Here is a 53,779-nt window from a genome sequence, read left to right as displayed (position 1 = left end):
ACGCTCTCGCCTATCAAAATTTTCCCACTGGGTCTAACCTTCCCAGCTATAAATTCCTTGATGAACTTGCTAAACACCGGCAATTTCAAAGCCTGTAAGAATGGTAGATTAATCTCCAATTTCCCAAAAATATCCATGAAATCCACCGGCTCTTCCTTCTTCTTCTTGGCTTCCCCCGGCTTGGGAAAGGCTTCAGTCGCTTCCCTGCTCCGATAGAGCTTTCAACTGAGAATTCTCCGATTTCTTCCCCTACTGCCTTACTTCTCAATGCTGGCTCTGGATCGAGGAAGAATGGTTCAGTTGACCTAGGCAGAGGTTTCTCCAAATCTCCTGTCTTAAGGTCATCCTTGACCAAGGAATTTTCTCCCTCCAAGTTCCTAGACCTAGGAATTGTATCCTCTTCCTTTTTCCCTTCCTTGGGGTCTGTCGCTTCCTTCATTCTTACCAATGGCCCATCATATCCCCTCCCGGATCTCAAAGTAATCTGACTTATATTCGCTCTATCCGGTGGCCTTACCGAGGTGGGAATCTTTCCTTCTTTCCCCCTCATATCACTCAAAGAAGTGGCTATCTGGGATAATTGCTTGGCCAGCATATCCATTGCTGCCTTCTGCTCCTGTTGAGCGTCTCGAAGCTTGTGCATGACGTCATTGTTCGATTGCAGGTTGTTTTGCATATGTTGTTGAGAACTGACGAGATCGTGCACCATATCATCGATACTCTTTGGTGGCTTTGGTGGCTGGCTGGGCCCTGGCCCTATACTCAGAGTCGGTCCACTCATTTGACCCTGACGAGCGTTTCCTTGACCTCCTGAAGAGTTGTTGTATTGATTTCCTTGACCCTGGTAATTGTTTTGAAAATTCCTTTGGTGCGGTGGTACATAAGAGTTCCCTTGATTGTTCTGATTTATGTTTCCCCAGTTCGAGTGGTCTCCTTGGTTCCGATTGATCCAGCTGCCCTGCCCCTCGTGATTCCTTCCTGACCAGTTACCTTGTCTCTCGGGCTGAGGTGCAAACTGCTGACTTTGTTGTGGTGCTGGCTGATTCTGCTCATTGTCAGTCCATCTGAAATTTGGATGGTTTCTCCAGGGCGCATCTGTCTGTCTCCCTGGATTCCAGCTCCCATCGGGATTCCAAAAGAGCCTGATAATCTCCTTCTTGAGTCCTGATAATCTCCTTCCTGAGTCCCGTAATATTGATGAATTTGATTATCTCCTTGACCAGGAGATTTATCCTTCCCTTGTGAAGCTTGTGGAATTGTCTTTTCAATCGCGTTCAAAAGAGCCTTCTCGAGCCTGTCAATCCTCGCTTCTACTTTATCATCTTCTTGTTCTCTTATGGCATGCACCGATCCTCTTCTCACTGCATTCCTAGGGTTATCGTGCGCCTTCTTAGCGTCGATCAACTTCCCTAGGATTTCTCTTGCTTCACTTCCTCTTTTTTCTTGTGAAATTCCCCCCACTCGAGGAATTCATTAAGTCCTTTGACTCGGGAGTTGCCCCTTCGTAAAACAGAGAGTAGGTTTCTGCCTCTATCATTCGGTGGTTCGGGCACGCATCCAACAACCCCTTGAATCTCGACCAATACCGACTCAGAGATTCATCGTAATCCTGCTTACACTCTAGTATTTCTTTTTTCAGTGCATTCGTCTTGTTAGATGGGAAGAAATAATCTAAGAATTCCAACTTGAAGTCCCTCCATGTGCGGATAGAATCCGGGGGCAACCTCAATAACCACGTATTAGCTTCCCCTTTCAAGGTAAACGGAATTACCCGTAGGCGATAATCCTCCTCTGTTGTTTCATTTGGCCTCTTCTGAATTCCACACAACTTGCTGAATTCATTTAAGAACTCATACAGACACTCATTTCTGCGCCCAGAGAACGTTGGCAAGATGCCGAGTACGTTTGTCTTGATCTCAATAGTCCTTTGGCGCTAGTTCATTACTATGGCTTGGGCTGCTTCTCCATCTAAATGGGCAGTGAGCGAGCCGATCTCTGGATCTAGATCAACTACGTGCACCATGACTACTTCCTCTGCTTCCCCTGTTTCTGACTCTGTTTCTGATTCGGGTGGTGACTCTGGATCTTCGCGTCCTGACGATGTCCAAGATTCGTCGCTAGTAAATTCACTCGGAAACGGATCTCCCGTGGTAAACCCTGATCTGGTGGTCACAGTAGAGACTGTATCCTTAACCCTCCAATTTAACTGGCCGTGCTTCCACCCCGATGAGTTGCTCCAGTAGGTAGATCTTGAGCCTCTGCTCATAAACTACAAATAAAAGAGAGAGAAAATAAATCAAAACTATTAACACCACAGACTCTGAACACTTAACACAAAGCACGCCATCCATCCCCGGCAACGGCGCCATTTGAAGGTAAACACGTTGTGTGTTTGTATATTACGGAGTAAGCAAGTGTGCATAGAGAAACAAAATGCAAGTGCTTGGTCAAGACACCACGCTCCTTAAATCCACTGGATCACCAGGTCCAGGAACTCAAGAGAACACTGAGTATTTTTGTCGTTGGACACACTCGACTCCCCTTCAAAAAAATATTAAATCCCTCAACCCGAATACTATAAATTAGTATAGGGAAGCGGGGTCGATCCCACGAATATGGATTCGTGAAGTAGCGCTTAGAGACTCTGGAAACAAGCGGCTGCTGGCACGCAAAAAGGGTTGAGAATTTTAACTACTTCTAGACCTAGACACGAAATGTAAATACTAGACCTAGGACACAGAACATGTAATAGAATCAGACTTCAATATTGAGAGACACATTTTGCTTCCTGGATGGAGTAGACGACTAACTAATTAAGCCTAGACAGGGAGAATAAAACAGCGGGGACCATGACTCCAATTATAGCAAGTACGGCTAAAGCAGCAAATAACAAACTCATGCTCCAACTAACAACGACATGCAATTTCCTTACCGATTCAAGCACGCAAATGGAGAAAACAGAGCATATATCTAGATTCGAACAGAATATAAAGATTTGGATGCCGGAAACTTGCTATGAACCGGAAATACATCAGATCTACGTAAACTAGGCGAAATGAAATGAAAACACGTAAACTAGGCATGAAATTAAATCAATCTTGCTCAGATTCACGTCGGATGCTTAATACACTCCGGATCTAAGCGATCCGAACCCAACAACAGACACAACCGACTCCATAACTCCGGTTTTCACAGATCTGCTCCGATCAACTCCGAATTCAAACAACCACAAACAACTCCACAACTCCAGCTACCTCAACCCTCCGATTTATCCACAACAGACTCCGATCACCCAGATCCAACTGCAAACCTGCATAAATTCAAACAACAACTGCGAAACGCATCCAACTCGAACAATCCAACTCCAAAATTCCGAAAATCAACGTAATAGAAAATCAAACTTGCATTAAAATTAGAGAATATTCGGCAAAACAAACAAATAGAGCTCCGAGCTTCGAATAGCGAAGCTCGGCGAAATCAGGAAAGTATGAAAGCAGAAATTAAATTGTTTCTTCGCCCCACAGAAGGACGGTGTTACAACCCCCAATAGCTTCAAAGAAAACTAAACATTGAACCCCGGTGCGAACCCTGAATCTCCCCACGAAAAGAACCCAAGTGTGTGAAAAGTGAACTAAGCTACATGTTGTTAGCGAGGCCTCCAACCCAGAAGTTTTCTCCAACGTGCATGCTTCTCTCTTTTATAGATGCGGACATAGCCTTCTAGAGTCTTCGTAGAAATCTCTATTCTACCCTTCAACTCCGAGGTTTCCTCCGTCAAGCAATTTTCCGCATAATGTCCACTCATGCGCCTATTTCCTAGGTCCACGCAACTGTCCTCCTCCTTTCCTGGACCTGGCGAAAAATCTTCACACACCTGGCTTAAAACGTACGTTAGACCCAGAAATTTCACGAATTAAAGCCCTAGACCTATGCATGAAATTAGCCTTATCAATCTTCCTCGGTCAGTGAGTTTGGATCCTTCCCGAATCTGTAGTCCATGATTCTGAACCATTGTGGTGTCTGCTGGCTTGCAATCAATTATCCCTGTTTCTGCTAGAATATCGAGTATATACTTCCTTTGATTGATAAAGATCCCATGTTTTGACCTAAGCACTTCTATTCCTAAGAAGTACTTTAATAGACCAAGATCCTTCATCTCAAATTCTTTGGACAGATTCTTCCTCAACTGATCTATTTCTTCTTCATCATCACCAGTGATAATCATATCATCAACATAAATAATAAGACAGGTGATCTTACCATTTCTTCTCTTGAGAAACAAAGTGTGATCTGAGTTGCTTTGATGGTAATCATACTTCTTCATTACTTCAGTAAATCTCCCGAACCATGCTCTAGGAGACTGATTGAGGCCATAAAGTGTCTTCTTGAGCTTGCAGACGTCTCCATTCTGAAAATCTCCCGTGAACCCAGGTGGGGGAACCATATAAACAGGTTTGGTCAGTTTTCCATGTAGAAGAGCATTGGTCACGTCAAACTGATGTAGAGGCCAGTCACGGTTAGCCGCTACTGAAAATAACACTCTTACTGTATTAATCTTGGCAACCGGAGAAAGTCGACGCCATAAGTTTGGGTATATCCCTTTGCCACCAGTCTCGCCTTATATCGGTCAATGGATCCATCGGGCCTTCTTTTGATTGTGAATACCCATCTACACCCTACTGTAGTTACTCCTTCGGGTAGCTTACTAACTTCCCAAGTCTTGTTTTTCAACAAAGCGTCCATCTCTACAAGCATAACGTCTCTCCAATGTTTAACTTTCCACGCCTCTTCTGCTGTATATGGGATTTCCTCTTCTTCGTATAGGGCAGCTTCAAATGCCCTAGCCATTTTGGCTAAGTTTCCTTTAACAAAGTTTGCCACCGCATACTAACTCTTTCTGCCTATTTTCTCTGGGGAGAACCTCTTCGGAGGGATTCCATGAGTACTTCGTGGTGGGAGTATATAGCGACCTGTATTCTCATCTAGAGTCGTGCTCTCATCTATAAGTTCTGTATCAGCAGAGTCAGTAGCAGTAGTATTCTCTTAAGGTAGATCGAGAATTACCTCAGTTGCCTGGGATACCGGTTGAGGAGAGATACTTGAGCGCGGTTGAGAGTACTCTGGAGTGTTTGGGACATGCTCGGCGGCAGTGCTAACCTTTTCTGTTGAGTCCTCGTTGGAGGGATTTAGCCCAGACACAAACCAACTCAGGTAGTCTAATGTGTTGTATGACTCACTCTCCCCCTGACTACTAAGGTTGGTTTGGTAATAGAACTCAGTTTCCAAAAAATTGCAATTCATCGTGGTTACTACCCTTTTTGTTGTCGGGTCATAACATCTATACCGTTTTTGGTTAATCTCGTACCCCACAAACACACATTTGGTAGCACAAGGTGACAGTTTGGTTCTTTCATGCTTTGGGATATGGACGTAAACGGTACATCCAAAAACTTTGGGTTGAAGGTTAAGATGTTCGGGTATTTTGGTAAGTTTAGAGAGGGTATCAAGAGGTGTTTTTTTTATTTAGGATTTTAGTAGGGAGTCGGTTTATGAGGTAAATTGAGGTAGCAACAGCTTCGGGCCAGAAGTGGGTAGGTACTTTCGATTCTAACATCAAGGCTCGGGTAACTTCGAGAATGGTTCTGTTTTTTCTTTCTGCCACCCCATTTTGTTCTGGTGTGTAAGGGCAGGAGGTTTGATGGATCAGGCCTTTTTCGCTAAAGAAGTCTGTCATTTTTTGGTACACAAATTCCCTTCCATTGTCGGATCGAAGGGTCTTTATCGTGGTCTGAAATTGGGTTTGGATAAGATTAAAGAAAAGGATAAATTTGTCAATCACATCAGACTTGTGTTTCAAAAAATATATCCACGTCATCCTAGTGCAATCATCTACAAAAATCACAAAATATCTCAACCCATTTCCCCCAACAGTAGGTGCAGGACCCCACACATCAGCATGAACAAGGGAAAAAACAGAATTCATACGAGTATTTGTAGATTTAAATGATTGTCTTTGGCTCTTGGCCAAAACACAAGTCTCACAAGAAAAGTCTTTTGGAATAGAGAGTTTAGGAAAAAGTAAACTAAAATAATCAGGGGAAGGGTGTCCCAGTCGTTGGTGCCAAAGCCAAATCTCCTGTTTCGTGGACCCGTGAGCCAGCATCACACTGCCTTGTTGAGCTATCTCATCCATGTAGTAGAGTCCTTGGCTCTCAGTGCCACGCCCAAGTATCTTCCTCGTCCGAATATCCTGCAAAAATACAGAAGTCGGGATGCATCAGTAAGGTACAGTTTAATTCTTTCATTACATGGCTAATAGACATCAATCTCTGGGACAGAGTCGGAACATAAAGACAGTTTGACAGTCTCAAGGTTGGAGATATTTCAATAGTGTCTGCCCCGGCCACAGTAATCAATTCACCACTAGCAATCTTTATATAAGTTTTAGTAATATTACTAAAACTAACAAAATCATTTTTTATTAGTGGTCATGGTGTCGGTAGCTCCACAATCAAATATACATCCCTGTTTATCACCCTCATTATCCCTTTTTACGGTAAATGCAGCGGAAATATTGTCCAATGACTCAAATCGATTTTTCAGTTAAATTGGACTAAATTGCACATTTGTCAAATAATCGGGGGGGGGGGGGGGGGGTTCACAATAGTTTATAAGTCGGGGCTCATGGTGTAATTTATCAATAAATGGGGGACTTTCATGCAATGGGTGAGGTTTGTGGCGTAATTTTAGGAAATTCGGGGGTGGGTTTTGCGAATAAAGAAAACTTGAGGGGGTATAAAGAAAAATAGGGTTAGGGTTAATCCCCCCTAACCCTTTACCTCCGTCATTTTGATATGCGCCGCCTCCCCCATTTCGGCTTCCAGTTTTGCAGGCGAAATTGCCAGCGCCGATCACCCACCGCCGTTCCCACCTCCGCCGGAAGCCTCCGATTCCTCCTTCTGTTTTCCCCGTCCGGTTACCATGTTCCATTTGTTACCCAACACGGTTTTTGATGCCTCATTTTCGGCGGAAACTCCTATCGCCATTTTGGCCTTTGTCGTCTGCCTTTCTTCCCACCATTCGGGATACCTGTGCAACTGGAAGCAAGTTTCTCGGGTGTGCTTTTGCATTCCGCAGTGAGCGGTGGTGGTTTGACGCCAGGTTCCATTTCGGCTACCTTGTCGTTGTCCCTGAGCCGCAAGTCCATGGCCGATTCCTTGAAATTCCCCGCCGTGACTGTGGATGATGAGATTTGAGGATTCTGGTGGCCACAATCGCCGTCGGGCCGCCTCCTTTTTAACCCACCCATAGGCGGTCTCCAGCGGGGGCGGCGTTATTTCTTTGAGGATATCTCGTCGGACACCTTCGTGTTCTTCGTTCAACCCCGCCAGAAATCGAAGCAATCTTTTGGTGTTTGTGCATACTCGGAATTGATTCACTCCTTTTTCGTAACAATCAACAGGTTGTTTCTGACACCGGTCGATATTGATCCACATTTCGTGGATTTTGTAGTAGTACGTCTCCAGATCCATATTCCCCTATTTGATTGTGTTTGCTTTGTCCTCCAGGTCATATACGAGATAGAGATCGGCCTCACTCTCGTATGTGGTGGCTAGGCTATCCCATATTGCCTTGGTCGATTGGTGATGAGCGAAATCTGATATGATGTCGTTCTCGATGTTGTCCACGATCCATGAGAAGACGATTAGATCCGTCTCCTCCTAGTCATCATATTCCTTGCTTCCCGGCAACGGTGGGGCCGGTTTTCCGGTTATGTGAGAGTAGCCTCCCCTACTCCCTATCGCGACTTTCATCAGTCGCGACCACAATGGGTAATTTCCTCCATTAAGTTTGAATGCAACAGTCACATTCTTTTTTTTTGTATTAAGGAGGATCAACGATGGTTCCCCATCTATCCTCCGAAGTGACTCGAACCCCCGGCCTAACGGTCGGAGGTGAAGCGTCTTACCACCGAGCTGCGCTTCGTTGTCCCCTTGGGAACAAACGAGTCAACTTGCCTACCCCAGAACTGGTACACGGCTAGTCAACTGTCACCCCCAAGGTTGGGTACAGACGAGTCAACTTGCCAACCCCAGAACTGGTACATGGCTAGTCAACTGTCACCCCAAGGGAAATTAATCCCAAGTTGCGCCTCCCAGGGGTCGAACTCGTGACCTCCAGGATGGACGCGGTATCCAGCGGCCTTTACCGCTAGGCAAAGGGGCTTGGATTGCAACAGTCACATTCTTGCTTGCTCGTATCTTGCTGCTTGATGATTCTGTCGTCGGTTTTTCATTGTCTGACATTTTGGGTATTGATTTGAATTTGTTTGCTCATTTGGTTTTTGGTTGATTTGGCCGAGATTGGGGTGGGCAATGATGAAAATAATTATGACCCCTAGTTTAAAGCATGCTCTGATGCCATGTCATAAAAGGTTTTTTTGGGGAATTCTTTTCTCTCGTTCTTATTGATAATCACAAGATTTACATGCCTCTTTATAGGCCTCCATACAATTAAGGTAAGTCTAATTCCCTAACCCTAATCTCCTATACAAGGTAAATATCAATCACTAATCTTTTCATATCAATCGTGATCACAGGAAATCAGCTACGGGATCTTTCCTTCCATTGCGGGGATCTTTCCTTCCAACAAATACGTTTAGGTGGTGATCGGTTTGATGGATTTGATAGAAATGAATCTTATAAATGTTGTTCTGTTGGGTTTGGATTTAATCTCGGGACAACTTAATCTTGAGCAATCGAACATTATATTTTAGGCACTATTGAGTACATTCATGTTAGTTGATCATAAACAACAAAGTGGTAGGAAGAAAATGAATTGTTAATACAGTTTTCTTGAACATTACTTTAAAATTTATGCAGTTGGAGTGGCCCAGTGAGGGCCATATTGACATCCTCTTTGCTGAAGAAGCTTCCTATTAGATTTTTGCACTGAATGAGATTGAAATATAATGAATCTGTCTTGCTGGATGTCTTAACATTATCCGCAAGGTTCGGTTTTTTTGACACACATCCACTAAATATATCTATTTTTATTTTATGTTTTTTAAAAAAATGCTTGTTGGTTTGTGAATACGTAGCACGTAGGTGAGTCTGGTTAGCTCAAAGAGAACCTCAAGCTAGAAACTTAGCCAACTAGTAACCCCAAATTCGTCAATGATTTTGTTGTGAATAGTTCTAACTGTTCTTCCCCTTCCCCCCTCTTGTAGATGTTTCCTGTTTTCCATTTCTTGCTATAACACCTGAACATTTGAATTCTGTCATTATATTTGTTGGGATTTACGCACACAAGGCTTTCACACACTCAATAAGATCACACACACACTCACTGTTGTATGAGATCACACAATGCAGAAAACACACACACTCACACTTTGAGTATTGAAGATGATAATCTTGGAGAGAAAACTGGAAAACTCTTTATTGATTAAACTCTATCTCTAAACTACATACACGGTGAGCTATTTAAAGCTCTATAATCAAGTAGCAACTGCTACTAACTAACTACAAGAAGAATCAAGAAAGCAAGAAGAATAACCGCTTCATCTCAGCTAACTAACTGCTGCTCCAACGGCTAGTTCGGCTAGGTTGCTTCTACCTTCTCGGTTCAAGACCGAACTCCTTTTTCGGCTCAAGACCGAACTCCTTCTTCGGCTCAATACCGAACTCCTTCTTCGGCTCAATACCGAACTCCTTCTCGGCTTACAACCGAACTCTTCCTTCTCGGCTCATTCCAGCTCAACGCCGAGCTTCCTTACCGAGCTTCCATACCGAGCTTCTTTACCGCTGAGCTTACCGACTTCTGCCTTCTTCTTCTTCTCGGCTAGTTCCAGGCTAGTTCCAGCTCGGTAAGCCGAGCTTACCGAACTCCTTTCTAACCGAGCTTCTTCCAACTGAAATGAGCACTCCATTATTACAATTCTCCACCTGAGGGCTCATCTCAGTTCTTGCACAAACATTGATCAATTTCTTGCAATGATCAAACTTGTCTCTACCTAGAGACTTTGTTAGCATGTCAGCCGGATTGTGCAAGGTGTTAATCTTAACCACCTTCACTCTCCCCTTTTCAATCTCATCTCTAATGAAATGCAACTTTATGTCTATGTGCTTGCTCCTTTCATGAAAACCCGGATGTTTAGCCAAGCACATAGCTGAGCTGCTGTCACAATGAATCACCATTGTCTTTTGGTCAAAACCAAAGTCAGAAATCACTCCCTGAATCCAAAAACTCTCCTGTACAGCTGCAGTGAGAGCTATATACTCTGATTCTGTTGTTGAGAGAGCAACAACACTTTGCAACCCTGACTTCCAGCTGATTACAGTTCCAAACATGGTGAAAAGATAACCTGTTTGGGACTTTCTGTTGTCCAGGTTTGCAGCATAGTCTGCATCACAATAGCCCTGCACAACCTCCTCAGATTCACCTTCCCAGCCATTGAACACAATCCCCCAGTCCTTAGTTGACTTCATGTACCTCAATATCCACTTAAGAGCATTCCAATGCTCCTTCCCCGGGTCTGCCATGTATCTGCTAGTCACTGAGATAGCATGAGCCAAATCTGGTCTTGTACAAATCATAGTGTACATAACACTTCCAACCACACTAGCATAAGGGATAGCCTCCATCTCACCAGCCTCTTGCTTAGTTTTAGGGGCTTGTTCCTTTGATAGCTTAAAACTCTGGGACAGAGGAGTTGATGCAGCTTTTGCATTTTCCATTTTGAATCTCTGCAAAACTTTCTCAATATAGTCAGTTTGCAGCATCCACAGCTTCTTGCAGCCTCTATCTCTCTGAATATGTATGCCTAGGATCTTCCTTGACTCTCCTAGATCCTTCATTTCAAAGCTTGACTTCAGATCTTGTTTAACTTTCTGAATTTCTGTCATAGAAGGCCCTGCAAGTAGCATATCATCCACATAGAGTAATAGGTAGGCAATGGGAGTCTTGCCTGCCTTCTTGATGTAGATGCAATCATCATATTCTGACTTGGAGAAGCCAATCTTCTTCATCTGTGCATCAAACTTCTTATTCCACTGTCTAGGACTTTGCTTAAGTCCATAAAGACTTTTCTGTAACAGGCACACCTTGCCTTGAACCTGATTCTGTCTTTATCAGTGGTTTCTACCTTCTTTTTAAACAACCACTTGCAACTGATCAGCTTCCTCTCCTTTCCATCTGTATTCAGCTTGGATTTGTCCACCAAAATCCATGTTTTGTTCTTGAGTAAAGACTCTATTTCCTCATTCATGGCTTCAATCCATCTTTCTCTATCTTTACTCTGCATAGCTTCTTTATATGTGAGTGGATCTGCACCATCAATACCTTCAGCTGCACACAGAGCATAATACACAACATCAGAGAACTTTGTTGGTGGCCTTGTTTCTCTTCTAACTCTGTCCCTTGCAAGCTGATAGTCCCTGATAGAGTCTGATATAGACTCACCAGCCTGGTTGCCCTGAGTTGGAGCCTTTTCTTTATCTGAATCAGACTCACTCCCCGAGTCAATGACTCCACCTGCTCCTAGGCCAACCCCCACAGGCTCCACCTTGAAGAAATCACCCTCATCTTCATTGGAGTCCGGCTTATCTTTCAGGAATGGCATCTGATCCTCCAAGAACACCACATCCCTACTCACCAAGACCTTCTGCTTACCGGGCTCAATACACCAGAGCCTATACCCCTTAACACCTCTCTGATACCCCAGCAAGATACATTTCAGAGCCCTAGCTTCAAGCTTACTTTGCCTAGCATGAGCATAGGCTGCACACCCAAACACCTTGTATTTTGAGTAGTCACTGTGAGCTCCATACCACATGTAATCAGGAGTTTCAGATTTCAGGGCAGTAGATGGGCATTTATTGATGAGATAGGCTGCTGTATACACAGCCTCACCCCAGAATCTGCTGCTCAAACCGGACCCAAGAAGTAGGCACCTCACCCTCTCTAGGATTGTCCTATTCATCCTCTCCACAACACCATTTTGCTGAGGATTACCAGGAACAGTCCGGTGCCTCTTCATACCCTTCTCTTTACAAAACAGATCAAACTCAGCAGACAAGAACTCTAGGCCATTGTCTGTCCTTAAGCATTTAACACTTCTACCCTTCTCTAGCTCAACCTCCTTACACCATATCTTGAACTTTGTGAGTGTTTCAGATTTTTCTTTAAGAATATATACCCACAACTTTCTTGTATAGTCATCAATGATAGCTAGATAATACTTTCCTCCACCAATTGAACACACCGGTGAAGGCCCCCAAAGATCACTATGTATGTAGTCTAAAGGGGCTGTAGAAGAGTGAATACCTGTAGGATAGGGTGCCTTCTTAGCCTTTCCAAGTATACATTGCTCACAGGGGTCCATCTTGTTGAAATCTCCAGAGATCAGACCCTTCTTGATGAGTTCTTTCAAGCTTCCTTCGGCTGGGTGGCCCAATCTCTTGTGCCATAGCATTATGGAATCATCTGACACTGCATTGCTTTCTCCATCAACAGCCTTAGCCTTCAGATAATAGAGAATATGCTCTCTGTCAGCCTCCATCATCACTGCATCTCCAGATTTCACAAACAATTTTCCTTGACTCATCAATATGGTGAACCCTTTCTGTTCCAGCATTCCCAATGAGATGAGGTTCCTCTTTACTTCTGGAATATACCTCACCCCAGTTAGGATCTTTATAGAGCCATCTTGTAGGCTTAGCTTTACCTTCCCTATTCCTTTGATCTGACAAATGTGGTTATTACCAAGAACAACCGTACCCGATGCTTCTTGAAGATCATGAAACCAGCTTCTATTGGGGCACATATGGAAGCTGCACCCCGAGTCCATAATCCACCTATGACTGACCCCACTATCACTGATATTCATGAGTTGAGCCGGGGGATCAGCACTCTCCACACAATCAGATTGATTGTGTCCCTCTGAGGCCATCTTTCTCTTCCATGCATGACAATCTTTCTTCAAATGTCCAGGTTTCTTGCACCAATAGCAAGCTCTGGTTTCCTTCTGAGCATCTGAACTTGAGGGTTTAGGGCCCTCAAACTTCTTCTTGAAGTTCTGCTTCTTGAACTTCTTCACATTCAAGGCCTCTGCAGCTTGAACATTGGAGCTTGCAGAGCCTCTGTTGGCTGTCTTCTGGAGTTCTTTGGCCATCAAGGCTGAATAGACTTCTGCATAGGTGATAGGTTTATCTCTTCCATAGATGATTGCATCACTTAGCTGGTCATACGAGCTAGGTAAGGCATTCAATGTGAGAATGGCCTTATCCTCATCTGAGATCTTGACATCAACAGATCCCAGGTCATCAATGATCTTGTTGAACTCCTCTAGCTGCTCAATGATGGACCTATCTCCAGAAAAACTATAGGCATACAGCCTCTTCTTGAGATACAGCCGGTTAGCCAAGGATTTGGCCAAGTAAACTTCATCTAACTTGTCCAAGATCTCCACCGCAGTCTTGGCTTCTTGAACTTCCCTCAAGACCTTATCTCCAAGGCACAGGATCACTGCAGAATGTGCCTTGAGCTGCATCTCCTCCATCTTTGCCTGAGCTTTTTCATCAAGCACTGGAGCCTTCCCTTTCTCATCTGGTTTTGCAAGAACTGCCGCCAAGCCTTGTTGAATTAAGATCGCCTTCATCTTCATCTTCCACAGGCCATAATCATTCTTGCCTGTGAACTTCTCTGCATCAAGCCTTGCTGCCATCTCTGAAACCGTTTGATCCTCTACAAAACAGCTTCAATATCCCTTTCCCACAGACGGCGCCACTTGTTGGGATTTACGCACACAAGGCTTTCACACACTCAATAAGATCACACACACACTCACTGTTGTATGAGATCACACAATGCAGAAAACACACACACTCACACTTTGAGTATTGAAGATGATAATCTTGGAGAGAAAACTGGAAAACTCTTTATTGATTAAACTCTATCTCTAAACTACATACACGGTGAGCTATTTAAAGCTCTATAATCAAGTAGCAACTGCTACTAACTAACTACAAGAAGAATCAAGAAAGCAAGAAGAATAACCGCTTCATCTCAGCTAACTAACTGCTGCTCCAACGGCTAGTTCGGCTAGGTTGCTTCTACCTTCTCGGTTCAAGACCGAACTCCTTCTTCGGCTCAAGACCGAACTCCTTCTTCGGCTCAATACCGAACTCCTTCTTCGGCTCAATACCGAACTCCTTCTCGGCTTACAACCGAACTCTTCCTTCTCGGCTCATTCCAGCTCAACGCCGAGCTTCCTTACCGAGCTTCCATACCGAGCTTCTTTACCGCTGAGCTTACCGACTTCTGCCTTCTTCTTCTTCTCGGCTAGTTCCAGGCTAGTTCCAGCTCGGTAAGCCGAGCTTACCGAACTCCTTTCTAACCGAGCTTCTTCCAACTGAAATGAGCACTCCATTATTACAATTCTCCACCTGAGGGCTCATCTCAGTTCTTGCACAAACATTGATCAATTTCTTGCAATGATCAAACTTGTCTCTACCTAGAGACTTTGTTAGCATGTCAGCCGGATTGTGCAAGGTGTTAATCTTAACCACCTTCACTCTCCCCTTTTCAATCTCATCTCTAATGAAATGCAACTTTATGTCTATGTGCTTGCTCCTTTCATGAAAACCCGGATGTTTAGCCAAGCACATAGCTGAGCTGCTGTCACAATGAATCACCATTGTCTTTTGGTCAAAACCAAAGTCAGAAATCACTCCCTGAATCCAAAAACTCTCCTGTACAGCTGCAGTGAGAGCTATATACTCTGATTCTGTTGTTGAGAGAGCAACAACACTTTGCAACCCTGACTTCCAGCTGATTACAGTTCCAAACATGGTGAAAAGATAACCTGTTTGGGACTTTCTGTTGTCCAGGTTTGCAGCATAGTCTGCATCACAATAGCCCTGCACAACCTCCTCAGATTCACCTTCCCAGCCATTGAACACAATCCCCCAGTCCTTAGTTGACTTCATGTACCTCAATATCCACTTAAGAGCATTCCAATGCTCCTTCCCCGGGTCTGCCATGTATCTGCTAGTCACTGAGATAGCATGAGCCAAATCTGGTCTTGTACAAATCATAGTGTACATAACACTTCCAACCACACTAGCATAAGGGATAGCCTCCATCTCACCAGCCTCTTGCTTAGTTTTAGGGGCTTGTTCCTTTGATAGCTTAAAACTCTGGGACAGAGGAGTTGATGCAGCTTTTGCATTTTCCATTTTGAATCTCTGCAAAACTTTCTCAATATAGTCAGTTTGCAGCATCCACAGCTTCTTGCAGCCTCTATCTCTCTGAATATGTATGCCTAGGATCTTCCTTGACTCTCCTAGATCCTTCATTTCAAAGCTTGACTTCAGATCTTGTTTAACTTTCTGAATTTCTGTCATAGAAGGCCCTGCAAGTAGCATATCATCCACATAGAGTAATAGGTAGGCAATGGGAGTCTTGCCTGCCTTCTTGATGTAGATGCAATCATCATATTCTGACTTGGAGAAGCCAATCTTCTTCATCTGTGCATCAAACTTCTTATTCCACTGTCTAGGACTTTGCTTAAGTCCATAAAGACTTTTCTGTAACAGGCACACCTTGCCTTGAACCTGATTCTGTCTTTATCAGTGGTTTCTACCTTCTTTTTAAACAACCACTTGCAACTGATCAGCTTCCTCTCCTTTCCATCTGTATTCAGCTTGGATTTGTCCACCAAAATCCATGTTTTGTTCTTGAGTAAAGACTCTATTTCCTCATTCATGGCTTCAATCCATCTTTCTCTATCTTTACTCTGCATAGCTTCTTTATATGTGAGTGGATCTGCACCATCAATACCTTCAGCTGCACACAGAGCATAATACACAACATCAGAGAACTTTGTTGGTGGCCTTGTTTCTCTTCTAACTCTGTCCCTTGCAAGCTGATAGTCCCTGATAGAGTCTGATATAGACTCACCAGCCTGGTTGCCCTGAGTTGGAGCCTTTTCTTTATCTGAATCAGACTCACTCCCCGAGTCAATGACTCCACCTGCTCCTAGGCCAACCCCCACAGGCTCCACCTTGAAGAAATCACCCTCATCTTCATTGGAGTCCGGCTTATCTTTCAGGAATGGCATCTGATCCTCCAAGAACACCACATCCCTACTCACCAAGACCTTCTGCTTACCGGGCTCAATACACCAGAGCCTATACCCCTTAACACCTCTCTGATACCCCCAGCAAGATACATTTCAGAGCCCTAGCTTCAAGCTTACTTTGCCTAGCATGAGCATAGGCTGCACACCCAAACACCTTGTATTTTGAGTAGTCACTGTGAGCTCCATACCACATGTAATCAGGAGTTTCAGATTTCAGGGCAGTAGATGGGCATTTATTGATGAGATAGGCTGCTGTATACACAGCCTCACCCCAGAATCTGCTGCTCAAACCGGACCCAAGAAGTAGGCACCTCACCCTCTCTAGGATTGTCCTATTCATCCTCTCCACAACACCATTTTGCTGAGGATTACCAGGAACAGTCCGGTGCCTCTTCATACCCTTCTCTTTACAAAACAGATCAAACTCAGCAGACAAGAACTCTAGGCCATTGTCTGTCCTTAAGCATTTAACACTTCTACCCTTCTCTAGCTCAACCTCCTTACACCATATCTTGAACTTTGTGAGTGTTTCAGATTTTTCTTTAAGAATATATACCCACAACTTTCTTGTATAGTCATCAATGATAGCTAGATAATACTTTCCTCCACCAATTGAACACACCGGTGAAGGCCCCCAAAGATCACTATGTATGTAGTCTAAAGGGGCTGTAGAAGAGTGAATACCTGTAGGATAGGGTGCCTTCTTAGCCTTTCCAAGTATACATTGCTCACAGGGGTCCATCTTGTTGAAATCTCCAGAGATCAGACCCTTCTTGATGAGTTCTTTCAAGCTTCCTTCGGCTGGGTGGCCCAATCTCTTGTGCCATAGCATTATGGAATCATCTGACACTGCATTGCTTTCTCCATCAACAGCCTTAGCCTTCAGATAATAGAGAATATGCTCTCTGTCAGCCTCCATCATCACTGCATCTCCAGATTTCACAAACAATTTTCCTTGACTCATCAATATGGTGAACCCTTTCTGTTCCAGCATTCCCAATGAGATGAGGTTCCTCTTTACTTCTGGAATATACCTCACCCCAGTTAGGATCTTTATAGAGCCATCTTGTAGGCTTAGCTTTACCTTCCCTATTCCTTTGATCTGACAAATGTGGTTATTACCAAGAACAACCGTACCCGATGCTTCTTGAAGATCATGAAACCAGCTTCTATTGGGGCACATATGGAAGCTGCACCCCGAGTCCATAATCCACCTATGACTGACCCCACTATCACTGATATTCATGAGTTGAGCCGGGGGATCAGCACTCTCCACACAATCAGATTGATTGTGTCCCTCTGAGGCCATCTTTCTCTTCCATGCATGACAATCTTTCTTCAAATGTCCAGGTTTCTTGCACCAATAGCAAGCTCTGGTTTCCTTCTGAGCATCTGAACTTGAGGGTTTAGGGCCCTCAAACTTCTTCTTGAAGTTCTGCTTCTTGAAACTTCCCTGGTCTGTAATGGAAGCTTCTAGTTCTGATGGAAGAACAGATATCTATGAGGTGAATTATTGATTTATCTAATCCAAATTTGGATCTTAACATCTCACATCTCATACCGTGTCATATAATGTTCTGATCCATTCTTTTCGTTGATTCATTTTTCCTTTTCAGACGTATTAGTGAATGGTTGAATTCATTTTTTCTGAATGTCAATGACACATGTTAACTTGCAGACTGAAGTGTTGGCTAAAGGAGAAGCGTATGAGAATGCAAGCTCGTATCAATATAATGGTGTGTCGGCAGGTGAACTAGATCAGAAACTGTGTCATTTGCTTGTCGAACAGGTGGAAAGCCAAATAATGGAGCTAGAGGCTGAGTTGAATGAGGCGCATTCCAAACTCCACCAGAAAGAAACTGAGCTCCAAAAACTCAGAGAGACTGTGTGAAACGACTGACGGAGTTTTCGCTAGCCAATGCTTCAGGCACCTTAACTCTCCTATCTGTTCTTTATTATGAGTCAATTCTAGCTTATTCTAGAATGTAAATGGATCTCGGACTTTGAGTTTTGATTTTGTTTTCCAGATGAAGAAGGTGAGAATGAAGAGGTGGATGTGCAGGCAATATGTAACGCCCCACTTTTCGAACCCTAATTTTGGAACCCTAAGACGTTGTATTTATTGCTTTGATTGTCGCAATTAAATGTCGAATCGTTATGTGATTTATTCGATGACCTAATTTTATTTTGACCTAGTCAATTTCGTTGATTTTATGACGTGGCTTAAATTAATTGATGTGGAATGAAATATATTGCGGTAACTTATATTTTAAGGGGAGTGAGATTTAATTAGGATCATAAATAATTACCTTGCCCTTTTGTGGAGAAAATTTCGACCATTATTATTATTTGGAGAGGAATTATTTTTCTTGGATTTAATTATTTATTTTGGGATAGTTATCCAAATTAAATCCTAAAGCCTAATTAACTTATTTCTTCATGATAAAAATCGGCCCTATTATTTTTCCCTAAGGGAGATTTCGAAATCTCCTAGTTTGTGGGAGAAGGAAATTATTCATTATTTATTTTGATCCCTTAATTATTTCTTTCCATGTTTTAATTGGAATATCCTAGCAAATCTTGCCTTATCTATTTTATTAAAGATTTGGAAATTATTCCTTGTGGAAGAAATAATTTCACACGCCTATTCCTAGTTCATGGGAGGATTTTTATTTATTTTTCTGCTCCGTATTATATTTTATTCTGCTCCGTGAAAATACCAAATTAAATCATGGCTAATTAAATAACCATGATTTTCGAATATCCTCCTTATTCTCCCTCAATTTACACGCCAATCATCCCTCCCCAAATCACTCAAATCTTTTTTTGATTTATTCTCCGTATCTTCATGCAATTAATTGGAGATTTCATCTTAACTCTATAAATAAAACAAAACCTAACCCTAGCCCCCACCAAAAAAATCGCCCCCTCCCTTGAAGTACACGCTCATTCCCTCTTCTCCACTCTCCCACACTTGTTCATCCATTCTACTCAAGATCCCCTCAATTTCCCAAGAGATTATTGAAGAACCAAGGTTTTATTCACTTTTTACCGATTGTTTCGTCCAAGAAAGGTAAATTCAAACCTATATTCTTCACTCCTCTCCACCTAAACCTTCTTTGACTCCGTCATGCATGTAGAGAGTGTAGGGAATGCGGATCTAAGGGTTTAATCGGTGAGAATGTGTAATCGTATGTGTGAATGCATTTTGATTTCAATTGGTTGATGATTTAATGAATCCTCGGTGAATGATATGTGATTTCATGAAAATCTGTGTCTAAGGACCCTTTTGAGCATGCTTGTATGTTAAAACCATGAAAAGGTTTAAACCCTAATTCGGATTTCCTAAAAGCATGAGAAACTGTGATTCCGAACAGTAAGTTCCGACTCGTTTTTGACCGACCAAATGAACTCCGATTTGACTGATTCTTTTTCCTAAGTAAACTTCATGATGTCTTCTATGTTTTGTGTAAATTTCAACCCATTTAGATAAAATATGGATTTTTGGTGAATTTTTAAAGTTGACTGCGCATTTCTGGCAGAAACTGTTTTCTCGACCAGTAGGTTACGTTTTCTATTTGACCGACCTAAAAAGGTTATTTTGACATGAAATTTAAACTGGAAGTTATTTGATGAGTCTACTGCTTTTTCGTAAAGTTTTAGCCCCAACGGAACTCGGATGAAGTTTCTAGGGTATAATAAATGCGGGCGATCGTGACTTAAACAGACTTAAATATAACAAGGAAAATAGGCTAGGGATTCATCAATAAGGCTTGACCAACATATTAAACGAGCAATTAAGTATAAAACAAGATGAGGGCTCAGGTTTAAATAATGAGTTGGGCCAGACATTAATATTTATGGAAAAGATTAAGAGTTTGACATTATCCAACAAGACTTTAAAATATCCAATAACGGAACAAATTCAAGTTCAAGCCCAATTGCTAATAAGTAAAAGAAATATCGCAGCGGAAAACGACCAAGAAAAAGAGTGAAGTCATGTGTGAAGACACGATGACACTCGGAGTTTCAAGACAATATTATCATTTCGTTTAATTTGCTCAACACCGCCAACCGCTCGTCGCCGCTCAACCTGCACATAAGGAAAACATATGCAAGGCTGAGTACTTATAAAATACTCAGTGGACTTATGCCGAAAACATTTTTAATAAAGATATAGTTTATCATGCCATACGTAAGTAACCATCGGGGTTTAGCTTTAGAAAGGCCCGAGGCACTCAAATCATTTCCCATTGTAAAATTCGACTGATCAGTCATTTTCCCATAGACAATAGCCATATCTGCCAATACATGACAAGGAATGCGGCCGCAAACCAGGTCACTAGACCGGCCAGCCCGTACGCTAGCACACGATCTACCATAGGTGTATACTAATCCAAGTAGGGTTTGCGGCCCTACGAGGACCCGAATTCGATTTATATAATAGTGGCAACAACCACATCAGATAGGCACGTTAAAACAAATCACGGCATGATAAATACTTTAAACCACCCTTATAGCTCCACAATCATACGTAAAAGAGTTTAGTAAAAGAAAGCCCACACATAGTGTAGGGTAGAAAAGAAGCCCACCTCGATCCTTTAGATTTCAAGTTTCGCTTTTCCTTTGATATCACGCTTTACGCACGAATTTTTACCTTTGGATAAGGTATTCCCAATTAGTCACTAACATGGACTTAGTATTATGCATGTCCTTAATTTTTTCCTTTTCCCAACAACAAATGGAAATCACATCATAGCATAACATCTTTGCATATCACATCATCTTGTCACACATACAATTCATGTATGCCATTCAAAACATAAAAATATAGTTATTTTGCAAAGGTAGAAATCTGGCAGCACTGCGCAACTATTTTATAAAAATTATTAAAAATTCACCCGACTTCCGTTGGGGCTAAAATTTTACCAAAACGCAGTAGACTCATCAAATAACTTCCAGTTTAAAAATCATGTTAAAATAACGTTTTTAGGTCAGTCAAATAGAAAACGTAACTCACTGGTCGAGAAAACACTTTCTGCCAGAAATGCGCAGTCAACTTTAAAAATTCACCATAAATTCATCTTTCGTCCAAATGAGTTGAAATTCGCACAAAATACAGAAGAAATCATGACGTTTACTCAGGAAAAAGAATCGATCAAATCGGAGTTCATTTGGTTGGTCAAAAACGAGTCGGAACTTACTATTCGGAATCACAGTTCCTCATGCTTTTAGAAATTCGAATTAGGGTTTACCCCCACTTATTCAAAATCAACCTTTTTCATGGTTTTAACACACAAACATGCTCGAGAGAGTCCTTATACTCATGTTTTGGTAACATCATATATCATTCACCATAGATTCATTAAATCATCAAACAATTCATTCAAAACGCAAATCACACATCCAAACACAAATTCCCACCGATTAAATCCCTTAGATTTGAGATCCCTCCACTCACTAGATGCATGAGGGAACAAAAGAAGAGTTGAGATGGAGAGGAATGAAGAATAGGGTCCGATTTTTTACCTCTCTTGGACGAAATAAACGGTAGGAACGAATAAAAGTCTTGATTCTTCAATAATCTCTTGGATATTCGAAAGGATCTTGAGTAGAGTGGAAGAACAAGTGTGGGAGATTGAAGAAGAGGGAGGGGGCGTGTGATTTGAGGGAGAATAAGGGAGAATATTTCGAAAATCATGGCTATATAATTAGCCATTGATTTAATTTAGTATTTTCACGGAGCAGAATAAAATAATACGGAGCAAGAAAATCAATAAAAATCCTCCCACAATAAATGGAAACAGGCGTGTGAAATATTCCTTCCACAAGGAATAATTTCCAAAACTTGAATAAAATAAGATAAGGCAAGATTTGCTAGGATATTCCAATTAAAACATGGAAAGAAATAATTAAGGGATCAAAATAAATAATGAATAATTTCTTCTCCCACAAGCTAGGAGATTTCGAAATCTCCCTTAGGAATAATAGGGGCCGATTCTTTCATCAAGAAATAGGATAATTAGGCTTTGGATTTAATTGGGTAATTATCCCAAGCAAATAATTAAATCCAAGAAAATAATTCCTCTCCATAATTTCATAGTGGTCGAAAATTCCAATAAAATGGGTAAGGCAATTATTTATGATCCTATTAAAAATTTCACTCCCCAAAATAAAAATATAATTTGCTGCTATATTTCATTCCGAATCGATTAATTAAGGCCACGTCATCAATTCGACAAGATTGACTATTCCACCTCTCAACTCCAAAACAAAATTAGGTCGCATAGAAATCAAGCAATTAAATTCACTCGTCAATTAATCCACATACTTCACGGCATTAAAACATTTAATGCAAAATTTTAGGGTTCGAAAATTAGGGTTCGAAAAGAGGGGCGTTACATCCTACCACTCTTAAAAGAAATTTCGTCCCGAAATTTGGTACTCTCAAGGGAAGAGTTCTGGGTACAGTTCCATCACCTTGTCCTCAAGCTCCCACGTGGCTTCCTCGTGTCCGTGGTTTCTCCCAAGTACTTTCACGTAAGCAACCGGTTTATTTTGTCACGTTCTGGACCTTTCGGTCTAAAGTCATTTGGGGTCTCTCCTCGTAGCTCAAGTCCGGGTTCAACGCGACTTCTTCGTAGTGAATCACATGCTTTAGGCCAAATACGTGTTTTCGCAATTGTGATACGTGAAAGACGTTGTGCACGTTTCCAAGGCTTGGGGGTAGCGCCAAACGGTACACAACGGGTCCTACTCCTTCTAGAATTTCATAAGACCCGATAAATCGTGGCTTCAACTTTCCCTTGACACCAAAACGCGTTATCCCTCTTGACGAGGATACTTTGAGGAAAGCTTTGTTGCCGGCTTGAAATTGTAAGTCGGTTCGTCGTACATCCGCGTATGACTTTTGTCTGTCTTGAGCTTCTTTTATCCTCGCACGAATTTTTCGAACGATTCTAACCATTTCTTCGACTGCGTCGGGCCCGAGTACCCTTCTCTCACCAACTTCGTCCCAGTAGAGCGGGGATCTACACTTTCTCCCGTACAAGGCTTCGTACGGAGCCATGTTTATCGTTGCCTGGAAACTGTTGTTGTAGGCGAATTCAATCAATGGGAGTGCGGACTCCCAACTCCCTCCTCGGTCCAACACCACGACTTTTAACATATCCTCGAGGGTTTGGATCGTTCTTTCGGATTGCCCGTCCGTCTGCGGGTGAAAAGCGGTGCTGAAGTTCAGTCGAGTGCCTAGCTCACGTTGTAGGCTGATCCAGAATCTTGATGTGAACTTCGGGTCACGGTCGGACGTGATCGTCACGGGGACTCCATGCAGTCGCACTATTTCTTTTATATACACTTGAGCTAGCTTGTTTGATCCATAGGTTATGGGTATCGGTATGAAGTGTGCACTCTTGGTGAGTCGGTCTATAACTACCCATATGGCAGTATTCCCTCTTTGCGTTTTTGGCAGTGCTGTCACAAAGTCCATGGCAATGTGCTCCCATTTCCACTCGGGGATTTCTAGTGGTTGCAACTTTCCGTAAGGTCGTTGATGTAGAGCCTTCACTTGCTGGCAGGCTAAGCAGCGCTCCATAAATGCCGCGATGTCACTCTCCATACCATTCCACCAAAAGGACTTTTTCAAGTCTTGATACATCTTCGTGCTTCCCAGGTGAGCGGTGTATGGAGTCTCATGAGCTTCATTCATGATCTCGTTCTTGAGTTCCACGTTGTTTGGTACGCACAGTCTCTCTTCAAAAGTGAGGGCGTTGTCAGATTCCTCACTAAAACTTCCAGATTTTCCTGTTCTCACTTTAGTTTGAAATTTTCCAACTTTCGTATCTATTCGTTGTGCTGCAACGATTCTTGTTCTTAGATTAGGTTCAACCATTAAAGTGGCGATTCGCGCTTCCACTGTTTCTGGTGCTCTCACCACTTCCAAGCGCATCTTACTAAACTCGCGAACCAGGATTTCTTCTATGGTGAGAAAGGTGGCTAGTTGGGAATGACCCTTCCGGCTCAAGGCATCTGCCACTACATTTGCCTTGCCAGGGTGGTAGTTGATGCCATAATCGTAGTCCTTCACCAATTCGAGCCATCTTCATTGTCGCATGTTTAAATCTCTTTTGCTCGAAGAAATATTTCAGGCTATTGTGGTCCGTAAAGATTTCACATCGAATTCCGTAGAGATGATGCCTCCAAATCTTTAGGGCATGTACTACTGCACCTAGACCCAAGTCTTGGGTTGGGTAGCTCAACTTATGCGGTCTCAATTGTCATGGCGCGTATGTGATAACTTTGTTGTTCTACATCAACACGCATCCTAGTCCCACCTTCGAAGATTCGGTGTAGACTACGTAGTTAACTCCAGGCTCCGGCACATCTAACACTGGCGCGGTGGTCAATTTCTCCTTCAAGGGTTGAAAGCTCGCTTCAAACTCCGGGGTCCAATTGACTTTGACTCCTTTCTTGAGTTGTTGGGTCATTGGTCTCGCTATCTTGGTGAATCCTTCTATGAACCTTCGGTAGTATCCTGCCAAACCTAGGAAACTCCGAATCTCGTTCGGTGACGATCGTGACTTCCATTGTTGTACAGCCTCAACTTTGGCAGGATTCACTCGGATTCCTTCTGCCGACACGATGTAACCAAGAAAGTTGACTTCTTCCAGCCAAAACTCACAGTTGCTGAATTTAGCGTATAGCTTCTCGGTCCTCAACGTCTCCAAGGTGATTCGTAGATGTCCCTCGTGCTCTCTCTCATTCTTCGAGTAGACAAGCACGTCATCGATGAACACCAAAACGAACTTATCCAAGTACGGATGAAACACTCGATTCATCAAGTCCATGAATATCGCAGGTGCATTCGTCAATCCACACGGCATTACGACAAACTCATAGTGACCATATCTCGTATGAAAAGCCGTCTTTGGTATATCCTCTCTTCGGACTCTCAACTGATGGTACCCGGACCTCAAGTCCATCTTAGAGAATACACCGGCTCCTCGAAGTTGATCGAATAGGTCATCTATCCTCGATAGTGGATATTTGTTCTTGAGGGTCATCTTGTTCCCTATAATCGATACACATTCTCATCGATCCATCCTTCTTTTTTACAAAAAGCACCGGTGCGCCCCACGATGAAACACTGGGTCTAATAAGACCCAGGTCCATAAGCTCTTGGAGCTGTATCTTGAGTTCCTCTAACTCCTTAGGCGCCATTCTGTATGGTGCCTTGGACACAGGTGCCGACCCTGGCTCTAGGTCGATTGTGAACTCCAGTTGTAGGTCTGGCGGTGGTCCAGGTAAAGTTTTGGGGAAAACGTCGGGAAATTCTTGTACAACGGCAACATTTCCCACTTTACTTTCTCCTACCTCTTCTCCTTGTAGTTAGGCAAGATAGGCAGGACGCCCCTTTCTTACCATCGTACTAGCTTGGAGCGCGGAGATGATAGATGCTCGCCGGTTCATCAAGATTCCATTGCATAAGGTGGGTTCCTTGCCCTGGGCTTGTAGAGATATCTGTCTCTCCTTACAACGAACCATCGCAAAAATTTGTGGTTAATCAAACCATTCCTAGAATTACGTCGATATCCCTCATCGCCATAACTTGCAAATCGTGAGCGACTAACTTAAGTTCTCCCATGAAAATTTCTATTAACTCTTCTCGTTTTGTCTTCTAACTTCCATACGATTTTTTTCTAATATTCATGGTATTATCACACATTTCTTTTCTCGATCGTATCGTCGTCCCGTGGCTCTTTCTCGTCACCTTTCATAGGTTCTTTCTTGCCGACGATATTTATTTTGTGCAAAAAACTCTATGAAGGGGCTTGTACTTCCTCTATAATTTCCTCGCACGATGGTAAGCGTAAATACATCTTCTCATATTTATTCGCTTATCGTTCGATCGATCGTTCACGCATATATGTATCTCGTCTGTTATGTCGACGCTTCTGGTTGGTGTGTCATTTTAGAGCATGTCTGACTATAGAAACTTATTCCTTGTGTATATCCAAGTCGACTACTGCAGTTCTCTACCGTCTAGTAACAAGGATTCGAAAATTTACCCAACAGTCTTACTTGGATATGAACAGAATTCCAATTGTTGCAACATTGCCAAGGATGTCTTTAGTCGGGAAGGCTCCAAAATTAATCAAGGAAACAAGAACAACAATGCAATGATTGAGTTTCATTGGACTCAACCCATCCATTCTAAGAATTAAATGGTTTAGAGGTATCAAATAAAACCCATAGGGCTTTGAGAATTTACTTCTGATGAGAGCTCGGAAGAACATGAGATAGGTCATGGAAACAGGATGAAACTGCAAAAATTCTCAAATTTCATAGCCGACTGCTAGATCACAATTTGCAAAATTTCGGATAGCAATGAATGATATCGTTCAAACGGGTCAAGGCCTAAAATAATCAGTCGCGGCAGGATTTAGAAACATAGACAAATGTCATGAAGTAGTACAAATAATGGTTCAACAACATCATGGTATTGGAAAAAGATGAACTCACATCAATGGGTTCGCGGGTTTGTTAAAGACAACTCAAAGTGAATGGAATTTTTCAGAAGTTAACAAGATCAACCATTAAGGAAGAAGAGAACAAGATAGTCTTAACTTGGTGTTGCAGAAAAAAAATTCATTGAGTATGAAGCAATATATGTAGTGAAACCGAGTTAAAAAGAATTTCACTTCTGCAAGAAAGAACTTGCCACATACATGGTTACCGAATAAAGAGGTGAGCTAGTAGTTCCAAGAAGAATATTCCATCCTTTAAAGAAAACAGGTCTGTAGGTGTGATCATACTGAAGGTCATAACTGCAAACGACCTTAGGAATAAAGTTCAATGACGGAAGTTCACAAGGTCAAAATATTGTCCTTACGAAAGATGAATCAAAGAAGACGACTAATCAAGATGTCCAAGGTACGAAGGCAAGTACAAATTTTCAAGAACTGAAAGCGAGTCATGACTCGATATGGGAAAAATATAGTGGGCATTACTTGCAAATTGGGAGTCAACCAAGGTGTTTAAATAGACAAGGGCTCACGTTTATTCAAAACGTCCCGAAAGAACTTAGAATCCGAGTAAGTACTGTTGATTTAAAAAAAATCGTTCATTCTAGCTACGAGGGTCGTACTCGCACATTTTCACGAGCCTGAACATGGTAACATCGTTCTATGGAATCATGGATTCCAAGTTGAGATTCATCGTATTGTCGAAATTAATAACATTTTTTTTAATGTCGCATCTTCAAAGTCTTCTTGCCATGCCACGTAGTTTTCAAAAGCATTGCCATTTTACACATGGTCTTAAGGTGTCGTAAACGTCGTCGTATTTGTGTCGCATCGCCACTCTGGCATGGTATGCAAGACTGCATGGTTTTATTAGATCTTAGGTATGATCTCGCCATTGTGAGGATACACCAAAGTTCGAAATATATATATTCGTTGGTTTTATCACTCAGGAAAGTGATATTGCAGTTGTCAACTTACAACTAAGTTCTAGCACGTTCAGTCTGGCCTACCTCTTAGGCACTCTATAATTTCAAGCATAGCTTGAAGCCTTGTACTTCAACGTCTATCTGATCATTACCTAACTTAAGCTTCATCTGGCTCCTACGTTTGCAGCTAAGTTCAAAAGTTCCACATTCCACTTTAATAGTGGTTCTATACGATACCTCGTACATCACCGGTCATGAATTTTCACCACATAAACGTCATGCATATATTGCACAATCAACACATTTATTCGTATAAATCGTTTGGTGTTCCATAGCATAACAAACATCGTACATTAATATATGTGGATAGCAACACTCAGTCAATCAATCATCCATGGAATCGCATTTCATAAATCATGCAGTTCATGCTCATCTGTATCACAATCACAACTCGCAACTACACGCGTATCATGTTTTGCATTTCACAGTTTCATAGTCATGAAATTTTAACCGCCTAGGCATAAAAGTTTTGTCGTTCATGGAAGCAGCATATATTTTCTTCAAGTAAAAATTTGCAGTTTCGTGGACGTAATAGCAAACCTCAACATCAATGAATACAAGTTCACAATCATACTTCAATATCCAGCATATTCAAAGTCATCATGCCTCACTGTTAAACAAAAGCAATTGTATAATCTCATAGTGTCTCACGGTTCATATCTTCACAACATTTTCCAAAAGCCATAGTATTTACTTATTTTTCATAGGTGTTGTTTCATAGTATAATCGAGTAATCACACGCATACTTTACGTTTCACAATTCATGTGATTTCAATCATTTAGAATTTCATCTATCCAAACTCATACAAGTCCAATCACATATTCGCCGATTTCCTCATCAAGGTGTGCACAACAATATTCATCATTTTTTTTGGCATAGTAGTATTAAACAATTTCATATACATGTATTTTCATCATCCCACACTTCAAACAACATTTTCGAAGACGTCATATTATCTTCGATTTCCATCGAAATAATTTCATTCTCACAAGAGTAATATTCCCATCGAAATTTCCAACATTTCACAGGTTCGGATCAATATAAATTGAGATACTTGTTACCTCATTCTTCGTGGTTGGGCGGAGACGAATCGTGGTGTTGAGCCTTCGACGATTATCATTTAGTCAAATTACACATGAATAGACTTTGACTCAACAAGACTCTTAGGTCCAGAGCGGAAAGAACTGAGGCTCTGATACCAAACTGTCACGTCCGCCCTTCTAGGGTATAATAAATGCGGGCGATCGTGACTTAAACAGACTTAAATATAACAAGGAAAATAGGCTAGGGTTTCATCAATAAGGCTTGACCAACATATTAAACGAGCAATTAAGTATAAAACAAGATGAGGGCTCGGGTTTAAATAATGAGTTGGGCCAGACATTAATATTTATGGAAAAGATTAAGAGTTTGACATTATCCAACAAGACTTTAAAATATCCAATAACGGAACAAATTCAAGTTCAAGCTCAATTGCTAATAAGTAAAAGAAATATCGCAGCGGAAAACGACCAAGAAAAAGAGTGAAGTCATGTGTGAAGACACGATGACACTCGGAGTTTCAAGACAATATTATCATTTCGTTTAATTTGCTCAACACCGCCAACCGCTCGTCGCCGCTCAACCTGCACATAAGGAAAACATATGCACGGCTGAGTACTTATAAAATACTCAGTGGACTTATGCCGAAAACATTTTTAATAAAGATATAGTTTATCATGCCATACGTAAGTAACCATCGGGGTTTAGCTTTAGAAAGGCCCGAGGCACTCAAATCATTTCCCATTGTAAAATTCGACTGATCAGTCATTTTCCCATAGACAATAGCCATATCTGCCAATACATGACAAGGAATGCGGCCGCAAACCAGGTCACTAGACCGGCCAGCCCGTACGCTAGCACACGATCTACCATAGGTGTACACTAATCCAAGTAGGGTTTGCGGCCCTACGAGGACCCGAATTCGATTTATATAATAGTGGCAACAGCCACATCAGATAGGCACGTTAAAACAAATCACGGCATGATAAATACTTTAAACCACCCTTATAGCTCCACAATCATACGTAAAAGAGTTTAGTAAAAGAAAGCCCACACATAGTGTAGGGTAGAAAAGAAGCCCACCTCGATCCTTTAGATTTCAAGTTTCGCTTTTCCTTTGATATCACGCTTTACGCACGAATTTTTACCTTTGGATAAGGTATTCCCAATTAGTCACTAACATGGACTTAGTATTATGCATGTCCTTAATTTTTTCCTTTTCCCAACAACAAATGGAAATCACATCATAGCATAACATCTTTGCATATCACATCATCTTGTCACACATATAATTCATGTATGCCATTCAAAACATAAAAATATAGTTATTTTGCAAAGGTAGAAATCTGGCAGCACTGCACAACTATTTTATAAAAATTATTAAAAATTCACCCGACTTCCGTTGGGGCTAAAATTTTACCAAAACGCAGTAGACTCATCAAATAACTTCCAGTTTAAAAATCATGTTAAAATAACGTTTTTAGGTCAGTCAAATAGAAAACGTAACTCACTGGTCGAGAAAACACTTTCTGCCAGAAATGCGCAGTCAACTTTAAAAATTCACCATAAATTCATCTTTCGTCCAAATGAGTTGAAATTCGCACAAAATACAGAAGAAATCATGACGTTTACTCAGGAAAAAGAATCGATCAAATCGGAGTTCATTTGGTTGGTCAAAAACGAGTCGGAACTTACTATTCGGAATCACAGTTCCTCATGCTTTTAGAAATTCGAATTAGGGTTTACCCCCACTTATTCAAAATCAACCTTTTTCATGGTTTTAACACACAAACATGCTCGAGAGAGTCCTTATACTCATGTTTTGGTAACATCATATATCATTCACCATAGATTCATTAAATCATCAAACAATTCATTCAAAACGCAAATCACACATCCAAACACAAATTCCCACCGATTAAATCCCTTAGATTTGAGATCCCTCCACTCACTAGATGCATGAGGGAACAAAAGAAGAGTTGAGATGGAGAGGAATGAAGAATAGGGTCCGATTTTTTACCTCTCTTGGACGAAATAAACGGTAGGAACGAATAAAAGTCTTGATTCTTCAATAATCTCTTGGATATTCGAAAGGATCTTGAGTAGAGTGGAAGAACAAGTGTGGGAGATTGAAGAAGAGGGAGGGGGCGTGTGATTTGAGGGAGAATAAGGGAGAATATTTCGAAAATCATGGCTATATAATTAGCCATTGATTTAATTTAGTATTTTCACGGAGCAGAATAAAATAATACGGAGCAAGAAAATCAATAAAAATCCTCCCACAATAAATGGAAACAGGCGTGTGAAATATTCCTTCCACAAGGAATAATTTCCAAAACTTGAATAAAATAAGATAAGGCAAGATTTGCTAGGATATTCCAATTAAAACATGGAAAGAAATAATTAAGGGATCAAAATAAATAATGAATAATTTCTTCTCCCACAAGCTAGGAGATTTCGAAATCTCCCTTAGGAATAATAGGGGCCGATTCTTTCATCAAGAAATAGGATAATTAGGCTTTGGATTTAATTGGGTAATTATCCCAAGTAAATAATTAAATCCAAGAAAATAATTCCTCTCCATAATTTCATAGTGGTCGAAAATTCTAATAAAATGGGTAAGGCAATTATTGATGATCCTATTAAAAATCTCACTCCCCAAAATAAAAATATAATTTGCTGCTATATTTCATTCCGCATCGATTAATTAAGGCCACGTCATCAATTCGACAAGATTGACTATTCCACCTCTCAACTCCAAAACAAAATTAGGTCGCATAGAAATCAAGCAATTAAATTCACTCGTCAATTAACCCACATACTTCACGGCATTAAAACATTTATTAAACGTAATTACTCTTGGTCGTTTTATTTATTAAACCTAAATTTTGGTCACACTTTTATTGAAAACCCTAGCCTTCTTTGAATGTCCTTTAAAACCCCTTTTAAGTCGCGATCGCCCGCTTTTATTAACCCTAGGGGGCGGTCGTGACACAATAACAGATGGAATTGAAGAGAAGAAGGTTGGATCGGAATCAATGGTTGGGATGAAACGAAGCATTGGCTGTACATCATACATTTGCTCTGGTAAATAACAGTTAGATCCCATGGGCAACACCACACCACAATCATCTGATGCCTGAATGCTGCAAAGACATCTGCCATCATTTATGGCTCTCGACACCCTTTGTTCTTCTCCATGCAACGGTCCCCCCAAAGAAAAATGTACAACAACAAAAAAAACTTAATTTTTTTATATTTGGTAGTAATACTATAATTAATCGCTTTTAGTTAAGGGAGCATTTCTTGAGAGAGAGATGACTATTGTAGGTGAAGGTGGGGCGAGGGCGAGGGCGAGGAAGATGTTATTTGGGCACAAAATACTATGGGGAAAGGTTAAGTTGTTTGCATGTCTAATCTTGCTTGTAAAGCTTTTGCCTTTTTGTAGGAAAGCCTTTCTTCTTTTGCAATCAAATAATTTCCTTCCAATTTATGCCCCTTAAAATTTAGACACGACCCAATGTAGAAATTGAAGAATTTTATACACACACACCAACGTATGTAAGCACTGAATTATAATAGCAAATTGCAATTATAAAATTTGTTTGCTTGATTTGTACCTCTAAAGCTAGAATATTATGTTCACGACTGCTTTTGACTGTTGAAATATCATGACTTGAATATCGGGTACATCTATTTCTATTTTACTACTCTATTCGCGGTTTAAAAACCTCATTTTAATTTTACACAAATTTTAAGAAATTATATGATTTTATAAAGAAAAATAAGTGAATAAAATTAATAAAATATTAGTCATACTTTTATATTGGTTCTATTATGAAATTTGTGTGTAATAATTTAGTGGATAGTAAGATCCATTTAATCAAAAATAAAAAGAAGTAAACGAGTCTTTAAATTGCGTCCAAAATAGGTCATTATTTCGAAAAGTATTCTTTTCAGTCCCGTTAGTATTTATTTAGGGTGTACTCCGGAGATATTCAATCGACAATTCTTGTGTAATTATCCGTCTAGCAGTATCAAATCATACTACATTTTTCATAATCAGTATGCATAAAACTAACTTAAAGCCGACATTTTGTAGCCAAAAATGACATAAAAGAGTAAATATGATGAAAGAATAAAAAGGCGGTTTCAAATATCCCACTTTAAGAAGAAAATAGATAGGTACTCTAATCCAATAATAAAGGTTAATTGCGTAACTACTACAAACCCTCACTTATAAAGCCTACTCCTTTTTGAATAAATGATGCATATAATTTATACTACATCATAGTAGTATATTAAAGACATTATTATGGTGACCTAAAAAATTAGGATTGAATCTTGAGATAAGAAATGCCTTTATTTTGTTTGTTTGCCATATTGATAATGTGGTATTGACACATCACATGTAGACGAGTAACATGTTATTTAAAAATAAAAATGGAATCCTAATCTACAACCATAAATCATTCTAATTCCGGCAGAAGTTCGTTAGGTAAAATTGGATGGACAATGGCACCCCTCCCTCCAAACTCAACGTGTTATGTTTGTTAGTAAGATTATAAGAGTATCCGCAATAGGGGAAGTCTCGGCGGACGTCGGACCGGCATGCCGGTCGTCCGTGCGGAACGTCCGCTATTGACTGCTGTGCGCGGACGTCCGTCGTGACGTCCGCTATTGCGGTGACACCACAGACGTCCCGATTTTTGATTTTTTTAAAAAACTCTGTATATACGGCTCGTTGAACTTCATTTCATTCGCACCAACAAGAAACCCATATTCGACTCCATAACGATATAATTGAAGAGCTATGGACGCGGAGGGGTGCACGTTGATATTTATTGATATTTATAATGTAATTTGTTTAAATTAATAAAAAATGGAATCCTAATCTACAACCATAAATCATTCTAATTCCGGCAGAAATTCGGTAGGTAAAATTGGATGGACAATGGCACCCCTCCCTCCAAACTCAACGTGTTATGTTTGTTAGTAAGATTATAAGTGTATCCGCAATAGCGGAAGTCCCGGCGAACGTCGGACCGGCATGCCGGTCGTCCGTGCGGAACGTCCGCTATTGACTGTTGTGCGCGGACGTCCGTCGTCCGCTATTGCGGTGACACGACAGACGTCCTGATTTTTGAATTTTTTTAAAAAACTCTGTATATACGGCTCGTTGAACTTCATTTCATTCGCACCAATAAGAAACCCATATTCGACTCCATAACGATATAATTGAAGAGCTATGGACGCGGAGGGGTGCACGTTGATATTTACTGATATTTATAATGTAATTTGTTTAAATTAATAAAAAATGGAATCCTAATCTACAACCATAAATCATTCTAATTCCGGCAGAAATTCGGTAGGTAAAATTGGATGGACAATGGCACCCCTCCCTCCAAACTCAACGTGTTATGTTTGTTAGTAAGATTATAAGAGTATCCGCAATAGCGGAAGTCCCGGCGGACGTCGGACCGGCATGCCGGTCGTCCGTGCGGAACGTCCGCTATTGACTGTTGTGCGCGGACGTCCGTCGTGACGTCCGCTATTGCGGTGACACGACAGACGTCCCGATTTTTAAATTTTTTTAAAAAACTCTGTATATACGGCTCGTTGAACTTCATTTCATTCGCACCAACAAGAAACCCATATTCGACTCCATAACGATATAATTGAAGAGCTATGGATGCGGAGGGGTGCACGTTGATATTTATAATGTAATTTGTTTAAATTATTGTCTTTTTTTAGTTGTACTATTTTTATTTTTTTCATTTAATGAAACTATTATTGCACTTTCTCCGTCTGTATTCATGTCGAAATTTTAATTCCGTAAATTGTTTAATTTGGTGAATTTGTGAATTTTTATAATTGTTCTTATCCGCCGAGATGTCCTTGGGATGTCCGCTATTGTGCAGTGTGATGTCCTTATCACGTGGCAGGAGGTGTTTTTGGGGTGTTCGCCGGGACATCCGTCCCTATTGTGGATGCTCTTACAGGCTAATTTTGTAACACACAAACACTACTAGTTCTTAGTACCTTCTAAGGAAGTACTCCCTCCGTTTTTTAAAAATAGGGAGGTTTGAAATGACACGGGTTTTAATGCATAATTTTGTAAAGTAAGAGAGAGAGGAGAAAAATTGGTAAAGTAAGAGAGGGGGAGAGAAAAAAGTAATGAAATTAATGTTAGTGGATCATGGGGTCCACTTTAAGTTATTAATTGTAGTGGTATAAGTGGTAAATAAATTGATGTATAGGGGTGTAAGGCCATCCGTAACGCTGTCTCTTATCCGTCTCATCTCTTAACTATTCATGGGCCCCACCGTACTTTTCACTCCATCTCTTAACTAAGAGATATCGCCTGCAACCCTCCATCTCTTATTCGTCTCTTAACCATCTCATCTCTTAACTATTCATTCAATTTCATTTTTTGTTTTTATTTCCAACAAATTCAATTAATAAAAACACACTTCATTATATAAAATAAAATTACAACTTAAAATCATTAAAAAATACATAATTAAATTCATGGAAAAATAATTAAAAAAAGACATAATTTAAAATACAAATTTATAGAAATTATAAAAACTACTCTGCCGGCGAATCATCCCCCGAAGGCGGTGACGGTGCACTGAATGGAGGCGGAATACCAAGTTGTCCCGCCAGATACACAATGCCGGCATGATGGGCTTGATATTGGGCGGGCGTCATCCGGGAAGTGTCCGCCATCGTGGCAGTGAAGTACATGGACATTAGGGAGGAGGGCTGCCCTTGGGAACCCGCCTGGCTTGATTCGTCTCGGCCCCTCCTCCCTCTAGCCACCTTCGCCGCCTTGGTCCTTTGCGGCCAACGGCGCACACGGGAGGAGCCCCCTGCAACCTCCTGCGAGGCAACCTCTTGTGCGGCGCTGCCTGAACCGCCCCCACTAGACGAGTATTGGCCACCTGTCATGTGCTTCGTGCATTTCGAGGTCGAGCCGTGCTGGACTGGACACCGCCTCGTCCTCCTTCCGGATTGGGTTCATCCGGATAATCCTCCCTAATTTGTGATAATCCCTGCGAATACCTCGGGGCGGAGGGTCGAGCGTATGTATCCACATCAAAATGGGGTAGTTGATACCCCGTCGGCGTCGACGAGCCTTGGGTGCCCCGCGTCGACGAACCGGAGCCACCCAAGACATTGTACATGCCCCCAGTCGCCAAACGCGTTAATGTCAAACCCGCCGGAGCCCCCAGAGTTTCCGTCGTCGGACATTTTGTGATAAAAATTGGAGAGATTAGATGAAAATTGGAGAGGAAATGGAGATGATTTGGGAAGAATAGATGTGTGTTTGTGTGTATAATGAGGATGAAATAGGAGTATTTATAGAGTAAAAAAAGAAAGAAAGAAAAAAAAATGGTCGAAAACGGTAACATTACCGTTTGAATTTTTAAATTTTTTTATTACATTCGATTTTTTTTAAAAAATGATTTAATGCGTCAGCGTGACGAAGCCCACTCGCGGGCCGGCGAGTGGGCGTCACGCCTTGCTCCAGCGCGCGCCACGTCGCGCGGGCGCGTGGCGAGCTAGCGCGCCAGCCGTCTCGGTGGGACGGGCGTCTCGGCGAGACCGGGACGAGACGGGACGCTGTAACGCGTCTCGCTGCCGTCTCGTCTGAGATATGAGACACCCGCGCGACACGTTGCGGGTGCTCTAAAGATTTCCTAAAACAGAAAGTTTGAAGGTTGCTATTTTTAAAGAACGGACTAAAATGGAAAGAGTAGTTATTTTAAAAAACCGGAGGGAGTAGTATATAATTGAAAATTTCTATTGTTTTGAAAAACAAAAAGGTCTTATTAAAATAATTGATCACAAGTCGAAACTTGCTACATACAGTTTTTTATGAAAACAACTGATACTATTAAAATTTTAAAACATGAAATGAACTTGGATAATTAAATAAAACAAAATAAAAATATACTAGTACATCATATAGACTGGGCAATATGAATATGGCATAGCCACATTATTTTACAGAGTAAGCTTAGCCACAAAAGTCGTTTTTTAAAATAATGGAAAGCAACGTGTTGGGCCACCTACATTACAACCCTTCATATTCAACAATAATAAAAAACATATATCCTCTTCCTGTCCCAACATAATTTAGTCTTTCCTTTTGAATCACAAAAAACAATCATATTAATATTTTGTTTTATGTATCTACTTTATTCATTTATATTTAAGTCGCTAAAATTAATTTATAGATTCCTAGTAGGATTCTCACTGTGAAAGAATAAAATAAAATCAAACAGGGCATATAAAGAGAGAAGGCTGGTGCAAAGTGGAATTGCATAATTTAGCAACTGAATTTTGTAGGCAGCAAAAATGAGAGGTATAGCGAAGCCATTATCGAGCCCTAGCCGGGCGGAGAAATTTCCGCCGCCGTTGATGTGGTTGATGCGCAGCAACGTGGGCAGCCGGAGCCGCAGCCGGGCGCGGTCGAGCCCCATGTTTTACCTCCGCGGCAGGAGAAGCGCCGTCGAAACTAGCCAGGAGCCCTCCTCGCCCAAAGTGACCTGCATCGGCCAAGTCCACGCCCGCCGCTCCTCCAAGGCCGCGAAGAAACGCCGCCGCTGGTGGCTCTGCTTCCGGAAGAATCCGCTGGATGGCATGCTCTGCAAGTGCGGGTCGATATTCGGGTGGAATTACAACAAGAAGGCCGATTCATTTAGGGCTTTTCCCGATTGCAAAACTGAAAACCTAGGCGATCGACGCGAGCGAGATTATACAGTGGAAAAGGAAAGGAAACAGCCGCCTAAAAATGCGTTAATGTTGACGAGGTGCAGATCCGCTCCCTACAGATCGTCGTCGCTGGGAGCTCAATTTCTGAAAGACGCCGCCGATGAAGTAGCGGCAAGCAGCATCACGGGAGAAGAAATGGAGAGTTCAATTGAAGAAATGAAGAAAAGTGTGGTGCACCCGCTGCTGCTAACGAGATGTAAATCGGAGCCGGCGAGTTTAGGGGATAGACTTGTAGCTGTTGCCCAACATACTCCTCAACAAAATTCCTAGCTTTTTCCTTTCTTTTTTAGGCTGATTAACGCATTCATAGCTACCAAATTCAATATTTACAGCTATTTTCCTTCATTTCTCATTCTTTGATTACTTAATGGGGTGAAATATTGTTATTTACAACGTTTCTATTTTCTCCTTTCCATGTATTTGATTTATGTTTTATGAGGGGTTTGCGAGAGAAATTTACATCATTTATTCTTAAAAAAATGGGTTGCAAATAATGTGAACATTTCAACTCGAAGTTTTCAAAAATATGTACTCCATGTGTTGATAAATACTCCCTATATAAATGGTACGGTATTTTTATATCGAGTAAATATTAAAATTGGTCCTAAATATATAGTTAGAATACAAATTTAGTCTAAAATATTCACTTTTTGAAAATCGGGTCCAGAACATTTGAAATCGTTATCGAAGTGATCCTAAAATTAATATACTAATGCATAACTTAATTAATATACTAATGCATAACTAATTAAACAAAATTAAATATAAAATTAATAAAATGCTAAGAAATTCCAAAATCGACTATTTCTCCCTCTTCTTCCTTCTCTTCCATCTCTCATTCGTTCTTCCTAAATCGGAATCTCTCTCTTCTTCTCTCCGGCGCTCAACGTCATCGCGTCTTTCTCTCTCTGCTCGCTCCTCCACAAATCATCGTCATCGTGTGTTTCTCCGCATTGCTGCTGTCTGAGATCAAAACCGTCGCCGACCACCATTGTTGTCGCCATCAACCCCCATTCCTTTCGGTCCTCCTCATCTCTCTCTCAATTTTCTTTGTCGGCGGTCTGGCATTGTTATCTCCACCGACGCGGTCGCTGTTGCCGGAAGATGGTTTCGCTTTCGTCGCCTCTGCCTGCTCGTTGTCAGTCTAGCAGTATTGCTGCTCCATGACCTCATCGCCGCTGCTCTTGCCTCGGTCCAACCCATTGTCATCCTCTCTCCGTCTCCCAGCTCAACCATCAATGCCCTCTCTTCTCTCCCTCCTTCTTATCAATCTTACTAAAATTCATATCTTTCTCTAATCAATTTTTGGAACCTTAACTGTCCGCCGCTGCTCAACAATTCAATCTCTCTTCCCTTTAATTTTCCGCCGCGGTGTTGCCTTACGTATAGAGATGTTTGTGGTCGATTTTGGAATTTCTTAGCATTTTATTAAATTTATATTTAATTTTATTTAATTAATTATGCATTAGTATATTAATTAAGTTTAAAAAATCATTAATTAGGCGTTGATCGTTAGTTTTTGACGGAAAATGACCACTTCGATAACGATTTCAAATGTTTAGGACTACTTCGATAACGATTTCAAATGTTCTGAACCCGATTTTTAAAAAGTGAATATTTTGAATCAAATTCTTATTCTGACTATATGTTTAGGACCAATTTTGACCTTTACTCTTTTATATTTTGGAGATTAGGACCACTTCGATAACGATTTCAAATGTTATGGACCCGATTTTTAAAAAGTGAATATTTTGGACCAAATTCGTATTCTGGCTATATGTTTAGGACTAATTTTGACATTTACTCTTTTATATTTTGGAGATTAGCAGTTAGATGAATGAGTATAATAGTAACAAAAATGGTGTGGTGTGGTGTAGTGATATTGAATTTGGTGGTGACACTTAGACATTTTATCCACATATCTTGGATTTCTTTCTTGTTTCTTTGTTAGGGCGGACACGACTTTATTTGGATTTTATTGGAAATTGCACTTTCAACATAATATTTCAAAGTTTGTGATAATAACGATGCATTTTTATAAGGAATAAGGATGGTCAATCCCATTCCATACATATGAAATCAAACTTTGGGTGTAATTCAAATGCTTGAAATTCGGAAAAAATGTTGTGATTTCCAAAAAATGTGTAACTTGTATGGATGGATGGATGGATGGATGAGAATCAGCCATTGGGAAATTTTGAGAATGAAAGTAAATCGGTTGATATATCACAAATTTTAGATTGAAAATAATTACTACAGCTCCTATTACAGTGTAACCGCTAATTTTAGTAAGTACTATTAATATGTACTAAATTACCCTCGTAGCTGCCAAATCAATTTATTACTAAAATACTATTGCCTAAAATAAATTACCAAAAATAATCAGGGCATCTCCAGTGGCTTTCGCCCAACAATAGTCCAGCCACAAACTCCTCTTGCCACATCATCAGCACTAAAAATCCTCTTGCCACATCATCAGGACAAGCAAATAGCTCAGCAATAGCCCAACAATAGTCTAGCCACATCACTCCTAATTATATAAAACAAATAATTGACAATCACACAAAATACGGAATTAAATGTACGACACAGATACGGGAAAATTCAATAATATTATTTAAATTTAAAAAAAGTACAATAAAAAAATACATTAATTTAAAAATAAATTACAATAAAAAAATACATTAATTTAAAAAAAATTACATTATTTAAAAAAAACACGACCTCCGCCTCACTCCTCGTCTCCGTCGCCCCCCTCGCCACCGTCACCGTCGCCGCCGCCTTCGTATCCGCCGGAACCCCCGGTGCCCCCCGGTCTTCAAATCGTCACGCATGCTCATGAGCATTGCGTGAAGGAAACTCTTCTCCTCGGGGTCCGTCGCCGTCCGCCATTCGGCTAACGTCTTGGCCATCTGAGAGCGCGTTTGTTGACGCAAGAAGAATTTGAGATCCTCTTTCGACTGGCCAAGGGGGGATGCCGACTGTACCTCCTGGGACCCCCCCGGCGCCCCCCCCCCCCCCCCCCCCCCCCCCCGCCTCCCGTTGCGCCCGCCTTTGACCAACCGGGCGAGTTCGGCGAGCGAACGATGGCGGGGACGGGAGTTCCTTCACATCCTCGGGGAGGTCGTGGGAACTAGGGCTGATAATTTTTGACACGACACGATAATCCGACACGAATCCGCACGAAATTATTGGGTTGGGGTCAAGTCTTATTGGGTCAGTGTCCTTATCGGGTTGACCCATTAAGAACCCGATAATTTCGGGTTGGGTGCAGGTTGGATGCGGGTCGGATATAGATAACCCATTAAGAAATAATAATATTATTTTAAAAATATGTATATTAATTTAATTTTTAATTTCTTGTAAATTAGGTTTAAATAGTGTAAAATGAATTTTAATCGTGTAAATTAGGTTAAAAAATAAGGTTTAATCATGTAATATCATGTTTTAATCGTTTAATATCGGGTTCGGGTCGTTATCGTGTCGTGTCAACCCATATTATATCGTGTCGATAACGGGTTCGTGTCGGGTGTGGGTCGTGTTCGGATTTGAAGGTAGCAGGTCGGGTTCGTGTTCGGATTTACAGTTTCTTTAACAGGTCGAGTTCGGGTTAGGCCTTATTGGGTTGGGTCGTTATCAGATTGACCCGATAACGACCCAATCCGCACGATTTGCCAACCCTAGCGGGAACCGCCGCTGCTGGCCGACCCTCTTGTCCTTCCCCTTGCCCTTCTTCTTTGCGGGGCCCCGACCCCGCCCTACTCCCCCCGTTTGAACGGGAGTTTCCGGAACAGCGAGAAGATCAAACCCCAACTCCTCTAAGGAGAAAGTCTCATATTGCGTGAACTGCGCCTCCGTTGGGGTCGATGTGTGTGAAGAATTAGTCAAAAAATCAAAACTGGGAGGATAGACGTTTCCCCCCCGGGCGTCCCCTGAGTCGCCGGTACCCCCCGCGGCGTCCCCTGCATCGCCGGTACCCCTCACGACATCATCTGCATCCCGGGTGTCTACCCCGGCATAGCCGGTAAACCCCCCGGCATACTCCCCCGGGTGCCATCCCGGGCATCGGACCCCATCCACCTCCCACGGGTACCGGGGGAGTTTGAGACCCGCTCGTCACTGGAGTACCTTCGTTGTTGTTCTCCATTTTGCGTTATTGATCTTGTACAGAAATTAAGATAGAGAGAGTACTCGTTAAAACAAGTGGTGTGAATGAAAATGACGTGCAAATCGCGTATATATAGTGTTTCAAAAATAAAAAAAAAAATTAAATTTGCTCGCCGAACGCTCGCCGGTCCTGAGCCTGCAATGGCGGCGAGCGGACCGGCGAGCGCTCGCGAATCAGCCAGCGCTAGCCAATTTTTCGCCGAAATGGCGCTCGCCGGTTCCAATGGTTCGGCGAGCGGACCGGCGAGCGCCGGAAATCGGCTAGCCGGCCCGCTCGCCGCAATTGGAGATGCTCTTAGCATAAACTAATAAGCACACACTTTCATGTTACGGCTCCTTCATTAGTACATCTTTTTCAAAATGATAATTTGATTTGAGTGAAAATATGGCTTGAAAATATGTCGATCACGAATGCCAAATTCTAAACCACCATAGTTTATCTTGCGTAAACTTTTAAAAAATCACAATTAATTATAGATGACCACACAAACAGTATAAATTATAAAATGTTCTTTGGAAAATAATTTGCAGAAATTGTCTCAAGCGAAAAAACAAACTTGTGTTTCTATAAATATTTATTTTTCTTTCTAAATAAAGAATTATAATGAGCAAAATGAGCTGAATATAGTAGGATTAATATGTTGAAATCGGAGTTTTTTTGGGTGATGGAAAGTTGGAAGAAAATTATATAGAAGGAAAAAATAGATCTGACAAAAGGAGTATTTTCTGAGGCCCATATGGAATTGCATAAGGAAAATACAATGCATAATTATGCTAGTAGTAGTATTATGTATTGCTTTTGTATTTTTCTAAAACAATTATTGTTTTAATTTACATGCAAAATACATTTGTTAACTACAATCGGAACCGCACTTTTTTTAAACCACGTTTATCGGCTTCTTAAGGCTGACCGCCATATCATTTATCGATTAAAAAAAAAAATAGCATGATCTCGGTCGTGTGGAAGCCAACCTCCATCCATTTGACCGTTCAACAAGTTCAACTCATTTAATAAGTCACCTAATGAGATTGTGGCAAATTAATCTCATTATCTTATAAGTTGACATTTGTTAAAAAAAATTATATATCTTTATATTAAAAATTTATATATTATATTAAAAATGAGTAGTGATTTAGAGACATAATGTCTCTATGCCATAATACCCCTATGACTTATTGACATAATTTTATTTTATATTGTGACTAATATATCCTTAATAATGTTATTATGGATAGTCTAATTTAAAGGGTTAATTCAATTAAGTATGGTTAATTGTTATACATCCAAGTACTTAATGATATGTAGCGCATACTTTTAAAAAATTTTCTTTATATTTATTTTTCTTTATACTTTTCTTATAGGTATATATTCTAGTACAATTTTTGACAAGCTTTCTCCTTACTTAAAATTTTAAGAATTTAAAGAATTAAAATTTTAAAAAGTAAAATAAAAATAAAAATTATGAAACTCTTATAATTAAAATTATGAACCCAATTATTATTAATATATCTTATTGCATGATGAATTAGGCTAAACTCTAATAGTACTATATTTCGTAAAAAAAAATATTGACTACGTAGCGTTTAAATATTAAGTAAACGAGTTAAGAATATGTGATAAGTTATTTGATAGAGGTTCGTCATAACGTTTCAAAAATAAGAATTTATAGAATATAATATTTTGGAAAGTAAAGAAGTAAATATAAAATTATGAAATTTTTAAACTCGAAATTTTAAATTCAACTAGTATTAATATATCATATAGTATTAAATTTTAATTTTTACATTTTATACCGGATTAAGCTAAGAACTCTATTTTATAAAGAAATGAAAAATATTAACTCTGTATCTTTAAAATCATGTGATTCTTTTTTATCAAGGTCCATTAGTAACATTATAAAATATTAAGAATTTAAATAAATTAAACTTTGCAGTAAATAATAAAAATTGTAATATTCTTAAAAACAAAATCACAACCTCAATTAGATTTAATATATCGCATATCAAATTGTTATGATAAAAAAAATAAAAATATCAACTATATATTTTTAAAATATTAAATAGTTGAGTTACGAACATGCAATAATCTTTTTTATCTAGATTAAGTCTGTCCAAAAAGCTAAGAATTTAAAGAAATTAAGATTTTGGAAAGTAAAGAATTCAAATCAAAACTATGAAATTATTAAAATTAAAATCGTAAACTCAATTAGTATTAACACATCATATATCCAATTTTAATTTGTTCTATAATATAATAAATTGAGCTAAGAACTCTAGAAAAGAAAAATATTAATTAACTTAAAATATTAAATAACATGTGATTATTTTTTTGATCAGGTTTCGACCGAACATTAAAAAACTAAGAATCAAGAAATTATAAGTTGGACAAAATAATATATTTATTAAAACTGCTTTAGAAGCTATATAGGCAATTGATCGAATTCGTATTTTGATTTACATAGAGAATTTTAATTTGGCAAAAAAAAAATACAGAGAGTATCATATAGTGGTAATCTTAGTTTGTTGCATATTATAGTGAGTCGAGCTAAGAACTCTTATACTTTATCAAAGTGTTAGAAATATAAACTATATACCTTTAAAATATTAAATAGATGAGTTAGAACACGTGAGTTTTTTTTTTATCTAGGTTCGACTATAAAGTTTCAAAAATTAAGAATTTAAAGAAATTGAAAATTAAATAATTTAAATCAAAATTATAAATTATTAAATTAAAACTGTTAACTCAATTAGTATTAACACATCATATATCAAATTTTAATTTATTTTATAATATAGTGGAACTAAGAACTCTAATACTCCCTCCGTCCCATAAAAATATGGGCAATAGATATGGGACGAGAATTAAGATAAAATTGGTAAAGTAAGAGAGAGAATGAGAATGATAATTAAAATAAAGTTAGTGGATAATGATACCTATATTATTAAATTGATAAATGGAATGCACATATTTTTATGAGACAAAGAAAATGGAAAGTGCACATATTTTTATGGGACGGAATGGGTATTTTTTATAAAGAAAAATATTAAATATGAATCATATAACTTAAAATATTTAAAAAAATGTTTTAGAGACATAATGTCTCCATGCCATAACACCCCTATGCCTCTATGCCATAATTATATTTTATATGTGGACAAATATAACCAAACGCTATTTTTGGATAAAATCAATTAGCATGATCATTAGGGGGGATCTAATTTCTATAATAAAGACTAATGAAGCTAACGGTAAAATTAATTCAATATAGTATATTATATTTTACATATGAATAACATAAAAATAAATACTCAAAATCAAACTAGAGTACTAATATTATAAAATACTTAAAATTAAAACAGTAAATTCAATTAGTATTAATATACTATTAAAATTTTACTTGTTTCATGACATAGTGAATTGAAATATGAATTCTAAAAAAAGATATTTAATATATAGCTCTAAAATATTAAATAGATTAGTTAAGAACACATTATATTTATTTTGACTAAGGTTCGACAATAATTTTCCAAAAATTAAAATTTTGAATAAATTAAAATTTCAAAATTGAATAATTTAGAATAGCACTCCATCCGTCCCTAAGGAATATGCACTTTGGATTCGACACGAGTTTTAATGTAAAATTGGTAAAGTAAGAGAGGTGTAGAGAGAAAAGTAATTAAAGTATTGTTAGTGGAGAATGAGTCTCACCTCATTAGAGATAAAAGACTTTCTAAAATTAGAAAGTGCATATTTTTGTGGGACGGACTAAAAAGGAAAGAGTGCATATTCTTGTGGGACGGATGGAGTATGATATAAAAAACCTACACCCAATTAGTATTAATATGTTATACATATTTTCTTAATTTTATTTCATGATATAGTGAATTGAGCTAATAACTCAATTATTTATAAAGCAAAAGAGAAAATATCCTGTGATTATTTATTTGATCAAAGTTCGATTCCAACGTTCTAAAAATTAAAAATTTAAATAAATTAAAATTTTTGGATGGAAAGAAGTAGTATAATAAAAAATTATAAAATTCTTAAAATCAAAATTATAAACTCAATTATTATTATTATTATTAAACTTTAATTTTTTTAATGATATACTGAATGGAGCTTAAAACTCTAATATTTTATAAAGAAAAGAAGAAAATAATATATTATTTTGAAGTATTAAATAGATTAGTTAGAAACATAAAGTATGATTTTGTTGTCGAGGTTCAACTATAACATTCGAAACAATAAGAACTTAAAGAAATTGAATTATGGAAATTAACGAATTTAGATAAATAATATTAAATTTTTGCAATCCAAATTGTTACTTAACTAGTACTGATATATCAAATTTTAATTTGTTTCATAATATAGTTAATTAGCTAAGAACTATACCGTTGCTTTTAGAGTAAAGGTAAAAAGTGGTCATAAACATATGACCGAAATATAAATTTAGTAAAACACATTCACTTTTTGAAAATCAGGTCCTAAATAGATGAAATTGTCGTCGAATTGATCCTTTTTTACGGTTCCGTAAAAAATTGACGGTCAACGCCCAATTAGTGATATTTTGACTAAATAAAAAATATAAAATTTATAATTATCAATTTATTTTGAAAGTAAAAAGTAAAAATAAAAAATATGCAATTCATAAAAATATTAAATATAAAATTTATAATTATAAATTTAACTGTCAAAATGGCTTGTAAATAATTTTATTTTTGATCGAGCTTCAATTATTTTGTTAATGTTAAAAATCATAAATTTAATTGTCAAATGACTTGTAACTAAAAGGAGGTAATTAATGATAAAATAAATATGTTGAACCTTAATCATATCAAACAATTATATAAAATACTAATAAATAACATAAAATTATAATAAGAGATATAACAAAAAACACCCAATATAGAAAACAATGATTCAAAAACTGACGTATAGAGAAATTTAGAATATGTGAAAATGAAATCTCTACATATTAATGTGTTAATAAATAAAATATTTAAAACATAAAGAAGTAAATTTTAGGTAAACCACTTGTCACTGCACATATATTTTTTCCTTTTTATATTGTTTATAGAACACCTTTTATTTTTAAAATTGTAAAATTAATTATTAAAATTGCTTATTACTAAAGGGATTTGAAAAATTAGTTAAAGATAAATAGTTTAGTGGACTTTAGTTATAAAAAACCATTCATAAAAAATGATTAAGAACATAAAAAGTTAAATATGAATATTACCAATGAAAACCAACTAACGTAAAAAAAAGAAAGAAAGTAGTACCAGCTGAAAGACATTGACGTATAAAGAAATAAATCTGAAATTAAAATGTTTAATATATGCAGCATTCAAATCTCTAGAGATTAGTGTGGTAATAATGGATTGAATTTGTTTTCCAAAAACATAATCATAATGGATAAAGGGTAAGAACGTCTAGTACAAGATGTATATTTAAAATAATATATAGAAATAATAAAAAATGACATAATAGGTAACATAATAGTCCCTATTATGGCAATGCCATTATGTCTCTAAATCACTACTTAAATATTAAATAGACGAGTTAAAAACATCTATTTTTTTTTATCTAAGTTCGATTGTAACATTCCAAAAATTAAGAATCAAGAAATTAAATGTCCGAGCAAAAAAATATTTATTGAAATCTACTCTTAAAGATACAGATATAATGAATCAGATACATGTATTTGTAATATACTTAACTTAGAAAATTTTAAGATAGAAAGAAACACGAAATCGATCAAATGTGTTTGTAATCTGTATGTGATAAAAATGATGTAAATAATATTTTTTTTATTAAGCGAATTGGATTAAGAGATAATTTGTTGATGGAGAATTATAATTGGAGAAGAAGAAAGTGAAAATTTGTTCGATTGAAAATTATAACTAGAGAAGAAGAGAATGAAAAATTGTTGATGGAGGAATATAGTTAGAAAACAAATGAGTCAACGAATGAAATAATTGGTTTAGAAATGTAATTAGACGAGTTAGGCGTTAATTTAGCTTATTAAGACATTCCATAATTGAAAAGAAGACATGGTTTTATATACTCTAAGGGTAAAATAGTATATATGCAAAACATATATTTAATTAAATTAAATATTGTGTAAAATTACTATTTAAACCCCATTATGGCAATGCCATTATGTCTAAAAACCATTTCTCATTAAAAAACTACACTCTTACTAAAATTGAAAAAGAGAGCAGTGTCACCAAATTTTTTCAGCTTAGTGATAATATGTTTACAGAGTTGTGCTTTTTACCCACTTACTGATATGATAAAGGATAAGTCTAACTTTAAATATGAGTGTTTTCATAAATATAGTATATTTTCAAATTTTCAATAATAATATTATGATAGTATATTAATACCTAATAAATGGACTTTGTTTTCAAATTTATAACACTCATTTATTAGGTGCCAATAACCTCGACAATTAAAATATGTGTAAGACTATAGTGTTTAGGTACATACACTTTATTTAGGGCTCGTTTGATTGCCCGGAGAGGGTAAGATAAGCCCTCTTATCTAGGGCGTGTATAGTATTTGATTGTCCTGATAAGCTTACCCGAATACCCGGTGTACAACCACCGACCCGGTTGTAATTGAGATACCACCCACGTTTTTGTGTATATGGCTATCGCGGTTTTCACCTCCGATACGGCCGTATGCAATGTTTCCCGATTGTGAAAAATTCAAGGTGAGTTATGTGAATGCCCAAAAGACCCTTCTATATTTGTAAATCAATTTCCCTCATTGGCGTTCAATTTTGCAGGGGTAAAAAGGATGAGGAACTTGTAATCGGACAGAATTAATTCCATTCATTCGCGTTCAATTTTGCAGCGGTGAGCACTTTATTCCGGTTAGTGCTTGGATGAATTGGTGTATTTCGTTCTCAATTGTTTGTTGGGTTCATGGTGAATTGCATTATTTCGGTTAATGCTTGGAGGAATTGTCGCAGCGTTTTGCTAATCGGTTTCATATACAATCTGTAGGTCTGAAATCGGCGTGCGTTTTGAATGGGTAACGCCGAGGATTCCCGAAAGGTATGAAATCAGGTTTCCCTAATTGGTTATGATATCGGTATTAGGTTTTGAATCGAGTGGAATATGTTGTGTTTGTTATCCAATTACGTTGACAGTATGCACGTGTTCCACCTTGGTAAGTAATTGCAGGCTATCTTCTGTGTTTTATAATTTGGACAAGATGTTGTTTCCATCCCAATTGTTTGCAATTGCTTGTATGTCCACAGAATAACCTGACCACCGTGGTGTTCTTGCTAGAAGAGATTATACGGAACCATCAAATTAACATGCTTCTCATATCTTTGATGATCACATTAATTTTCCCGCAAAACCGCAAGTGTAAACGGTGGGATCGGCTAGGTCAGTCTGTGGTTCTAGATTCTATCCCGGATCATGTGCGTCAACTAGATAGGCTTATGCGTGTGACAGACATAGCTTGTGTGGATAATTTGAGAATGGATAGGAATACCTTTGGGCGTCTATGTCGTATTCTCCGTGACCGGGTAGGCCTAGTAGACCAGAGACAAGTGACTGTAGAAGAACAAGTGGCTATGTTCCTGTGTGTGCTTGCTCATCACAAAAAATCCCGCATAGTAGGTCACAATTTCATGCGATCATCTCAAATCGTCTCCAAATATATCCACACTGTACTCCATGGAGTTCTCACGCTTCACAATCTTTTTTTGGTGAAGCCCATCCCAATAGATGAGGGTTGTATTGATCGTAGATGGAAATGGTTCAAGGTAAGTTCACATTGAGATGCTTACAGAATTTTTGGATATCCGGAGCATCAATGTGGTTTGAAATGTGCTTGCAGGGTTGCTTAGGTGCTTTGGATGGGACTTACATCAATGTGCGTGTCCCAATTGCCGACGTTCCCCGGTACCGTAATCGAAAAGGTCACATCACCACCAATACACTAGCCGTGTGTGACCCCCAGCTCAGATTCACTTACCTCCTTCCTGGTTGGGAAGGCTCGGCAGCCGATTCAAGGATCTTAAGGGATGCAGTCAGCCGACCTTTAGGTCTGAAAGTACCCAAAGGTATTGTATGCACGGTTTTATAATAAATTCATCGTACTAACAACTTGTTACACCCCTTTATACTTTGACAAAGTACATGTCTTGCATTTTTCAGGATGCTACTATCTCTGCGATCAAGCATACCCAAATGCCGAAGGTTTCTTGACACCGTACAAAGGTGTCCGCTACCATCTCAAGGAATGGGGGGTCGGAAGGCAAGCCCCCCAAACACCGGAAGAGCTTTTCAACCTTAGACACTCCAAGGCGAGGAATGTCATCGAAAGATCATTCGCGGTGCTGAAGATGCGTTGGGGAATCCTAAGGTCAGCAAGCTTTTATCCCATAGATGTTCAAACTGGACTCATCATCGCATGCTTTCTTCTACACAATTACATACGAGGTGAAATGGTAGTTGATCCCGTCGAGGCTGAGGTGGTTAATGAGGCTAATATTGATGATGAGCCTGCCAACGATCCTTTGTTGTGTGGTGATAATATCAGTAGCGTGGAACCATCTGCATTATGGACCCAAAAAAGGGATGATCTTGCAAGGGAAATGTGGGGAGACAGAAATAATGGACAAGTTTGATTGTCTATGCTAAGATCTGTGCTATTTTTATGCAAATGGACCTTATTCTTTCCAGTGTTGAGTTCGATTGTGCGAATTGAAGTTACTTTCTTGGAATTTTTTTTTAATTCATGACTTATTTTCATTCAAGCTGTAATACATTTTTATTCCAGAATGCAGAGCCTTCAATTTTTTTTATTCCTGTGTTTAATCGGAGGGTCCGTATTATTTTGGCAGTAGATGTTATGTTTATCCGAGATTTGATGCATTTATTCCAACTTGTTTGACCGATGCATTAAGCACCACTAAACTGACGATTTCTTGGTAATTTAGAGAACATTAAGCACCACTAAACTGACCGCAATAATCTGTATTACAATCAACATGGTAATTTAGAGAACATTAAGCACACCCAAGCATAAATGAGGTAGTAATTATGCAAAATGTAATAAGAAAGTATCCAAATATATTGATGAAGCATGATTAAGAGTAGCTTCATCACAACTGCTAGCCATACTCAAAATAACATCACTACATTGTTCTCTCATTCAAACATAATGAGGTAGTAATTAGCAAAATGAAATGGGGTCCCTATGTTAAGATTACAGCTTCTCGTCGGCTTCTAACAGATCAAACACAAAGGCTGCACGAGCAGATTCGGGCAAGCCTCGAAACAGATCAAGGAGTTCGGGTTCCTTAACGAGTTTCTTTGAAATATAGAACTGCAACTTGAGAGATAAGCCGGGTATACTTTTGAGTTGGTCAAAGACCTCCGCCCTCTTGTTGCTCAGATCGAACTCATACCCAATCCTAGTCGAAATCTCTTTCAATCGTTCATTTGTGTCTGTGTGAATCTGCCCCATGAGAGTTATAACTCCATCCATCTTGTCTTCCACTTTTTGCTTCTTAAGCACCTTTTTGCCAACTTGTTTTCCTCTCAATGCACCTGATCCACAAGCATCCCCTGTCGTTGTTCCTGTCCCCCGTGTCTCTCCTCCTAGACCCACAGTAACATCAACACCAGAACCAGGCCCTTCTACTTCGGTGGCGGACTGGCTCTCATCAATCATCTCAGGCAGGACACCTTCCGGGAAGACCATGTCAGGAAAAAGATCTTGTAAAGTCATGTGACTGGATGTCCCATCCGCGGCTTAAGTCTCATCCGCGCCCAGAGAATCACCTTTGTTCCCGTAAATGGTCCTCGCAGCAGCACCAACGTCTATACGTTTCTCACCATCAGCCCGGTCATTTCCAAAAACCTCCTTCCAGTCTTCGTATTGAGGCCAGGATTTGTTCCGCATATACTTGGCATGCCTGTCTCTCTGGACGCAAACACTCACACAACGTATATTAAAAATTACATTCTCTTATGTCAATGGAACTAATATCAGAGCCAGTTATAAATGAAGTCCTGTTTTATGATACGTTTTGAAGCCAATACCGCTGTAGTCACCATAAGATAATACATACCTTACAAAATAGCGCCCATTGCTCGTCATCACATTCAATTCGGTATGTACCATCTGAATTGAAGCCGATGCCGCTGTAGTTAAGCATCGTCTTAAGTGATCCGTAGTTCCTCTTCCAAGAAGTAATTTTTGAGTAGATATGCGGGTGTGGCAGTATATCGGTATTTGGAAATTCACTCTTGATCGCCTCCCTCGCCCGAACAAGGTAACCATTGCGAAATCCATTGTTGGACTTCCAGCCGTTTGCTGCCAACTCCTTTAAAGTTGCCATTAGGATTTCTTCCTCATGAGCCGACCAAATGCGTCTCGACCTATCAGATTTTGCATTTCTGTTTGGGCCCAAATCCTTGCTACCTACATTCAGAAAACACCCAATATAATTCTGAGTACCAATAGAATAGCAACGACCTTAACCAAACGGACTATTACCTTCCGAACTTCCATCGTCTTCGCTACCTTCAGTTTGTTGTGACGCCATATCAATCAAGCTGTAAACGAACAGGTGGTTGACAGTTCATTAGAAACCCTTTCAGCCCAGGCAATTACATTACAATAGGGTAGCCATGTAAAACAGATGATTCCCAAACGGCATAGCTAAGACGCGCAAACGGTCTTGGGTCTGAGTTATATACAATTTATGTAGAATATATAAGAAAATCAACCCACAATCACAAACCAATTTCATCCACACACATACCAAATCAATGCACAAACACCGACCAAATCAACGCACAAAAACAAACCAAATCAATCCACAAACACAAACCAAATCACAATAGCCTCAATACCGACATTAAGGTGTGAATAGATACATACCCGTCTGCAATGCAAGTTTCGGGGTTTTTGTTCGTCGACCACCCGCTCCTGGAGTGAAATAAGGCGCTCGATTTTTGATTTTAGGCGGCAGACTATATTTGGTTAGGGATGAATTAGGGCTTGGAGGCCAAATTTGGAATTATGCAATTGTTTTGAGGGTAAAGTTGTCAATCGAACTCGGTATCGGTACTTTCGATCGAGCTTAACAAAAATAATATAAGCTGTCTGATAAATTGTCTCAGGGCAAACAAACGCCTTAAATTAGATAAGCTATCTTATTGGTTATCAGCTATATCTTACAAACTCCGATATGACTACCCTATCTCGTATTGCCATCTCCGGGCAATCAAACGCGCCCTTAGGATTTTGAGACTACTCGAAAATAGTTAGAATGTTGAGATCAAAGAAATCGATTGATAGTACGTTTTATACGATATTTATTTTTCATAATACTTTCTCCGTATTCAAAAAATAGAAACATTTGAAACGACACGAGTTTTAGAGCATATGCAACGTTGAACGGACGACGTCCGTCCGTCTGTGCCAACGGCACAGAAGAGCTCGTCCGTCGCTGCGCTCGCGCCGTTGGCACGTCGCTGCTCGATGCATCGAGCACGTCCGTGCCAGCGAGCAGGTGGCGTGGCGTGCTGCGATTGGGCAACGGCTATGCCGTTGCCTTTGAATTTTTTTTAAATCGATTTTTAATTAAAAAAACAGATTAAAAATAAAAAAAATATTTTTCCACTTCCCAAAAAAAATATATCCATTTTTACCTTTTTCCTACCACTTTTTATTTTTATTTTTATTTTTTCCCCCAAAAATACACATTTTCATTTATAAATACCCCCACTTTCACACCCAAAAATTCACACCACATTCTCTCATTTCCATTCTCATCTACGGAGTACATTCTCTCATCTCCATTTCTTCCACACATACAACATATCAATGTCATGATATTGGGCCTCCAAAAATAATTGGGGGTAGTGTCGCCTGATGAGTAGTCTTCCGCGGTGATATTTTTAGCTTTAATTATGTAATTTTTAATTTTTAGTATTTTAATTATGTAATTTTTAATTTTTAGGATTTTAATTATGTAATTTTTATTTTTTAGGATTTTAATTATGTCTTTTTTATTTTATTTGTAATTTGTAATATTATTTCGGTTTTTTTAATGAATTTTAATGTTATGGAAATGTTTTTATTTAAAATGAA

The 53,779-nt window shown here is 39.3% G+C and overlaps 2 protein-coding genes and 2 long non-coding RNA genes across 4 annotated transcripts; 2 read left to right on the top strand and 2 right to left on the bottom strand.

The window, feature by feature from the left end:
* Positions 1 to 20,199: 20,199 nt before the first annotated feature.
* On the bottom strand, positions 20,200 to 21,767 carry LOC121805481. The gene is made up of 3 exons (XR_006051494.1): positions 21,674 to 21,767; positions 20,737 to 20,801; positions 20,200 to 20,237 (listed from the first exon to the last, which is right to left on the bottom strand). It is a non-coding gene; the product is annotated as an uncharacterized LOC121805481 (long non-coding RNA).
* A 7,474-nt stretch (positions 21,768 to 29,241) lies between these two features.
* Positions 29,242 to 30,809, bottom strand: LOC121805469. Its single transcript, XR_006051489.1, has 3 exons — positions 30,716 to 30,809; positions 29,779 to 29,843; positions 29,242 to 29,279 (listed from the first exon to the last, which is right to left on the bottom strand). It is a non-coding gene; the product is annotated as an uncharacterized LOC121805469 (long non-coding RNA).
* Positions 30,810 to 37,062: 6,253 nt separating this feature from the next.
* Positions 37,063 to 37,749, top strand: LOC121780741. Its single transcript, XM_042178402.1, has one exon. It carries the CDS (start codon positions 37,063 to 37,065, stop codon positions 37,747 to 37,749), a length of 687 nt encoding a protein of 228 aa, XP_042034336.1.
* A 10,481-nt stretch (positions 37,750 to 48,230) lies between these two features.
* Positions 48,231 to 50,300, top strand: LOC121780649 (putative nuclease HARBI1). Its single transcript, XM_042178304.1, has 7 exons — positions 48,231 to 48,365; positions 48,441 to 48,510; positions 48,661 to 48,711; positions 48,918 to 49,283; positions 49,383 to 49,433; positions 49,508 to 49,733; positions 49,828 to 50,300. Exons 3-7 carry the CDS (start codon positions 48,685 to 48,687, stop codon positions 50,298 to 50,300), a joined length of 1,143 nt encoding a protein of 380 aa, XP_042034238.1. The 5' UTR covers positions 48,231 to 48,365; positions 48,441 to 48,510; positions 48,661 to 48,684.
* The last annotated feature ends 3,479 nt before the right edge of the window (positions 50,301 to 53,779 follow it).

Source organism: Salvia splendens, chromosome 1, assembly GCF_004379255.2.
Source record: "Salvia splendens isolate huo1 chromosome 1, SspV2, whole genome shotgun sequence".
NCBI lineage: Eukaryota > Viridiplantae > Streptophyta > Magnoliopsida > Lamiales > Lamiaceae > Salvia > Salvia splendens.
This window is presented reverse-complemented; position numbering and strand designations above follow the sequence as displayed.

Bases quoted from the DNA above. Each gene is read 5' to 3' on its own strand.
- LOC121780741 (XM_042178402.1), top strand. From the start codon at position 37,063: ATGAGAGGTATAGCGAAGCCATTATCGAGCCCTAGCCGGGCGGAGAAA.
- LOC121780649 (XM_042178304.1), top strand. From the start codon at position 48,685: ATGGGTAACGCCGAGGATTCCCGAAAG. The intron at 48,712-48,917 runs GTATGAAATCAG...GTATGTCCACAG, and splicing joins ACGCCGAGGATTCCCGAAAG to AATAACCTGACCACCGTGGT. The intron at 49,284-49,382 runs GTAGGTCACAAT...TTTTTGGTGAAG, and splicing joins ATCACAAAAAATCCCGCATA to CCCATCCCAATAGATGAGGG.